A 72,089-nucleotide genomic window follows, 5' to 3' on the forward strand; every position below is an offset into this window, starting at 1 on the left:
GTCTTTCCCCTCTTTCCCACGCTTAACTCCTGAACTCTAATGCGCGAAACAATCCCACACCAGTTACTATTTAAAGAAGGGGTATTTATTTTGGGGGGGTAAAACTTACAAAACACCAGCCGTCAAGAAAGGAGCGTAGTCGCTGGAGCAGGAGCCGGAACCGGAACCAAGCACCGGAACCAGGAGCCAAGACTTGCCGAGGCTTGCCGCTCTTTTTTAAAGATAAATAGACCGCGTGCCAGTGGGCTTGTACTTTAGCGGTTATTGAAACTCGGTTGGCTGCTCTTCCTGCTTCACCCTACAGAGTCCCAAACTTGCTGCTGTGCCCCCACGTCCGACTCCTTTCTCGTCTTCAGACTTCTCTTTGACCTTGGAACACGGTACCTTATGAATAATGTGGAAAAGAAGAGGACAGATGTTGGAACTGGCTCTCCCAAGGTCAAAAACTGTATCACACATTCACGTGTGTGTGTGTGTGTGTGTGTGTGTGTGTGTGTGTGTGTGTGTGTGTGTGCGCGCGCGCGCAGTTGAAGAATCCACACACATCTGGTTGTACAAGTCGTGCAAATCAGTACCAGCTACTTTGGAAATTTGTCTCACTGAAACAGTCATGCCAATTGTATGCACACTCTGTGACCCAGAATTCTGAATATAGATACACATTCAACAGAAGACCAATAGAATGTTTGTAATGCTATAATTCATAATAGACAAAACTTGGAAACAGTCCAAATATCTAGCAAGAGCTGAATGGACAAAGTCCTTGTATAATGGAATGCCACTGAAAATTTGAAAAAAAAAAAAGAAAATTATGGCTACACAGAATGTGGATGACTCTCATAACTGTAATATTGAGCAAAAGAAGCAGTTACAAAACAGAGTACTACAGAGATGCTCCAAACACTCAGTATATGCTTTAAAGAAAAAAAGAAAAGAAAAGAAAAGAAGAAAAGAACAGCCACTGCCAACTGGCAGAAGTTAATAACTAGATCAAACCATGAAGGAAGTTTCTAAGATGTTGAGTGTATTCTTCTTTCTGGTTTTTAAGACAGGATTTCTCTGTGTAGCCCTGGTTGCCCTGAAACTCATTTTGTACACCAGGCTGGCCTCAAACTCGGGGATATGTCTGCCTCTGCTTCTCGAGAGCTGGGACTAAAGGTGTGTGACACTACCTCCAGAATAAAGTGTACTCTTAAACCAGGGGCTGGTTGTCCCAGTGTGTTCAAACTGCACAATTCTCAGAACTTAAAATCAGTACAGATTGATAATATACTCCTGAGACATGGAGGCCACAAAGGCCTATAAAGTAGCTTCTGAAGAGTAAGGTATCAGGACAGCTACAAAGGGGTTGGGGTAGAAGCAGAAGGTGCTGGTATAAGTCCCAGAGTCCAACAGTCTAAATCTCAGATTCTCCAATGGGTCAAAGCAGAAGAAAACAAACTGTCCATGCTGGAAGCAGTAAATTTGCCCCTCTTCCACCTTCCTGTCCTATTTAAGCCCCCCAGTTGATTGGACAGTACCGAGCTATATTGATGAAGATTGTTTGTATTATTCAGTCCAATGATTCAAATTATAGTTTCTTTCAGAAACACCCTTAGAGACATATCCCAAAATACTGTTTACCAATGATTTGGGTCTCCATTAGGCCTTCAAGTTGACACATAAATCAATCAAATGTAACTTACGTGATTTTATAAAACCATGTTAGCACTTCAATAAACTTTGCTTCTCCTTCAAATTACTCTTCAATTCCCTTAAATTTACCTTCTTACCGTTTAACTTATCATCAGAATGATCAAACTAGCATTGAATATAATGCAAATTTTTCTATAAGATCATTATTTCATAACACAAATACATGTTGTGAATATGAGGGCTGGGAGTGATAACTCAATCTGTACACTGCTTGTGCCCGTACATGAGAACCTGAACTCACTGTTAAAAAGCCAAGCATGGGTGTATAACCTTATAAATCCCAGACCTAGGGATTTGGATCCCTGGGGCTCACTAGCCAGCCAGGCTAGACTAACCAGCTGGTTCCAAGTCAACAGAAGACCTTGTTTCCAAACACAAGGTGGATGGCGACCAGGGAACAACATCTGCCTTCACACACACACAGGCATCTGTGTGCATATACATGCTCACACATGCATGTCCACACAACAAATAAGAAAGTAAATACATGGTTTAAAAGCATATTTTTAAAAACGATGCATAGCAATGAACTCATAGCTTTAAGTAGAGATCTTGAACTTCCAGCATCAGGATCAGTGAGAAAAAAACATTTCTGTTTGTAAAATCCAGGCTACAACACTCTATTAACGCAGCGGGTTCCAAAAGAAACGTGTTCACAAATAGCAGCATTTTCATTGTTTCAGAGCTGACACGATAATTCCATTCAAGCAAATATTTATTAAAGCCTAAACATCCTAAAGCTTTCAAGTTATAACGGATTGGAATCTCATGCTGAGATTTACAATGGCCGAGGCACATCGCCTATAATCCGAAATATTAGACCAACGTTCATAGGTGACAGGGCTCTGCCTTCCTGACACCTGCAATATTGGATTTGCTGCCGCCTGTAATTGTGCTTCCCAGCCTCGGTTATTCTCTGTCGCGTCGAACAGCAGGACGAAAGGAAGAGAATCACAGAGTTTGCTTTCCCTTCTGTTTCCATGGACACAGGTTTATAATTTTATATGAAAGTCAGGATCTGTCATTCTCATTAAGTCTGTTCTTGGAGGTACTTTGCCAACAGCCTAGCCTAATGCAATAAAATAATTAGGAAACAAGGAAAATATACACGGTGAAGGAAAGGAAATGGATCCCTTCTTAAGAGAGATGAACAACTTAGGACGTGGCTGCAGACTACCCCAGTGTCGAGAGATAACTAGTGAGTGACTGGACACAGGAATGAATGGAAGGTATTCACTGGTGTATGGTAGAGAATCTGATAGCCTCTCACCATGCAACAGGGATATACTTTGCTTTTATAATCAGAAACACTCGGGCAGTGGTGTCCCATGCCTTTAATCCTGGCACTCAGGAGGCAGAGGCTGGTGGATCTCTGAGTTTGAAGCCAGCTTGGTCTACAGAGTGAGATCCAGGACAGGCAGGGCTACACAGAAAAACCCTGTCTCAAAAAAAAAAAAAAAAAATCAGAAGCCACGTAATTAATGCTTCTTTAAACATGGTTTCCTAATAGCTGGCACTATTCATGCTTCCTGCTGCCCATCACAGAAACACCTTGACTCTATTGGCTTGATAGCTTCACATATCTTCGAAGCATTTACCACTCCATAAATATTTATTCATAACTGTCTTTGGCATAATTGATTTTGCTGGTCCTGGGAAAGTCATGTCATATTGTTTATTGAGACCATGCTCTATGTGTGAAGGACAGCGACAGATTACAGGTGGTAGGAAAGAAACTGACCCAAGTGAACCGTTTTCACATAATATATTCGAAATTATAAATAAATCATAAAACCAAAATTTGAGAAAATGATTGAATGATAAAGAAAATTTACTATATGCCTCTAGTAGAACCAAAATGATAAATGCATCTTGTAACATCATCCCTGAAGTATCTGCTGTGGAATCAGCCATGCATGAGCTTCTGCATGAGGAACTGCCTGCCTGATTACATTTTATTAGAGCATGTTAATTATACGAAATAATAGGATTCATTACGTCATTTTCAAACACACATTTTACACACTTCAGTCGTCATATTTGTACTCACCCTCATTGCCCTCGCTTCCACGTCGTCTTCTCTCCTAGGTCCTCCCCCCACCTCAGCAGCCCCCTTCTCTTTCTTGACCGTCCCCCATCCCTGATTCAGTGTATGAGAGAAGTCACGTGGGAGACATCTTTCCAAATCTAACTTATCTCCCTTAACATAGTCTCCTCTTCCCGCAAACAAAATGATTTCATTCTTTATGGGAAATTAGTACCCTGTTGCGTATCATAGTTTCTTTATCTGTTCATCCATTCATGGACTCCTACGCTGATTCCAGGGCTTGGCTACTGTGACTAGTGCCACAGGGAACATGAGTGTGCATGCTGAGTAACAGGCTCCTTTTAATAGCACAAAGTCAACTCATACATGTTGGGTAGTCCATTTCCAAAAAAAAAAAAAAAAAAATTCCCTTTACCTTTATTATATAACATAGCCTAATCAAAAGAGTGAAATATGCATCAGATTTGTCACCTACCCCAGGCAAATTTGGAGATTATGTGGCTATGTCCACCAAGACGTGGGAACCTGGTTGCCCAATCATACATCACAAAACTGTACCTCCGCTTGACAGATACCAGGAAACTCTTATTGCAGTTCTGAAGCTGCAACTGTGTTTAACTAGCAATCCAAGTCCTCCGCCACAAAAGCACCGTTACCCATTTTTAGCTAGATGTAATCGCTCCCATACATGTAGACTTTAATTACGGGTAGCCATGGTAACCGGAAACGTCATTACAGTCCCAGTAGCAGTGTCTTTCTCCTCCAAGTCTCATCCCGGTCGTGAGAAACGGTGCTTGGACACGTATGAGGTGTGCAGGTTGAAAGTGTAAGGCATACACTTCAGCATATTTAAATGGGAAGTTTGCCGTTTCAAATTAACAATGAAGACGGTTCACCGGGAGTTTAATATAGAACCAAATACTGCTCAGGTATTTTTGCATAAGAAACACTCCAGCGGCGACTCTGAGCGATCTCCGTCTCCACCGGCATGTATACACATGCCTATAGACATGTTAAGTGTGATTATTGGTGCAAACTGAGGCCTGATCTTCATTGTACATTGCGCTGTTGACTCGTTAGACCAGAGTTCCCTCTCCACAAGAACTCTCACCCTGACGAAATTTCTCTCATAGAAAATCTGCAGGGCTGGAGGGTAGCTCAGTTGTCCAAAGCTCTTGCTAGGCACTCCCAAAGCCCTGGGTTCTGTTCCAAGTACCATACAAACCAGGTCTGGTAGTGTGTAAATATAACCTTTAGGGCTCAGAAAGCGAATGCAAGAGGAGCGTATATTTCAAAGTCATCCTTGGCCACACAAGCAGTTGAGATCCTGTCTTTTAAAAAAGAAAATACTGATCAAGTTTTTTAAAGTCTCTATTAAAATAGCCAATCGATTTTGCCACACGATGTTTTAAACATCATGCATAGAGTTCATGGGGTATTATTTTGGGGAACTTCTATAAGATAAACACTTCGTAGACCCTGAAAAATGGATAGAACCCCATTTCCTAAATGGTATAAGCAAGCAAATAAATGTACAGGATAATGACCCAGAAAAAGCTCAAACAAACTGATTTGACAGCATTGAACTAAAAGCAATAGAGGTGAGAGAGTTTTAGTGAAACTGTAAGATTATGCCCCAAAACCAAATGGTCAAATAAAGCAACCAGTGAGCAGCTGAGAGCAAGGCATTTCAAGCAAAGGGATTGAACAAAGGCAGAACACAAACTTTGAAGGAACCCTCTTGCTGTGTTCAAGAATACAAAGAAAGGCAGGCTGTGCTAGAGTCCAGGAAAGAGCGAAGTAACTGAGGCCAGTTGGCCGAGTTCATAGAGTTTTGTCAGGTGGTGCCGTGACTGGGGACTTCTTGCTGTCTACGACTAGGACCCCCATCACAGGGCCTACCTGAGCTGCGCTGCTTTAAACGGGCTCAGCCTGCACACTGTGAATGGCATTGACACAGCCTCTTCCATATCCATTGGTTAACACTGAAAACAAAGACATGTTATTATTCCCGGGGAAACACTCGGGGAGATGTGTTCATTATTCACTTACCTGCACCACACAGGCCCCGGAGCTGACAAGCCTTCACTTGTCTGTCAGGTCCTGAGTGGAGGAGACAGGAGCAGGTGTTTCAGAACCAGCTCCCTAGGCTTGAGCTGCCTCTACTGCTTACTAACCACAAGAGACCAAGGCGCTTTCTATATACAAACATGGGATAATAGCAGAATTGCTTCATAAAACTTTGCTGAAAACTAAATGCATTCTTAATGTGATCGATGCAATGCCTGGCCTAAGAGAAATACTATATAATTATGCTATAGCAATAATAATTAATACAATTATATGTTTTATATACAATGTTACTATAAACAGTCGTACGTGTGTTTTGTAAAGTTTCTTCCTTGAAAGACTTCATAACTAGGGCACAGAGATGGAAGGCATCACTGTTCTGGTAAATGCCGAAAAGTGGTAACACTGTGAAGAAAATGCAAGTATATTGTGTAACACGAATTCTAATTGGTCTTAATAATGAAAACCCAGAGTCAGATATTGAGGAATAAAAGCTGACAGATCAGAGAAGCAGAGCGGCCAGCCACTAGTTCTTACCTCTACGAAATCCTCAGACTGGGTGGGGTATCCTGTCTCTACAAGTCCTCAGACTGAATGCCTTGAACGCCTGTCTCCTCCCGCCTTCTATTCCTCTCTCCACCCAGCCATATCCCTTCCTGTCTCCACCTCCCTAGTGCTGGGATTAAAGGTGTAAGCCATCACTGCCTGGCTCTGTTTCTCTTTTAGACTGGATCAATCTCATGTAGCCTGAGGTTGCCTTGAACTCACAGAGATCCGTCTGCCTCTGCCTCCCGAGTGCTAGGATTAAAGGTATGCGCTCCACATCCTAGCCTCTGTGGCTAACTAGTGGCTTGGTCTGGCACTCTGATCTTTAGGTAAGCACAGACAAAATATCACCCCAATATTGCTAGGAGGAAAAAGAAGAAAGCTATAATGCAAAACATATCATCTTAAAGAACATATTCTTTAAGGTATGATGTCCAACATTTTAGAAAAGACCAGTAACTATTTCCATGATGGGATCATGAGTTATTTTAATAGACATTATTGGAGTATAAACTCAATAGAGAGGAAGTTAGTACCACGGTGCACCTAGACTTTGAACTGACACAGATGCAGAGAGTTGTACCAGCTAAATCTGTTGTCTTCACAACTTTAAAATTCTGTCTTGCCTTTCCTTTTTAAGTTCTGAGCCTCTCTCTTTCTTCCCCCACCTATGAAATGGGGAAGTACCTGGCTGTACTCAGTGGTCTATACAGTGTGGTTGCTTTGGAAAGGTAAGCGAATTCCCCGGAAGCACATGTTCATTGCCAGCTACACACAAATAAGTCACCGGAAGTTCCTACCCCGCTCACTGGATACTCAGCAAAAGCAATAGAAAACCTTGACCTTGATCTCAGATACGTTTTCCGTGCTCAGTGGTGTTCGAGGTGGAAGAAAGAAACTTCATGTTGAATACTGTAACTCCTACTTGGTGTTTTGTGATAGCCACAGTGGCTTGCTTGTCACAAGTAGGAAATTACGTGGTGTTCGAGGTGGAAGAAAGAAACTTCATGTTGAATACTGTAACTCCTACTTGGTGCTTTGTGATAGCCACAGTGGCTTGCTTGTCACAAGTAGGAAATTAATATTCCATTCTCATTAATAAATCTATTCACTCATTGAATATCTTTTCATGAGATGTGTTCACTGCTGTATTGAGCAACGCGTGTGAAATTAGCTTGTTCCCAATTCATTTCTTCCAGCCTCGTACAAAACCAAAATGCGGTTTGGCTCGTGGTTTCAAAAGGAGACCTAAAATTGTATTTGCCTTTGACTATGAATAGCACAGGGATAAGCTCAGGTCAAATCAATTCCCACTGATCAAATCTGGGAAGCTTCTCCATGGCATTTCAAGCTCTCTGTGCTCTTCTTTCTGAGCTATTTGAGTTGAGGCGTGTGGAGTTCGCTTCTTTTAAAAGCCCAGCTCAGACACTGTCTCTTCTTGTGTGGCAATACCAGATGCTGTTGGAGGGTACAGAAGAGCTTTATTTCACAGGGTCTTTCCTTACTAAGTAGTTTAATACCAGGTCACCAGAGCACAGCTGAAATAGGAAGAGCATAGCCTTCCCTTTTTCACAATAGATTTCAGATGATAACTTTTTCCTGAAATCTGTACAAAAATTGAGTAAAGAAATGGATCCTTGGGGCATACACCTTTAATCCCAGCACTTGGGAGGCAGAGGCAGGAGGATCTCGGTGAGTCTGAAACCAGCCTGGTCTAGAGAGCAAGTTCCAAGACAGCTAGAGCTATACAGACAAACCCAATCTCAATACACAAGAAGAAAAAAGAATGTACTTTTTATACAAATGTTATCACCCTCCTACAAAGGTACTCTTTGTTGAGTTAAAATAACAAAATATCTTAATATAACCTAACTGCATAGTAAAATAGGGCTGTTTGCAAATAGGATTATATTTTCACACAGTAGAATGTCAAAAGGCACTGAAAATAGTATAGATTGGAATAGCTAGGAAATTGCTTAAGATAAATTTTCAACCAAAAAAAATCAATTTGCAAGCAAAAACTACAAGACATTTCAAATCTCCAATTTGACCCTGCTGTTTTTGTTCCTGAGGAAGTTGCAACCCTAAGGATATTATAAATTAACTTTTTTTGTTTTCAAGTTTCTTCTTCCACTGAAATTATTTTTGCAGTAATAGCTATTTTCCATTAAGAACAATAAAATTTTAATTACAATGCTAAATATCATAAGGCGATACTAAAATTTCTTCCGTTGGTAAGGTTTTTGTTGTATTAACTTTCATGAATTCTTTTTAGTCTGTGTGAGTTTCCTTTCATGTCCATTGTTCTCAAAGTCCAATATCTCTGGATAAGACCTTTTTAAATCTAAACATTGTGAAGTCGGTCTTACTCTTCGATTAATATTTAGTCAGTGACCTTCTAAGCAACCCTTGGAAGTCAATAGCATTATCTGGTGTCTAGAGATGGCGAAATGGAAACACACAGAGCTGAAATAAGTTGTCCAAGGTCATATGTCTTATAAATAAAGTAAGATATTAGAATTATAATCTGATGCACATCCTATTTGGAAGAAAAAGAAATCATACTTCAATAAAGTTACAGAAAAGATCCCTTGGGTTTTCCAAACCACACTGAAAAGTTTATCCCAGGAAATTTCCATAGCGTGAAAGAATTTCTCCCCAGGTAAGTTATGGAAGGTCATGAAATTGTCACTAGGTGATTGGAGTTGCCTGTGAAGTCTTCGAATCCTGGTAAAATTCACTTAGATCTGAATTATCTATGGCCACAGTATTTGCCCAGTGAAGTCTTTTTAATCAAACCTGTTTGTACCAGCTACTTTCTATGAGTGCAACAAAATATCTGGGATCCGCCGAAAAATAGAGAAGGCTTGTTTTGCATCACAGTTTGGGCCCTATTGCTCCTGGGTCTATGATAGAGAAGTCTATTATAACAGGAGTTAAATGGTGAACAACGTTCACATTATGGCTAGACAGAAAAGAGAAAAAAAGAAGACCTTAGAGTTCTAATAGTCCTGTCAGGAAGAACACCCCATGATCTAACTTTCACCTCTTCCTGCTGTACCATCTTCTCGTAGCCTTGGGCTAGAGACCAAGTCTTTCATACCTGGGCTGTTAGGGAGAACTTAAGATCCAGAGTATGGTACCACTGAAAGAAATAGGTCTACCTCCAAAACACAATTGTCAGGATTTTGCTATGTATCAGAAGAGAAATGAAAAAATAGTTATTGTGCAGGGTTGGGGTGGTGCACAGCTTTAATCCCAGCACTCGGGAGGCAGAGGCAGAAGGATCTCCATGAGTTTGAGGGTAGCCTGGTCTACAAGAGTTAGTTCCAGGACAGCTAGGACTGTTCCACAGAAAAGCCCTGCCTGGCAAAACCAAAAAAAAAAAAAAAAAAAAAAAAAAGGTATTGTAAGGAGGTTACAAAATACAACAAGGGCTTTAACCTAAATTTTGAAGAACCACTATAGCTTTGTGAATTTATTCAAAATATAAAAGCTATTTATATGGAGTAGCTAGCGCTAATAAAAACCAAACCTATATCAGTGTTGATAATTGAAAGATAAACATACTGAGAAGGCTCTGCTCAGGAAGCTTACATTCTTGCAAAGAGAGGAGATACTAAGAAAGGAAAAAATAGGTAATGAGAAGGGTTACATTATTATTATTATTACTTTATTATTATTATTATTATTATTACAGAGATAACGAGGTCTGTATTCAGAAGGAATCTCTGAGAGAGTAACTTTTTTTTAAACAATAATGGGCATTGAATTTAGGACTAACTATAAGCTATATCCCCAGACCTCTTCTGATGCTATTGTCAGAAGCATACTAAGCAAGGTAAGTTCTGCAGACTAGCCTTGAACTTACCTTGCAGCTCCAGCAAGCCTTGAACTTGAACTCCTGCCTCTACCTCCAGAGCTGCTACAAAAACAGTCTGCCCCACTGGACCCTGCTGGAAGTCATATTTAAACCTGGACATGAGAGACACAAAGAGGGCCCCATTTGGAAGACGAGAGAAGAGCGTTTCTGGCAGCAGGAATGGCGCTTGAAGAGGCCCTAGGGTGTGTGGGCTCAATCAGCAAACAGCCGAAAGGCTAGGGTGACTAATATCCTGGTCAAAAGAGCAGAATGATGAAAAACGAAGCTGAAGTCATGGCCTTTGGAGCAATGATGAATTAGATGTAGTTAAGAAACCTATAAACAAATATTCCTCGGGATACGCGCTAGGATGGAGATAAAGGAAAGACGCTACGGAAACACAGAGGCCATGGACCAAGACTAGGAAAAGGGACATTGACTTGGAGCATTAAATGGATTGTCTGGAATAATTAATTCATTGCAGCCAGAGATTAGATTCTGAGAGAGGAATGGGGAAGAGATGAGCCTGTCGACATAGGCAAGGTATCAAAATGCCTATAAATCTTTCAGTTGAGTAGATCCTGCGGTAAATGCAGATACCACACAACACGGGAATACACCCACCTTAGGAAAAGAGCCTCAAGAGTGGTCTAAACGGTGAGACCTTCTAATGTCTCCTCCCCACACTCCTGAGAAAGGAGACACCGGCTCTGCCCTGCTCAGTCATGAGATGCAATGCTTCTCTGGGAATATCTTCCACTCTGTGTATCCCCAAATGAAGTCAATGAACTCTCACTGAAGTGGCCCGTTTCCCGAGGACTCTGAGGCTTCTCTTACTTTGTCTCTGAGAGACGATTATACGATGTATCCTTGCTCTGGTAAGTGTCCAAATGACTTGCTCTAGCTAATGAAAGCTGGACAGAAATTACGTGTTTCTACGGGAGCCCTTTACCATGTCTCTTCCTTCTGTAACATTGGCTGTGTTCCAGACAGAGCTGCTCTGTTACACAGCCAAACTGAAAAGGACATTATGTGGAAGATACATCACTCTGTATGCCACTGAGATTAGGGAACTTTTTTTTGTTTTGCTTTGTTTGTTTGTTTGCTTTGGTTTGGTGTTTTTGAGACAGGGTTTCACTGTGTACCCCTCACTGTACTGAAACTTGCTCTGTAGACCAGGCTGGTCTCAAACTCACGGAGATCAGCCTGCCTCTGCCTACCGATTGCTGGGGTTAAAGGCGTGCACCACCACCACCGGCCTTGGGAGGCCTTTTTTTTATTTTTTTTTTTTTTTCCTGCAGCATAGATGAACCTATGTGGCCCTAGCTGACATGTTCACACACAGAGACTTCGAGAGCTGCAGGGGACATCTCAGCCACCTGCGCGACTTTTCACGGCTCAAGCTCACCTCGCTCACGAGCTTCCCTCCCCTCGCAGACTTCCCACCAGGGCTGTGGAAACCAAGCATAACGAATTTTACACGTTTCCTCCCTCCTTGCTCGTGACCAAACAAGTTGGTACTAATGACTAACGACTCCAGCCAAATGCAAAAGGGAAAAAAAAGAGAGAGAGAGAGAGAGAGAGAGAGAGAGAGAGAAAAGAAGGAAAAAGCGTGGCATGGGATGTAGGCACCCTGCCTGCGCTTGGTTTTCACAGCCCCATGGCTATAAATAACACCATTAGGGAAGCACACATTGCCTTAGATGGAAGACACAGAGAAAAGTACTCTCTCTGATAGTTTAGCAACACATTCGGATTTCATGTCTCGGGGTAAAAATAGGCCTAACAAATGAATTAAATGTGGGAGCTGAGCTGGAGCGAGGAACACTGCCATCATGAAGCGCGCTGTAGGAGGAGGAGAGACTTACAAGGCCTGTGTTCTCTGCTGAGGAGCACAGCAGAAGGATTGGGAGGGTGGGGGGTGGGGGAGCAGGATTTTCCCAAGAGAGAAAAGTAGTCACCAAGAGTCACAAATAGAAAATGCCCGTGCTTACGAAATCGATAAGAAAGCAACTCTGAAAACGACTCAGGCTTCGGGGGAAGGATGAAGCCAATCTCACCTCCTAGGACTGTGTTTTCTTTCAGCGTCAAGCGGGGGGGGGGGGGGGGGGGGGGGGGATGGGATGCCAACAAAATGAATATTGAAGAACGCTTGCAAACTTACACACTTCTGATCTGATTGCTCGGGTTGCTTACTTCCTTCTTTAGCGTCCTGTTAAGTCTCTCTAAAACTCACTCGTTTCTCCTATGCTATTCTCAATACCTTTTTTTTTAAAAAAGTCACTCACGTACATGAATCTAAATACAAGAGATGCTATAACTTTCAAAAGATAAAAGTCAGTCAACGCCTAAGTTTCTTGATGCTGCAGTCAGTCTAAGGCATGGTATCTCTCTCGCTGCCCACATGCTATATGTAGGAAGAAGAAGAAGAAGAAAAAACAGAAATGTCTTGTGTCAAAATATACCCTATTTAAATTAGACATGGTAACACGTGCCTATAATCCTAGCACTCCCAAACTGAGTTTAGGAGGATTATATATTTGAGGCCATCCCAGGGTAGGTACATAGCAAGACTGGAGGAAAAAATTGCATGTTACTTATAAAAAGTATAAGTTTATAACTAACATTAATGTTAAGTTCTTTGAAGATAATAATTATTTCTTGCTTTCCTTCATATCTCTAAGAGCCTGCCTAGCCTGTAGAACCAAACACCCAATAGGTATTTAATATGTATTTTTTAATTAAATGCAATGAGTTCTCCATTAGTCGTTCTTGTTGTAAGCGGCCTACTATCAATAAAGTATACACGGTTGCCATGGAAAATGTGCATAAATCCTGTGCGAGGCAACCATCAGTAGACAACAGCAGTCCCTAGCCTAGCTCTGCATCTCAATCTGTGTTCCCAACCATAATGCTGGCACCGTCAATGCAAAAGTTCAATTGTTTCCCCCAGACAGCTGGAAAACTGCCTGAAACTGCCATCGCCATGTGCCCAGAACTCAATTCCCTGAGCTTCGCTCCCAAACACAGGTGAGGCTATTCCAAGCGAGCCAACTGGCTTAGGCACGAAGCCGAGATGACTCACAACCGTGACCGTGGGGAAGCCGCGGAACCTTGCAGTCACTGCAGGCACGGACCTGGAAGAGTTTATTCACGAATGTCTCAACCATTCTTGTGGTCAGTCTCTCCGAGCAGAGGACCTGCCAAGCCACACAATCAACAAGAGTTGTATGAGTCCTCCTCCACCATGACAAAACGGGGACTCCGCAATTAAACTGTGCACAGCTCCGTTCTGCTGCCTTAGCGCCAGATAGGATGCTGGGACCTGGTGAGGCACAATGTCAATATCAAAAACTGAAATGCCAGTGATAAGGAACTTTATGGTTTTTATTTCGTTAGTTACTGCTAGAGCCTGGAAGCACCAATTCCAGCAAGGCCGATTCCAAACTGGCTATGAAAACACTCAGAAACAACACATAAGAGACAAAACAGACTTGGGTTGACACTTTTGTTTGCTTCTTTAAAGTAAACAGTATGAACCGTATGATATTACATGGAAATTAGTGGCTTTGGGATCATTTATATAGTCTACCAGCACAACTAAGTTTCAAACCTCTCTTATGTCAAACCAATTCAGAAAATGTTGTTCATTTATATCAAGTATTACGTATAATATTATTATATACGTATAAGTATTGTATATAATGTTGCTCATTATATATCAAGTATAAGCATTGACCACCAAGCTATCATAATGATCAAATGAATAGGGAGTTATTAAGTGTATAGAGGAACTGTGGACATTGTGGTGTGTGCATTCAGATGAGAAAGTTAGACATGCTGTATCTGTCACCCCAACGCTGCTCTGGTGAGATGCAGGCAAAGAATCACTGGAAGCTCATGAACCAGCTACCATGGCATACACAGTAGTGGACGAGAGACCCTGTCTCAAACAATTCGGAGGATGAGAAACAACCCCTGAGATTGTCCTCTCACCTCCATGTGCATGCACACACTAGCATATATGCACACACGCATGCACACACACACACACACACACAGGCAGTCAGCTGTCTATGTCATTTCTAGAGTTTTTGGAAGTACTTTGCAATGCACTTTTTGTTTATTTAAATAATATTATAGCCTTCCGGTGTCTCTGATGGAGTTGAAGAGTAGATAGTTACAGTTGCAGTTTTTCTTAGATATGATAATAAGTTAGGTATAAAATTTTGGATTTGCTAAGATAGGATAGATTTTTTTAAGTGTTTTCTTTAAATTTACCAGACACGAATGAACTGGAATTCAGTACACTGTGAATGCAATCTTTATTTGACAATTGTTCTTACTGTATACAGTCTTACTATGTTAAAGTTAAAACTTTTCACTTTTGCCGGGCGGTGGTGGCGCACGCCTTTAATCCCAGCACTTGGGAGACAGAGGCAGGCAGATCTCTGTGAGTTCCAGACCAGCCTGGTCTACAAGAGCTAGTTCCAGGACAGGCTCCAAAACCAGAGAGAAACCCTGTCTCGAAAAAACACACACACACAAAAAAAAAAAAAAAAAAAAAAACCTTTTCACTTTTGTTTAGAAAGAGAAAATAGGGGCAATATTGGGGAATATTATCTTATGATGTGGGACTTTATGCTGCATTTGTTTAACTCTGTGAAACTATGCTTCTTTGCCTGTCTAAAACACCTGATGGTCCGAATAAAGAGCTAAATGTCTGATAGCAAGGCTAGGTGGGGATGGCAGACAGAGTATGAACAGAAGGGGAAGCGAGGAAGAAAAGCGGCAACATGAGAAGAGGGGGAGGAGATCTTCAGGGGCCAGCCACCCAGTCACCCATCCAGCCACGAAGTCAGAGTGAAAGTAAGGTACACAGAAGTAAGAAAAGGAGAAATCCCTGAGGCAAAAGGTAGTCGGGATAATTGAAGTTAAGAAAAGCAGGCTCAAGAAACAAGCCAAGCTAAAGCCAGGCGTTTATACCTAAGAATAAGCCTCCGGGTGAATGATTTATTTTGGAGCTGGGTGGCGGGCCCCTCTCAAAAGGCCAAAAATTCCAAAGAATAAAAGAGCAAAAACATCACACAAAATGCATACACACACACACAGTCACACACACACACTCTGCTAAGGCATCTAAAGTAACATTGATGTTGGCAATCATCTGTTGTTGGTAAGTCTGCTCGCAAGACCTAATTCTGCAAAGACCTGGAACTAACAGGAAAAGCTAAACTGTACTGCAGACTAAACAGGAAAGAACCAATTAACTGTAGGCTGGGGGTATAGATGCATTCTTTTATTTACGAGTTCATTTAGTCAACAGATTGAATCCCTGGTTTGAGTGTATCCTGTTCTGGGGATTGGAATATTATGATGGATAAAACAGACGAAGCTTTCCTGTCTTTATCCTCATATTTTATGGACAGAAGCAGAATGCAAAGAAGCGAGCAAATGGAAATTTATATTTTCAGTGACACTAAACACCATGAAGATAGATAAGAGAATAGAGGCAAATTAATTGATGAAATGGGAGACAAAGAGATAGCAAGCATATTGGGTCAGCTACATTTCATCAGCGACAGGAAACATAGGGGTGCTATAAAGTTGCATTTAATTTCCCTTTTAATTAACAAAGTAGTGAAAATTAATCCCAGGCTAGCAAGCCAAAAGACGGGAAACACACACACATACACGCACACTACCACCACCACAAAAACAACAACCAAAAAAAAATAGCTGCTCATTGATATCTCTCAACATCAGTGGTCTCAATTCCCTAATAAAAAGGCACAGACTAACAGAATGGTTGCTAAAACAGAATCCATCCATCTGCTGCATCCACAAAGTACCCCCTAAGATCAAGGATAGACATTACCTCAGGGTAAAAGGATGGAAAAGATATCCCAAGCAGATAAACCCAAAAAACAAGCTAGTGTAGCCATTTTAATATCTGACAATATAGACTTCAAACCAAAACGAGTCAAAATAGATAAAGAACACTACATACCCAACAAAGAAAAAACCCACCAAGAGGACATAGTAATTCTTAACATTGTTGAGCCAAACAAAAGGAAACCTATACTCACAAAAGAAACACTACTTCAGTTTAAATCACATATTGGCCCTCACAATTAATAGTTGACCCAGCTAATAGTGGAAGAGTTCAGTACCCCACTTTTGCCAATAGATGGGTGACCCATACAAAAACTAAACAGGAAAATCCAAATGAACCTAACAGATATTTACAGAACATATCACTCAGACACAAAAGAGTATACCTTTTCCCAAGCAAGTCTCAAAGATAAAAAAAAAAAAATTGAACTAACACCCTGCATTTTATCTGATCACAAGGGATTAAAACTGGATATTAGTAAGAACAGAAACAATGAGCTTTATAAACTCATGGAAACTGAACAAGTCACTACTGAATGAAATATAGGTTTATACAGAAATTACAAAAGAAATTAAAGACTTTCAAGAAATTGAATGGAAATGAATACATACCGTACCCAAACTTGTGGGACGCAATGAAGGTATTTCTAAGAAGCAAGCTCAGAGCCTTCTCTTGGGCCCTTTCCCTTCTTTGTTTGTTTTGTTCAATCCCAATGTGTTAGTTTTTGTTTTATTATATTATATTATATTATATTAATTATATTATTATTCCATAGACGATGTTTGCTTTCTAAGGAGAGACAGAAGAGGGATGCATCCAGAAGGGAGGGGAGGTGGGAAGAAGCTGGGAGGAGTAAAGGAAGGGAAGGCCATAATCAGGATATATTAAAATACGTATAAATATATACCGAGCAGGGAAGCAAATGGGACAAAATACTGGTGTGCTGTGTATTGAGTTCTTTGCACTACTCTTGCAGTGTTTTATAATACTTGAGTTATTTCAAAATTAAAAGTAAAAATAGATAATATATATGTATGCACACACATATGTATGTCTTCAGCAAAGAGGTCAGAAATAGAAAGCACAAATCAAAAGCTTCAGCTCGGTTGCCCAGGACTCCCTCAAATCCTAGAGGCATGTCGCAGCTGACAGTGACGCCGTCCATGATGTTTTTTGCAGAGAAAATTAGGATGCTGTAAGAAATGATTGGCTTCTGGAAAAGAAAGACAGTTGCCTCGTGCAATTTCATTACAACATTGAAATATTTCCCGACTGCTTTCTTCATTCCTTTAACATATGAAGCGTCGAGTCTGGAAGATTCAGGCTCTGTAATGACATGAGACAGGAACCTAGTCCATCATTGTGGCAATTCTTTTGTGGACAAAAGATGGGCCATAAAGGAGGTGAACATGAATCTGTATTTTTCCTGGGGAGGGAAAGGGAAGGGAGGGAAGAGGACAAAATGAGTAGAAACGAAAGAAAGGAGGGGAGGGGAAAGTTCAGCTATTCCAAACAACTTAGTTCCAAGGGGATTAGCAAAGAAGTCTTGACATTTAGGGTTTCTTAAGACACCTGCATTTTTCTTTTGAGTTATTCTGTTGAGCTATCTGAATTCTCTGAATTCTGAAAAAAAAAATGTAGAATGCCTACTGAGGGCCCAACCACCAGGACAAAGCTTGAGGATTCTGCAGCTGAAGCTGAGGGGAATCCCGGAATTCAGTGGCAAATAAGGACCTGTCAAAGACATCAAAACAGCCACATTGGTAGCATTGCCTGAACTAAAGAACAACTGTAGGTTCATATACTTTGAAAGGCAGGAGATAGACAGTGATGAGAGACCTCATGGGCATAACCTTAGAGCCCAGAAGATACAACACTAAAGACTCTCAAATGGTCTCCTCTGCCTGAACCCCTTATGGGGAGGGGGGGGGGGGGTTAGAGACAATGGAAATGTACTGAGTCTTAACCTGTCTCTATTCATGAGAAGCTGAGTATAACCTAAAAGACTGCGTAGTTTGTCAAGTTGGAATGACTTTAAGACATACTGGAATTGTATTTTTGCATTTTCCAGCAAGCAAGTAGAAGCAGCCTAATGAGACAGGCTAACTGTGATGTCTCTTTGTCTTCTCACCATCCTATGACGTCAGCCACAAGCTTTGCTCCACCTCTTACTCTGACTCTTTCTGAAAGGTGGAGGCTCTGGGATTAGAGAAACAGCAGCTCCCAAACTAGAGTTCAAAATAGGCAGAGCCTCCATAATTCTCTGCAGGGTAGTCAATTGTTTTAGCCAGAAATAAACTGGGAAGTGCCTGGCAATTCACTAAGGTAGCAGTGACTTCTGAGGTCCAAGTTGTTTGATGGGTCTTGAATTTCTGCCCCCAGAGATTTAAAAAAAAAAAAAATTTAAAAAGCCAATGAGGTGCTACTACAAGTCATATCATTGAATAGAGTTTAATGGATTCAGAAATGCTTGTTCCTGATAGACAAAATAGAAGCCATTAACACTTATCACAAGTATCTATTTTCATACATTTAGACCAAAAAAAAACTATTTTAGCTTCTGAGTTTTGTTGTTTGTTTGTTTGTTTGTTTTTGAAAGGGTCTTACAGACAGCCCAGGCTGGCCTGAGCCTCGCTGTGTAGACCAGGCTGGCCTTGGACTCATAGAGATCTGTGTGCCTCTGTCTCATGAGTGCTGGGATTAACAGCCTGGGCCATCATGCCTAGAACTAGTTACTTGATTTTAAAAAAACCACAAATAAGTTTAAGAATAAGAAATGTTAAAAAAGACAAGAAAAATAAAAAGCCGGGCGGTGGAAGTGCACACCTTTAATCTCAGCACTCAGGAGGTAGAGGTAGGTCGAGGTAGGTAGAGGTAGGCATATCTCTTTGAGTTCAAGGCCAAACTGCTCTACAAAGTGAGTCCCAGGACAGCCAGGGCTCTTACACAGAGAAACCCTGCCTTGAAAACACAAAAACAAAAATATTTCTACCTACATTTCCTTCAAAGGTGGCTGAAAGAAGCCTCACCTAAAATAACTGAAAACTCACTTGCTGACATACACACACATGTAATGCATCCTGGAAAAGAAAAAAGAAGTAACTCCATTAGCCCCCACCTGTTTCTATCCAGCTAAAAAAAAAAAATATTTTTAAGTCTCTGACTATTGTTTTTTCAACTGCATCCTCTCCTAAACAGCATCCTTGCATTGTTACATTGCATCTTGACATATCTGTATTTTATGCCAGTGGTCAATCATGTTCACGCTTTCCGACGAATCTTCCCCTTGAAGATACCCAGAAGACGCATAAGGACCCGGAAGACTACTGGGAAACGTGATTTGTTGTGAAGTCAATCACTTGAAAGCCTTTCTGGCTTCCTTTTAAAATGCCCTCTCGCCCAGAAAACCCTTCCATGCTCATTAAACCTTCTAACCTCCACGAACCCTCCAGCCTTCCAGGTGAGAAGGTGACCGATCACTCACACTTTCCCAGAAGGGCCCCCTGCTCTTCCTTCGCCTATAAGAATGTTTTAAAATTGAGCTCAGTCTTGCTCACCAGTTACGAGCCTCTGACCATTACCTCCAGAGGGATACCAGGAAACAAGAGTGTATTATTATTGCATCATCCTCCCTTCACATTCTGAATTTGCTTCTTTCATGCGGGGTCTTTGCAAGAAAGCCTCATTTATTCTTGAATTCCAGGAACCTGGGAGCTGAGAAAAGCTCTGCTGTGTGGCCAGCAGCTTCAGATCTGGCATTCACGGAGAAGGGGAAATCAAATGGGACCATCCATTAACAGGTTAGTCAGGGTCATTATGAAACCCCCCTGCCTTTTCAAATGACCAAGGAGCCACAGTCCTTGCTGGGCCCTGGGCCTCTCAGGCTGCAGGCTGTTTGCGTTCAGTCAAACACTTCCATTTTATAGGCCTGTGGAGCCAAAGATTACAAGACTTTTGAACTCCTCGGGCAGCCTTCTGTCTGGCTACACCCTGTGTTTCTGGAGCCCAAATCCTTCTTAACAACTCTACAAAAACAAGCAATTAGGGCAAGGTCTGTTAATCCTCTCCCTTCCACCTAGAAGTAATTACATATTCAGGACCAGCCGGTGGCAGAAGCCAAGGGAACAAGACCAAAACTTGGAGCTTGGAGATTTGTAGAGAAAACTACTAATGTTTGTCAGGGGTGTGACAGGGCCAGCACAGGGTCTTTTTTTTTTTAAATTTTTTTTAAATATTTATTTATTATGCGTACAATATTCTGTCTGTGTGTGTGTCTGCAAGAAGAGACCAAACCTCATTACAGATGGTTGTGAGCCACCATGTGGTTGCTGGGAATTGAACTTATGACCTTTGGAAGAGCAGGCAATGCTCTTAACCGCTGAGCCATGTCTCCAGCCCCCAGCACAGGGTCTTTAAGTGAAAAGTGGCCCAGAGTCTTACTGGGGAAGGGACAATATGCAAATTAAAAATGGAAGCACAACGTGAGGGATCTATGAAGCTCTGACTATCCTGAAACATGATCTATAAACCAAGCTGGTCTTGAACTCAGAAACCCTCCTGCCTCTGCCTCCCAAGTCCTGGTATTAAAGGTGTGAACCAGTAAAGGGGTGAATTTTTTTTTTTTTTAAGACAGGGTTTTTCTGTGTAACCGCCCTAGCTGTCCTGGAACAAAGTCTGACCAGGCTGGCCTCAGACTCAGAGATCTACCTGCCTCTGCCTCCCGAGTGCTGGGATTAAAGGAGTGCGCCACCACTGCCTGGCCAGGAGTTAATTTTTGAGACTCAAAATACCTAAGCGCTATCCTTTATTGTTCTGGTGACTACTGTCAACAGGTCACACCATGTGATTCTACCATATATATACCCATTCCCCCTCCTCCTCTCCCCTTCCTCTCCCTCTCCCTCCTCTGTCTGCTTCCTTCTTTCTTTTTAATACACACTATTAATGGACTTTATTTATAATGACAAAATGTTATCCAGGAGGTTTATACTAAATTAAGAACATGAACTTTGGTCCCCAGCACTTGGGAATCTGAGTCAGTCATCTCTGAGTTCAAGGCCAGCTTTACTTACTGAGTGAGTTCCAAGACAGCCAGGGCTACACAAAGAAACTTTGTCTCAAAACAAACAAACAAAAAGAATGTGAGAATCTTTCCTAGTTACTCAATAAAGTGTTAAGCCATATAGAAAGATTTAACTTAGTAAACTGTGTTTTGTCTCTAGTTTAAAGTACTCTGGAGATTAATACAATCTGCAATAAATCTGCAATAAGCCCTCAGAGAAAGAAAATAGCCTCTTTTTTTTTTTTAAACTTCTGTGAACAAATATTTTGTTTTAAAATGTGTCCCTGGTCAGTCCTCCACTCAGGTATTTTTTTTTTTCCAGTCAAGCCTGTCATTTTTCTCTAACGATTTTTCTTGGGCATACCCACTGTACTCGTCTTGAAACACCATTATAAATGGCAGTGGGGCTCCCACTATCTCCAAGAGAACAGGGAGTTCCCAATTTACTAACGGGATATATTTCAAAACCTCATGTTTTCAGTGTTTGCAATGAGGAATGCATTTTACCATGGAAACTGTGTTATGACTCCTCCATCCAAATGGGTCTGTTTGCTTAACAGCTCTTCATTCACTCTTGGTGTTTTGCTCTTGACTCATGCGGTTCCCTCCCCTACTGGAAGGCCCTTTTCTCTTCCTCTCCCTCCTAGCCAAGGCCAGTGCATGTTCTTTATGGCCAGCTTGATGGCTAGTCCCCTAAAACATCCAACAAATGGAGCCTATTAACTCGATCCACTGAGCCTCAACATATTCTTCATGAGCCTCCTGTAACAGTTATTTTCTCACAACATTGTTTTACCCTCTCTAACACTGTGGTGGCCACCAAAGATTCCAACGATACTGAGCCCGGATCAGGATCTATATACCATCAGCATAATTTCATGTTTTGACTGACTCCAAGAAAGCAGAGCCTAGCCAATAGACATCTGAAATCTTCATGCCCCCTAGGCTGGTTTGAGCACATTTGAGCCATCCCAAATCTTAGACCTACGACTGTGCTAAAAGTACCTTTTCTTTCCGCAGTTGAAAACTAGGAGCTACATGGCTCATGTTGCCATGGTATGTATTTTGTTCTCGGGAAGGAAGCCAACTCAAAGATGATATTGACAGCCACAGAAGAACATAACCAAAAGAGTGACATGGAAATGGAACCGGAGCCCAGACAGAATAAGCTCAACAGTCTTACCTAACCTTGACCCATTCTAATTGCGTAAGCCTCCTCACCTCTTAAGCTGCTTTGAGCGGTTTTCTTTACCCTTCAATGAAGGCATCTTATTAATGCTCTTCATTTTTTCCTATTTTACATAATACATTTCTATATGTTTTATATTTCCTATTCTACTATATCTAGTGGGCTGTGTATACCCAAGATGCCTAACATGCATATCTATATCTCTCTATATATACTCTATATCTATATCTATACCCCCCTCTTCAATTTAAAAACAGAGCATATCTATGACTGTACACTGTGAGTGATTCCAGCATCAAGGGGGACAGAGACAGGCAGGTCCCCCAAGCTTGCTGGCCAGCCAGTCTAGCAAAAATCACAAGCTTCCAGTTCTACAACCATAAAGAAAGACACTCAACACCCTGCTTTGGCCTCTGCATGCCTGCACACAGGACACTCGTTTGCACACACCACACACATACACACACACACACAAGCACACACTTGGTGTAAAAGTGTCTGAAAGCAAACAACCATAGGCCTTCATTCTCTGTATGACATTTCGAGGCCAAACTACAAGCAATGTGTTTCCTTATGAATTCCTTCAGAGTCCACAGGACGAATTGCAGGGCAATGAAAGGCTGGTGACCCCACTCTAAGTCTGAAGATGAAAAGAAAACACGCCTACTCCTCCAGAACAGAGCAGAGGAAGGACCCATGCAGCGCTCCCATGCCTAGATTCTAGTTTTGCCGTAAACTGGCCGTGGGATCTGAGATGATTCCCCCAGTGAGATACCTTCACAACTGAGTGATTAAAGTGGTCAGAGCAAATAACCTCTCTAAATGTCTTCCAGAAACTAAAGGAAATACTTACCTCGAGTTTGTGGTAGAATACTTGCCTAGCAAGTTCAAGGCCCTATGTTCAGACCCCAGTGCCAAAATATGCCAGCAAAGAAATAAGTCAATACCTTTGCTTCCCTATATCATACCAACAAATATTGGGAAGCCGGTCATTGCAGCAATTTGATGAGAAGCATAAGCATTGTTACCAAAAGGGACTCTTTTTAGGCCCGTCTTGGTAACTGACTGCATACAATCTCACATAGATGCCCAAAGCCTATAAAATGAGAAAAATAGTTACATTAAAAAAATCTACTGATGATAAAATAATAAACAACACATGTCTGAAGAACTCTTCAAAGAAAGTGTCTGTACATTTAGCGAGAATTTAAGCCATGTCTATTAATCCTGTCCACGCATCGCTTGAGTCTTGCTTATAGCAAAAGAACCCTGAAGTCACCTCTCTCATAATCGCTTGGATCCTGCCTCAGTTTAAGCACTCAGGGGGAAGAAGAAGAACTGCACTCCACCCCACTGAACATTCTGGGTCCTCAGCTCTTTCAGCTCTGCTTGACTCGTTTCTCTTCCCTGGTTTTGAAGATTCCTAATTTCAAGGTTAGAGGGAAATAAAAAGGTTCAGGGTCCGGGCTCTAAGCTGGAAAAACAGGTTTTTTAGACCAACATTGTCTTCCTTCCCAGCTCCCCAGGAAGAAAATACCTTCCAGACAGCTGAAGGAAACAAGACTCTCGGCTGAACCAGTAATCCTGGTCTTGCCATCTTTGTGTATGAAGGCACAAATAATGCCGAAGACAACGAGGTATTTTTATTTTTCTGCTAAAAGCAACTATGCCCGTTCACAAAATAAGAAGTAATGGAGATCACATTCAGGCCAAAAGATTATTCTACTAGTGTTTAAGAGTCTCATCCATAACCAGTGAAGATAATAACAGTAATAATGTAAGAAATAAAAGTTTCCTCTGCCTGAGGACATCATGGCCGCCCGTAGCCTAAGCCTTTCGACTCAAGAAGAAATTCCCCTGAGGGCAGGTCCGGAGCAGGAGAATAAAGCAGGCCCACATAGCAAATGACTAAATATACGGACATTACATACGAAGTGAACGGCTCCGACAACAATACCTTCTCGGTAACAAAGCCAGCCAGATGCAAGCTTGGCCCACTCGTGAGTTTTGCACTGAATCTTGAGGACGTGAGATAACCCTCCCCTTTTTCTCCACTTTCCCCTTCATTCCCCCAGGCCCATCCCACACAGCAGGCAGCCTCAAGGGTCTGATCACCCCATCCAGGCCATTCAACTCTAACAGCTGGCCCTTGGCAATTCCACCAGGGTAACAGTAATCTTCTTTGTTTGGAGAAAGGGGTTGAGAGCCTGGAGTCAGGCCTGGTGAGTTTAGGCCCTGAGTATCTAGATCACGATCTCAAAAGAAAGTATAGACTTTCTGGCAGGGGGAAGAGGGTAGTCTCGCAGGCCCCCTATCCATCATCCTTAAAAAAGTGGGAGCAAGGTCCTCTCAAGGATGGGGCCCGAGGCAGGAATGCATCTTTCCTTCGTCTCAGATCACTAAATACACACAGCCCTTCTCTTCTGCACACCTTGGGTTTGCTCCAGGGGACAGGGAAGTCCTTGTCTCACGGGCAGCCTCCATGGAAATTCTCTGTCCTTTAACTACTTTTAGGTGACACCTCCATCCCCATAACCTTAGCCACAGATCACAAACAAATGTCAGGCAGCGCGCTTCTTTCTAATGCCTCATTCCTGACATTCTTCTTTGGTCTGAAAAAGCAGCTCGAATTTCTCATTTTCTCCAAATTCAGAAAGCTTGTCTTTTCTTGACATTTTATCCTGCACCAAAGCAGTGCTACCCGTTCTCCTTGCTCCAAGGAAAAGTATGGATATAGGTGTACACACCCACCCACACACGCACACACACACACGCACACACATGCACACATCATATATGAGCATCATCTTCAAGACATCATTTCCCTCACTTTTCCATAAGAAATCCACAAACTTTTAATGCTCCTACCCAATGATGCCTCTCTTGCTGGGCCCTAGTTAATTCCTAACGCATTAATATGCCCGCTTCTTTACCAGCATCCATTGCAGTAATGCTGACATTGGCATGGGCTCCAGTCAAATCTTCCAGAATTTTATTTTGATGCTCATTTTCGGGATCCCAGTGGGGTTCTTCATCCCTGGACACAAAAGAGCTCTCAGCGTGGTGACTGGGCTATTGCACACTCTCCTCCTCATCCCCTCCCCACCTGCTTTCTCTCTTTAATACGTGCGGTGTCGGTTTCTTCATCATCCTGAGGATCTTGGTTCTGAAACAGTCCAGTATATGCAGGTGCGGGTCCTGTGATCTATCACACGATGACCCTCATGCGTCTCTGATCAAGAAAGAAAGAAAGAAAGAAAGAAAGAAAGAAAGAAAGAAAGAAAAAGAGCCCATGCTAAACAAGTACCGTTGTTTTCCTCAACCAGAATTTTCGAACCTTGTTGGCTGGCAGTGTGAACTGTAACCAAGGTTTCAGAATGTGCCTCAGGCAGTAGGTTTATTTATCTCATTCATCCAGTCCTTCAACATCTGCCACAAAGGCCAGACGAGTTCTCCAAAGAGCAGAGTTGACCGGGGTCAGCTGTGTGGGTGTGCAGCCTGGGCTCTGCAGGCCCCAGGCATGGCACACATGGCTCCGCAGTCTTAGGTCAGCAGCCTAAAATTCTTGGTAACTTGGTCTTCCGTCTTGTAAATCCACTGGGACAAGGACCCTAGGTGGGAGCAAAGGAAGTCCTCACATTCTGCACGGCTGCCTTGTGCAACTCCTGCCCTGCCCTGGGCATTGCCAGGTCCTAGGAGGACAGGATTCCTGAATGTCTATGTAGTCTGGGGTCCAGAGACGGTAATGTTGGGCAAGATAGACACCTTGCATCTGTGACTGAATGAGAGTGCAGGCAGGCCTCATCTCGGGACTACATCTTCCATTCCAAAGGAGAACTTGGAGCAGCTACAGGACAAAGAAAATGAAGGCATGCTTGCTGTTTGTCCCGACATGGCCTTTGGGACTTCAAATGTTTCCTTGTTATAATCAGCAATTGACTCCAAAAACAATGACCTGGGAAACAAAAAGGCTAAGATAGTACAACCTATAAATTCTTTTCCTTACTGTCACCTAGAAGGTCCGGTATTGGTAGAAGGTTGCATTTTTTGGGGGGGAAGGGATTTGAGCCCTTTTTTATAGCATTTCCACTGCCCTGTACAAACAAAGATACACCCCGCAAATGTAGCTACTAAAATGTTCTCACTTAAAAACTGGGACTGAGCAGTGCAAAGATGAACAAAACATTCACGCTAAGAGTTTTAAATGAGAACCGCTTCTTTACTTGGATCTACAGCGAATGACAAATGGAGACCACCGTAGCAGGTTGAAGGTGAGGCTGAGGGAGAAAGAAAAAGCGGCATGTTTCAGTAGCTTTTAGCTCTGTCCCTTTGCATTCTATTTTCAAAGTGGGCCATGCAAGCTATGTCTCCAGCCCTGGTGCGAAATGAGAGGGGTCAGAACTGGGCCATTGCTCAGCGGGACGCAGGCATTTGTCTAACTGCTCTTTTGGACACCAACACCCCACACTGACCCCTCCAAGGGATTCTTATCTCACACTCTGAGTTAAAGCCAAAATTCTCACTCTGATTCTGGCTCTCCAACACCTCCCCAGCTCCCCTTGCCTTCCCTCCTCCCTGGCTCATTTCTTCTAACCTGCCAGGTAGTCTACCACCCGGGGGAGGGGGCACCATTCCTGAGAGCTAGCTGCTCTGACCCACCCTCCCACCCACCTTATCCCCACGGACTCTTCTTTGAATCCTTAGGCATCTCGTCAAAGGGCACTGCCTCCCCTGGTCCCTTCATCTAGAATAACACTCCTCCCTTAGCATCGTTAACTAGTAGGCCCACCGTGCACGGTTTTCCTCCCTGCTTCTTCGAGGTCTCCTCGGGTAGAATGAAGCTCCCTGAAAGTTTTTTCTGTTTTTGTTCCTTTCTCTGGACTCAAACTAGGTCAGAGCAGATATTCACTAACGAAGCCAATATATTTTATAAAGTATGAAGTCGTTTAGATTGAGATAAGGAAAGCCTATTTAATAGGAGACATCAATCTGAATGAACTTTGAGATGACAAGATTATCTCTAACCGGCTTCCACAAATGGTGCCTGGATCTCCCAAGTCAGGAAGTATTTTGTTTAAGGAAATCCACCCAAACAGGGCGCCGAGGAGCCTGCGGCTGGGAGAGGGGAAGTGGACTCTGCCTTTAATGAGTGTGCCATCGTGAGCCATAACTAAGGGGCAGCTAGAGCCTCCAGTTGGCTTGCAAAGTGGGCAATGATGTAATAATACCTGCCCTTCTATCTCACAGACTTCCTCTGTGTGCAATAAATGAGATCACGAAAGTAAACATCTTTCTGCAGAGCTGAAATGTTAAAGAAATCATTGCCTTGTTAAGTAAGGAAACAGCAGGCTGGGGCGGAGATTGGGGGGGGTGGGGGGTGGGCGATGGCAGGGCTGTAGGACCATTAACTAAGACTGGTGTTTACAGAGAAAGCGGTGAAAGACATCCCAGCAGATGGGGACACTCGCTGATCTCTCACAGGGTGACCCCCATACATCTCCCGTGCGACATGAATGTCACTGAGCCCAAATAGCGTTTAGCCTTTCGCATAACATTCAAATTCCTCGACTTCCGAGGGCACCCATGGCCATATAAGGGAAGGCCTGGCAGCACAGATAAGAAGAAAGGAATGAAGAGGCCAAAGGTTATAGGGGGAGACGGAAGGTTTGACATTCCCCCACACAAAGGACAAGATGCTGCCACAAATTCTGTGATCCGGGGCAAGAATCAACAAAAGAGGATTTGCCAGGAGGCGGGTCATTCTCTGCCCACCACATGTATGCGTGCTGTGTTCTTATTGCTAATAACATGGCTAATTTGATTTTCCTTACAGAGTGTGTTTTTGTGGGCTTTGCCTTCCGTTCATCGGTTTAATCTTTCGGGTCTTCTGTCATTCTCACTACGCACGGTTAACGTACACCCAAATCTGTGTTAAGGCCAGAAACGTGTCCTGCTTTGACACACGCAGAATTCCGCATATCAGGGCCCTCACCTTCACCAGGATCTATTTTTTTTTAACAATCCATTTTCATGCTAACGGCGCGCCTGCAAAGACAGTAAGGCATAGAAAATCAAATTACTTGTGATTTTAAGTCAGGAAATGGAGTCGTTTCTAAAGGGCCCCCTGAGACGTTTCTGGTAATTTCAAGGCTCCAGAAAACTTAAGCAGAACACTTTTAAAATAAAAATTAAAAAAAAAAATGCTTTGACGTGTACCAACAAAGGGAGGTAGAAAAGGCTGCCAAAAAGTGGGCAGGCTGACAGCTCTCCTGACAAGGGAACCCCTGCACCCTATTTTTAAACCAATCGAGTAATTTAGGAGAGAAGTCACCATGTCTCCCGATGAAGCCTTTGGGGGCGGCTGGAGGATAAGTTTTCGGAGCTGAAAATGGCAGTGCCGCCCACACTGAGCAGGCAGAGCTGCAAGGTTCTGTCTTTTAGCAGAACCAAAAAGGAAGAAAAAGCATGCATTTCCTGAGAGAAAATGCGCAGGAAAATGGAAGCAACTACCAAAAGAGAAAACCCGGAAGTCCCCGATCTTTTGAAAGTGGGGTAAGCACCCTCCCCATCCGTATCGATAACAAGCCAGAGGTGAGCATGACAGAGCGGTTAGTTAGGTGAACAGCATGGAGAGAAATTGCTCATGGCATAAGGAAGCGCTGCTTTTTCAAGTAACTCCACTGAGAGAGACGGGACAGATGGGAGAGCTGCTCCTTGGTGGAACGAGGAGGATGGACAGGTCAGTAAGAAGGCAAAATGTCTTGGAACAGGGATGAGGGAGCCCCTCCCCTTCTGGCCCCTTCCCTCCTGACTGTATGAAATGGAGTTGATGACTCTGTACCTTGAGGGTTGCCATTAAGATTATATGTAGTAGGCAGCCCTTAACACCACCATAGTGGAAGGCTTGTCCTGGGAGCCATAAGACATTGAGTCTGTAGAAAGCGTACTTAGCAGAAGCTACCAAAGCAGGGTGCTATATACAGTGTGTTTTGGGGGGAGGGGTGGGGGCAAAGAAATAAATGGGCTCCCTGCCTCCTTCAGCCTGGTCTTGACTTGTCACCTGACTATGACCGGTCTACACTCCCCACCCCCAACACCCTCCACAGGCACCCACAAGCACACGTGAGCACAAGCATGCCCCAGGCTAGAGCCAAGAGCCCAAGTCGCACCAACTCTGGATGATTGACCCTGACACAGGCCCCAAAGGGCAATGATTTGACTGAATAGAGTCTCTTATTAAAAATTAATTTCTGTCAAACCCAATTACATGTGAACACAGCCTCTTTGTGATCGCCGCTGTGACTTCCGGCAACAAACATAGCCCCTACTGTTGCCAAAAAGCAAGGCCAGTTTAGGACAGTCTTGAGGCTCGATTGGCCAACATAGCAACAGGTTCGCCTCCCCCCACCCCCAGACTGAAAGGCATTTGTCCTGTGGAGGACAGAGAACTGCCTCTTCTTCTAACTCCTCCTCCTGCCTGCTCTGCCACCCACTGCCCAGGGCATGCTTAGAGACTGGAAGGGATGCTTCCTGATGGAGACCTGCTCTTGGACCTGAGTGTCTTGTCTTCTGAGAGCGTGTGCTTGCCCCTGTGACGACAGAAGGACAATAACACCATTACCTTTCTTTAGGGGCTGATGGGGAGCAGGAAATAAATGATATAACATGTGTGAAGCCCCTAAAATGCAGAGGGAAAACCCTCCAAAGGTAATTATCCTGTTTCCTACCATCCCCCTGCCTGATCGTCTGTCTTAGTTAGGGTTTCTATTGCTGTGAAAAGGCACCATGACCACACAGCAACTCTTATAAAGGAAAAACATTTAATTAGGGTGGTTTGCATCGTCAGAGGTTTAGTCCATTATCATCATGGTGTGCAGACAGACACGGTGCTGCGCAGACAGACAGACACGGTGCTAGAGAAGTAGCCGAGTGCCCTGTATCTTGGTTTGACGGCAACAGGAAGTGGTCTGAGACACTGGGTGGTATCTTGAGCATATATGAAACCTCAAAGTCTGCTTCCATAATGACACACTTCCTCCAACAAGACCACACCTACTCCAGCAAGGCCACACCTCCTAACAGTACCACTCCCTGGGGGAGGGGGCACATTCTTTCAAACCACCAGAGACTCGGTTTTCTTCAGGCGCAGCCCCTTGATAAGTCACCCAGTTTCCAGTGGACTGTCTTGTAACAGTGCATGTACTGAGAGTATTGAGTGGACTGGGTGGGTTTTAAAGCACACAAGGTTAGGAGGGCAAAGTAATAGTAGAGGGGGAATGGGAGAAATGGGAAGGAATGGAGTATGGAATGGATTTGATCAAAACACATATTTATGCATGCAATTCTCAAACAATAAGTGGACTATGTAGATTCTAACAATCACCAGGAACTCACTGATAGGTGTTTATAGACCACTCTACCCATCTATGGCAGAACATATGTTTTTTTCAAAAGCCCAAGTTCTGGCCATCAAATTAAGGCTAAGCCATAAAACAGTTCTATTTTAAAAAGTTAAAATTACACAGAGTATATTCATGAACCATTATAAAGGCAAATTGGACATCAATAATAAAATGTATAAGATCTACTTTCAGATATTGGAAATATGGCATAGGACCAAGAAAAAAGATTCAAAGAAAGTTAGATCAACTAAGCTGAATAGCAGTGTCAGTAGAAGGCTGAAGAAATGGCTCAGTGATTAAGAGCACTGGCTGTTCTTCCAGAGGACCCAGGTTCAATTCCCAGCACCCACATGACAGCTAACAACTGTTTGTAACTCCAGTTCCAGGGGTCTGACATCTTCACACCAATGCCCTTAAAACAAAGTTTGAAAAAAAATAGGCCCACGCCTTTAATCCCAGCACTCGGGAGGCAGAAGCAGGTGGATCTCTGTGAGTTCGAGGCCAGCCTTGAACTACAGGCTCCAAAGCAACACAGAGAGACCCTGTCTCAAAAAAATAAAACTAATAATAATAATAATACCATTACAGTCTCTGTTTTAGTTGGGGTTTCTATTGCTACAATAAAACACCATGACTAAAAGCATCTTGAGGAGAAAGGGGTTTACTTTGCTACCTGCTATCATGACACAGTCCACTGAAGGAAGTCAAGGCAGCAACTAGAGACAGGAATCGAAGCAAGCAGAAGCCTTGAAGGAGTGATATGTATTGGCTTGTTCAGCCTTCTTTCTTGCATTCCCCAGACCCATTGCCCAGGACCGGAACCACCCACCATGCCCTGGGCTCTCCCCATCCATCATCTGTCAACAAAATGCCCCACAGCCATGCTGACTGATCCATCCTACGGGGTCATTTTTTAGATCATGCTTCTTTCTGCCCAGATGACCCAACTCTGTGTCAAGTTGAAAGAAAAGCAAGCCAGCACAATGTCGATCTTACTTTGCAGGACAGCAGCTAACAAGGATGACAAGGAGACCTCGAGCTTCAAACGTCAAATATAGAGAAAAAAAATGAAAATTAAGGACTCCAAGGTTCCTATGTCTGAACTTAAAAAAAAAAAACTAAAAAAATAGAAAGAAAAGTAACAGCAAGCAGACACACTAAATTAAAAATCAACATGATAGAAGGGGTGGGTAAAGGCATTTGAACTCTCCTCCCCCACCCCCTCCCCAGAGTCCTGCAATTCTAAGTCAAGAAATCAGATTTCCAAAGACTTCCTCCAGGTCCCCTGGTGACTCCACAGCCTATTTCTCAAGCATTCGTTCATTTGCATGTTTCTCCCAGGCCAAGGCTTACCTAAGACTTACCTTTATCCCTAGAACATGAATGTCCATCCATCACCTACCTACAGATTTACACTGGCTAGCTCCTTCTCCAAATAATCGCTTTACAGTTGAGGACTGGGTGTGCAGTACATAACACTGCCTTTTGTGTGTGATTCATTAATCCTCTCTCTGTCCTTATTTGCCTTGGCATTCTACAAATACCTATTAAGCAACTGCTGTATACCAGGCACCATTCTAAAGACATCTATTATGTATCTGCTATCATGTTCTGTTTTACAGTGAAAATACTGAGGTTTAGAGAAATTAAGTTTTGCATCAGAGAGGACCAATTGAACAGATTTTCAACCCATCCCAGAGAATCACAGTTTTTTTGTTTGTTTGTTTGGTTGGTTGGTTGGTTGGTTTGTTATTTTGGTTGACTTTGTTCTTTCTGAGGCAAGATCTCACTCTGTAGCCCCGGCTCTCCTGGAATTCACTTTGTAGACCAGCTGGGTCTTGAACCCCCAGAGTTCTGCCTGTCTCAGCATCCAGAGTGCTAAGAACGCAGGTACCACTTGATTGTTTCTTTAAATCAAGGAGTATAGGCTCCAAAAACTTAAAGAAGAAAATTCTTTTCCCTTCCGTCTCACTCTTTCCCATCTCCTTCCTCCCAAGCCTCCCTCAGAGTTTACTTAACTCCGGCAAATTCCTAACCTAACCCTAGTTTTCCTCGGAAAACCCCACTGAGGGCTCCTGACCTTTGGATGACATCAGCTCCACCCCCTTGTGTTAAGGCAGCTCTCGGCCTCCAATCTCCACTTCAGTGGGATTTAGTTTTCCTTTTGCTCCAGGGCCTCTCCAGGGCTCTTTAGGGCCTCTCTCATTTACCAACCCACCCACTAGTTTCTCTATCCTGCCGGTAACAAGCCCGCCTCCCTTCCTGCCAGTCAGGCTGTTGGGGTTGATGGTGATTGATTGATTTACAGTTCTTTTCACGTGAATGTGTTTGTGGGTTTTGTTTTCTTTCGCTGCGGGCTAAAAGGCCAGACTGCTTTCTCTCTTTAACTTAGGTATGAGGGATTTTACAGCCTTGTGTTATCAGCTTTGTTATCTGGCATGATTATAGGTCTCCCCACACCAAACAAGCCACTTTTCACCTGGCCTGGCCTTAGGCTGAAGGAAGCATCTTGAAAAGTCAGAATCCGTACAAACTCAGAGGCATCATTAGCATCACCAAGATGAAATGTTTCAAAGACCAAAAGTTAAGAAAGAAAAAAATAAGAGAAACAAAGAGGAAAGTCTGTGGTAGCAGGTCCAAGCACCCATCTTCCCCTTGTGCCCTGGGAAGAGCAAGAACAAAGCCCAGGTAGGATGGCCTGCAATAAAAACTCTCAAATCTGAAACCCAACCGAGAAAATGCCAGAGAGATGGCTGTGGTAGGTAAGGCACTTGCCCTACAGGACGGGTAGCAGAAAGCAAGTAACCCATGGCTATGGAAGAATTCTCCAGATTTAATAAACGAAAAGGAACGTCCTTAACAAATTTTGTGAAGCTCTCAAAATCTAATATCTCTCAAAGGTCTCCAGATTCAACACATCTCCCATGGAGGTCAGGACAGCGCCTGTTTTGATGGATGCCTGATCTGCTCAGAAGTGGCGCAATCTTTTTTCTGTCTGCGGGGCATTTCCTGGATGCCTTTCCCATGATGGGGAAACAACCAGAACGGGGCTTCATTTCTTCCACGCCTGGGAGAACACACCGTGGGGACCTGCACGTTGAGGGCGGGCAAGCGGGAAGTGTTTAGTAAACAGATCTTGCCCTCCATTGATTCTCCGTTTACTTTAAGAGGACACTTATCTCTTGTAAAAGGACGGTTTCCCTTGCCAGGCACCTCTTAGGGACAGGCCTGCAAGAGACACTCCCCTGAGGACGTGCAGAAGCCTGGGTCAGCAACTCCAGCATAGAAACAAACAACAGTTATCAGCCTCTGTAAGTCATCCCCTCCCTTCTAGGGCAGTGGTTCTCTACCTTTCTAGGGCTGCAACCCTTAATATGGTTCCACACGGTGCGGTGACCCTCAGTCATAAATTATTTCCATTGCTATTTCGTAACTGTAATTTTGCTATTGTTGGGAATTATCATGAAAAGATCTGAAATGCCAGATATCTGATATGCGACCCATAGGCTGAGAACCACCGTTCTAGAGCAACTCAAGACCCTACAAAAGTGTACACACACACACACACACACACACACACACACGAAGACTACAATGGCTCATCTAGCCCATGCTTTAAAACATGATTCTAATTCCTTCGGTAGCAACTTAGGCTAAAACAACCAAAATACACAGTTTTAATAGGAAGACCTCTAAAAGTCATGTTCAACACTATCTTTTCTAGATAATGGAGATAAAACTCGCTATCAACTCATGCCAAAGCATTTATATTCATCCAAGCACTGAGGATGTGGGTCAGGAGGTAGAGTGCTAGCCTCCCATGCAAGAAGTCCAGGGTTTAGACTTCAGCATTGCAGAAAGTGAGCACGGTGTACGGGTCTGTGATCTTAGCATTGGTGATGTGGATGCAGGAGGGTCAGATGTTCAAGGCTACCTTCACCTATGTAGGAAGACGGGATACATGAGATCCTGTCACAAAGAGAGAGAGAGAGAGAGAGAGAGAGAGAGAGAGAGAGAGAGAGAAGTGGGGAGGGAGATGGAGTACGAAGAAAAAAAGAAAAGGGGAAGAAAAGGAGAAAGTATATTCCTCAGAAATTTGAGACAGGCTGGAGTTTCTCCTTAAAGTAGAAAAATCAAACAGGCTGTTACGTTAGGCACGTCTGGGTTTAAACCTCCAACATTGAACATTTTGGTGACCCAAGTGAGTTAGTCTCCCTCGGCCTCCATTGTACCACTGGTAAAACGGAGACACTATGGAAAGTGATCTGGAATATTCCACTGGGACTGAGCAGCTTTTGTTTGTTTCTGGAACCCTCTGGCGGACTTGAGTACAGAGCTTCCCAGAAGACTTCAGGTGTCATAAACCCCTCACCAGGAGTGTCGCCAGAAGGAAAAATAGTTTCTTATCATCAAGAAAAGAAGGAAAAGAGATCGCCCAGACACCGTCACATACTCTCCTATCTCCCATCTCCTCTCTGAGGGCTGATTGAGCTTTCTTAAAAGTCATTTGCCTCCCTCCTTCCCCGCACTGACTTTCCTTCTACTCTGCCTGTTTCTTTAGCTATGAGCTCCCAAATTCTGTGCTCTCCTTTGAGCCGTGTTCGTATGTATGTGAACACAATACGCATGGGGGAATAAAATCTACCTTGATTCCCAGCACTCAGGAGGCAGAGGCAGGAGGATCTCTGTGAGTTCAGGACTAGCCTGGTCTACACAGTAACTTCCAAGGCAGCCAGGGCTATATAATGAGATCCTGTCTTTAAAAAGAAAAAGCAAGCAATCCAGACCCAACAATAACAACAAACTTTTGATCATGTGTCTTTTGTCAGTTTCATTTGTAGCCCTCCCCACAACCAAAAGTAAAAGCAGAGACACTTTTCTTGGATGTAGAGATAAGATGCATCCATTACTCGCCAAGGCGTTGCTGTAAGCATCCAGAGCATATAGAGATTCCTACAATTCCACAACCTTCTACTATCTCTATGTGAGTGATAGGAGACAGGCACAAGTTAACCACCTTGCCTGAAGTCAGGCAGCTGATGATGAAGCTAGGATTGGAACTCGGTGGTATAGCTACAGAGTCCTTGCACTTAGCTCTAAAGTAGAGGAATCTGTAAGTCACAAGAGGCACCAAGGACTTGACAGGCTGGTCTACTGACAGCATCGGCTTGACCTCAAACTCAATAAATGGCCATTCTACGTTTATTATTGGAAAATCATCTGTCGGTAGCTGTTGATACTTTTTTCATCTAAGGATTAACAAGAAAAAAAAGAAACCCAACTGTTGAATGGTAAAAACAATTAGTGTTTTAATGAACTGGACATTAAGAGTCTGTGTAGATGATACTGGGATTCTACAAAAAAAAAAAAAAAGACAAGAACGAGAGAATCAGGGGATAAAAATGTGTGAGAATAACCCAGTACCACCCAGGGGACATCCCAGTGAAGAAAAGCCTGTTTTATTTCTTTTGTTTGTTTTTGGTTTCCAAGATAGGTCTTCTCTGTAGTTTTGGAGCCTGTCCTGGAACTAGCTCTTGTAGACCAGGATGGCCTTGAACTCATAGAGATTTACCTGCTTCTGCCTCCTGAGTTGCTGGTATTAAAGGCATGTGCCACCATCACCCTGTAAGCTTGTTTTATTTCTTGACCTAAATAAACCAGGATGCCATATGCCACAAACCTCTATGGCTCAGATTCGACGTTTCTCAGCATCCTTCCAGGTCCACCCCACTTCACACCAGTCCTCATCCTGGAAAGATGAACAATAGCCACTTCTCTGGGGACAAAGTAGCAGTTGAGAACCCAGGCTTTGGAGGAGACCCAGTTTCAAAAGAGTTTCTTGGGTGGAATGTTTCATGGTGGTAGGGGTTGAGCTTTGGCAAGTTACTTCATTTCAAGGTGCTGGATTTCTGCTTCCTTGTCTGAAAGATGAAGAAGTAACATCTCTATAAAATCTACCTCAGGGAGGGAATATATGAGCAAAGGAGGTCAAGATTGTGATGGAGAAATCTACAGAGACTGCCAAACCAAGTTCATAGGAACTCATGAACTCTAGACCTGCAGCTGTGGAGTCTCCACGGGACTGAATGTGGCCCTCCATATGTAGGGGACAGTGGTGAAGATTGACCTATCTGAGGGGCCCCTGGCAGTAGGACCTGGATCTATCCCTGGTGCGTGAGCTAACTTGTTGGACCCCATTCCCTATGGTGGGATGCCATGCTCAGCTTTAACGCGGTGGGGAAGGGCTTGGTCCTGCCTCAACTTAATGTGCCAGACTTTGTCGATACCCCATCAGAGCTCCTATCTATTGGGAGGAGAGGATAGGAAGTGGGCTGGGGAGGTGGGCTGGGGGGAGGTGAAAGGGGGTCGAGAGGAGGGGTGGGAGGAAGAACTATAGTTGGAATGTAAAATTAAATTAAAAAGAAAAAGAAGAGAGCCAGGCACTGGTGGCGCATGCCTTTAATCCCAGCAATCTGGAGGCAGAGGCAGGCGGATCTCTGTGAGTTCGAGGCCAGCCTGGTCTACAAGAGCTAGTTCCAGGACGGGAACCAAAAGCTACAGAGAAACCCTGTCTCGGGAAACCAAAAGCAAAGAAAAGAAAGAAAAAGAAGGGAAGGAAAGGAGGGAGGGAGGAAAAGAGGGAGGGAGGGAGAAAGGGAGGAAGGAAGGAAGGAAGGAAGGAAAAAAGGAAAGAAGAGAGAGAAAGAGAGAGAGACAGAAAACCTACCTCAGGGTTAGGAGCTCATACTGACCAGAACTGACAAGCGCCCAGTTTCTAGCTCCCAAGTCAGCTGGTTCAGAGTCACTGGTAACAAGGAAATCTGACACCTTAATCTCGACTTTTCCAGCCCTGTGTTCACAAAGCACTTCCCACCCACTACATATGCATGTACCTGATTTTAAAAATAAAAATAATCTTTAATAATAATAATAACAACAACAATAATAACAACAGTTCTTCGCCGGGTGGTGGTAGCACACATCTTTAATCCCAGAAGCAGGCGGATTTCTGGGTTCGAGGCCAGCCTGGCCTACAGTGTGAGTTCCACGACAGCCAGGACTACTCAGAGAAATCCTGCCTCAAAAAACCAAAAGAACGAAAAGGGAAAGGAAAAAAAAAACTACCTCAGAGAATCGTTGAGCCAGCTTAGTAGTAACAGCACAATATATATTCTTGAGTCAATTCAGAAGAGTGGGAGCTCTCTGTCCATCAAAGATCCAGTCCACCACCATAGCTTTTGTGATTTGGGACCTCATTTGGGTGCCATGCATGGCAGGCCACTGTGCTACCTAGCTCTGGATTTCCTGGATCTCTGTTTGTGGCGAGAGATGCATGCTTCTCAAAGGGGCAGCCCAAGCGCTGAGTTCTTCCCAGAGTTCTTCTCAGTTAACATCATAACAACACCATAAGGTCTATAGTACTATTGTCTCCATTCGTTCTTGTTTCTCGGTGTAACGGCCCTGGCTGTCCTGGAATTCACTCTGTAGCCCAGGCTGGACTCAAACTCACAGAGCTCCACCTGCTTCTGCTTTCCACGTTCTGGGATTAAAGATATGTGTGCCCCCACAGCCCGGCCTCTCCATTCTTTTCGACACGTAAGAACAGGAACACGTAACGAGGTTAATAAAGGTTACCCAGGTATCTAATGATTCAACTAGTATTTGAATCTGCAAGAATCTAAACCCAGAACCTGGGCTCTTATCCTTAGTATTACTCATTACTTTATAGCTTTAAATTATTTCTATTTATTATTTTTTTTTCTATCAAGGCTAAAGATAACATTTATATACATCTAGCTGTCTGGGCTTTCCAGAACTAAGTACAATGGGTTGTCTACCTGTCAGTGAGTGAAAAGTCTATCCTGCCACTGCGCTCCCTAGAGCCTCATCTATCAACGTTTCTCTGCACCGTTCTATGTGATTGACATAGTTGTCTCAGCGACTTCTAAGACTCCAGTTACTGTTTTCATTCCCACAGCATAAGTAAAAAAAAAAAAAAAAAGAAAAAAAGAAAAAAGAAAAGAAAAAAAAACAGTTAAGAGAGACTAAGCTACTTGTCCAAAGTCACATGGCACACAGGTGAAAATCTATTCCACAGCCGTGACCTCATCAGTCTACAGCCAGCCTGGGCTACCTAGCAAGATACTATCTAAAAGAAACAAGTCAACTATATTTCATGGCTAAAATGGATAGAGACCAGGGACAATTCTGAAGTTTCCTTACTGAAAGGGCTTAGAAGTAACAATCTCCCTGGAGCTAAGAGAAAAAGATACTTTTTTTTTTAAGTGATCGCCAAGCTGTACTTTCATAGGATGTACTTTCATAGGATGTGTGCATGTTTTTTAAATCAAGTCCTAGTGCAACTGCAGGTTACAGGTAGACTTTATGAGGGGAAATGAAAAGGACAATAATCACCGGGCAGTGGTGACACATGCCTTTAATCCCAGCACTAGGAGGCAGAGGCAGGTGGATCTCTGTGAGTTCAAGGCCAGCCTGGTCTACAAGAGCTAGTTCCAGGACAGGAACCAAAGCTACAGAGAAACCCTGTTTCGAAAAAACAAAACAAACAAACAAAAAAAAATACAAAACAAACAAACAAAAAAACCAAAACCCAAACAAGAAAGAAAGAAAGAAAAGAAAGAAAAGGACAATAATCATGCCTTGCTTGAAGATACATGAAACTTGTGAATTTTATGAATGAATTTATATACCAGTCTTGCTTACCATTTTCCCTAAGCAACCACAATGTCAATAAAGTGAATCTTAAATCTCTAGGGGCACCCAGAGTTCCTGGCTGCTGAAGCACCAATTTGTTGAGTGAAGTAGGCCTCACAGAACTTGTTCAAGGCTGTTGACAGTCACCCACAGTGGCGTCAGCTGCTCAATACTGGCCTGTGCCGAAAAGGACCCACCTCACTCTCCAGAGACGAAGGCCTCCGGGTGGAGACGTGATCCAGGAAAAGGAAGATGGCATCAACGCAGGCCGTTCCCTGAAGAGGTCCGTCCGATGTATTGTGGCAGTCACAAAGGCAAGCATTGTCAGGAAGGATGTAGAAAACAAAATAGAAAGCCCACACACACACGCACTCACACACACACACGCACGCACATGCACATAGACGCCAGGATTCATCTGCTCCACAAATACCCCCATGTAGTTCTAGCCACCAAACCTTGAAAATAAATGTCATAACGGAACTGGAGGCTGTCCAGGGAAGGTGGTTCAAAATGATTAGGGATTGAAAAGAAGGCAAGGAGACTTCAAAACACGGTAGCCTAGAAGTACAGCGTGTGAGCACTGGCAGGCCAGAGCCCGTAAGTCACCAAGTATTCAAGTACAGCACCCACACACTGAGACAGCAGATAGCAAAACAGACCCAGGAAATTCAAAAGCAAGTGCTGGTGGAACAATCTGTGTTTTCATGTCCTGTTCTAAAGGGCAAGAAATGAATTAGGAGAAAGTCCAACTCTAAGACGGTCCATAGCTGTAAGCCATAACTGTGTGAGGTCATAGCTAAGCTATGCGTGCTAACTTTTGGAGACCCATGTTCCAAGCACAGTTAGCAAGCTCCCTTTCATGTGGTTCTTTAAGCACACTTGTTTGATACATGGCATAGGTGGGTAATTCCCAAACTTGATACTCTTTTAAAAAAAAAAAAATCCCCCAGGGATGTTTTAGAAGAAACAGATTCTGCTTCCAGTAATTTTGACTCTATAGTTCTGAGGCCTGGAAATCCTAAGAGAAAATCTTCCACAAATAATAATTGAGCTTGTGATATGATTATTTTACTCATGTCCCGTCCTGAAGTCTACCACTGAAACCAGAAACTATAATCTTTTAGGCCTAGATTAGGCCGTGCACGCTTCCTAAGGTAGGGATGAGGTTTACCTCAGGAAAGGAAGATTCTGGATCCACAAGTTGGATGAATCCTCAGGTATGATGCTTTTCCATCAAAAATTAATCTTTCTTCCATTTAATATAAGCAAACAAACAAAAACCTGTATTTAAGCTACCTTTATGGCATACACTATAATCCCAGCATTCAGAGACTGCCTTACCGGGCTGGCAGGATAGCTTAGTGGGTAAAAACACTTGCCTCCTGAAGCTGTTATTTTTAAACTCTTTGGGGGGGCCCATCACCCAGCTCCCAAATAAACACACACAGAGGCTTATTCTTTCTCATAAATGTCCAGGTTTAGTGTGGCTAATTTCTAGCAAGATTTTCTTAATTTATCTCATCTACCTTTTCCTCTGGGTTTTTAAGTTTTTCTATTTCTGTATCTTTTCTTTCCTTCTTATTCTGTGTCTGGTTGTGCAGACAGGTAGCTGGCCCCTTCTTTTCTCACTCCTGAACCTTGTTCCTCCTAGATTTCTCTCCCCTATTTATTCTCTCTGTCTGCCAGCCCCGCCTGTCCTTTCTCCTGCCTCACTATTGGCCGTTCAGCTCTTTATTAGACCAATCAGGTGTTCTAGACAGCAATGTAACACAGCTTCCCAGAGTTAAATAAATGCAACATAAAGGAATGCAACACACCTTTGCATCATTCAACAAATATTCCACAGCATAAACAAATGTAACACATCTTAAAATAATATCCTACAACAGCCTCCAACCTTAAAGATCTAAGTTCAACTCCCAGGACCCACATGGTAAGAGAAAACCAATTCCTGCCAGTGCCAGCTGTCCTCTGTCCTGCACACACAAGCCATGACACACAAGACACATGAATATATATACATTTCTGCAACAAAAGATTGAAATAATTCTTTAATTTTGAGAAGCAATCTGAAAGATATTTGAATGGCATTACTACTCCACTGTTAGTTTTAGAGAAGAGTGGGGGCTAAAGCAGTAGCTGGAAAATTCTGTCGTCAGCCAAGGTAGGACAGTGAGAGGAATCCAGCTAAATGACTTAGGTTTCACTCAGTGGGAGCTCACGATTGCTCCTTGCAGCCCGGCATTCAAACCATTTCATGCAAGACACGGCAGGCTGTGTTGACCAAGAATGGCAGCCACGCAACCCCATCGCATTTGCTCCCTCACAGACTTTGTCCTCTTCCATCAAAAGGTGGGTTCCAACATCAGAAGCGACTCGTGGGCCCACATGATAAAAGTTAACACAGCTCCCCCGTTGTGTTCTCACTGGGATTTTATCTGCGGAACCTGGTCACCCTACCGTGAGGAAATCTAGGTCGTGTGGAAAGGAACCAAAGTTGCAGGCTTCACCCCCGCTGAGGAGCTTCTAGCATCAACTACCAGATAACTAAGGGAGATGTCTCAGGATCGGGTTCTCTGGGACTTCAGAGACTGGCAGTGAACTTTCACAGAACATTTTTCCCCCCCCTCTCTCTCTCTCTCTTTCTCTCTCTCTCTCTCTCTCTCTCTCTCTCTCTCTGTGTGTGTGTGTGTGTGTGTGTGTGTGTGTGCGCACGCGCGTGCAACAGGCATTAAACTGGAATTAATAAAAAGCAATCAGTGTGGGGCTGGTGAAATAGCTCTATCAGTGAGGCCTTCCAGCATGAGGGTCTGAGCTAGATCCCCAGAACTCACAAACCGGGTGTGGTGGTACAGTTCTCCTAATCCTGGAGAGGAAGACAAGCTCTGGGCCATTGAGAAAGAAAGAAAGAAAGAAAGAAAGAAAGAAAGAAAGAGAAAGGGAAAGAGAGAGAGGGAGGAAGGAAGGAAGGAAGGAAGAAAGGAGAGAAAAGAAAGAGAGAAAGAAGAGAGAGAAGAAAGGAGGGAAAGAAAGAAAGAGAGAGAGAGAGGAAGGAAGGAAGACATGGGAGGAGGGAGGGAGGGAGGGAGGGAGGGAAAGAGGAGAAGAGAAGGAAAACAAAAGGAAAAAGGTTGATAGGACCTGAGGAATAACACCCAAGGTTGTTTTCTGCCCTCTGTGAACAACTGCATGTACATACAAACATGTATGTGCGTGCACACACACACATACACAGTCAATATGTACTAGGCATGTACCTCAGTAGTAGGGCACCTTGCCCAATAGGCAAAGACTCTGGGTTCAACCCCCCAATACAACTAAAATTTTTCTTAATTTATTTATTTTTATGTGGCTTGGTGGTTTGCCTGCATGTATGTCTGTGTGAGGGTTCCCTGGAACTGTGGTTGTGAGCTACTGTGTGGGTGCTGAGAATCAAACTCAGGACCTCTGGAAGAGTAATCAGTGCTCGGAACCACTGAGCCACCTCTCCAGCCCCACAACTAAAATTTTTTAAGAATGTAATTTTTTTGCTGGGCGGTGCACACTTCTAATCCCAGTACTCGGGAAGCAGAGGCAGGTAGATCTCTGAGTTCGAGGCCAGCCTGGTCTGCAGAACAAGTTCCAGAACAGAGGAGACTACATAGAAAAACCCTGTCTCAGAAAAGTAAAACCAAAACAAACAAAACAAAATTTAGATTTTTCTCCAAAAGCCAGAAAGGGACAATTCTAACAGAAAAGGAACAATAGAATTTGTTGTTACTGTTGCTAATTTTCTTGGTATCTTTCAGAATGTCATTATCAAAGTACGTAGAGTGTTTCATTTTCCCAGTGCCTCTGAGACTTCACCTTTGAAAACACAGTGATTCCAAGCCTTTCTGCCACACACCTCTACTTTGTCAGGGTAAGTTGTTGGGTCGAACTGCATCTGTGTAGGCTATTCATCCTTTCCTTTGTAAACATTAAAATACAAGCTATAAAATGTTGTTTGCATGACCGAAACAAAAGTAGAACATACAAGGAGTCCGCTTGTCCTTAGAGAGGCCTATGATTTGGGGCAGCATTCAGAGCGAGACACGGTGCTACCTGGAAGCCCTGCCTTGCCTTTGGCGTTTGAGGACTCCCGTCAAAGTCTTTGGTCGTCCTTTATTTTCACCTTGTGTCATCAAACCAACGCACATCAAGGGCTGAATAAATATTTGTGAGTTGTTTGAACTCTGCTCTGTGCCCTTCAATTCTCTTTGGACTTTAAAGACGTTTCAAAGATCCGGCTCCCCAAACTGGGCCCCCTCAGAGCCAATTGCGCCAAGTGAGAGCCCGGACACAAGGGGTGAATGTCTGAAAGTCTTGCAGGATATTTGGGAAAGTGCATGCGAGGAGGAACTGCATATCAATTGACTGCCGAAGCAATCCTTGTGAAGCCTCATAAGGTCTGCAGACTGGTTTTCTAAGGGCCTTTCAAGAATTCTGTCCTACAGCCGGCCACCACAGGGACCTGCTGTTTCTGGGTCCTTCTCCCCTGTCTACCCCACCCCATTGCCTGCACTGGTTAATTCTCCGGCTTGTTGCCTTTTGTCCTACAGATCTCCACTTTTTCTCTTGCCCTCCCTCACCCTAGCTTCCTCCCACAAATTTCTGCCAGAGGACTCAAGAGGGAGGAGGTGAGCTGCTCTCAGAAGTCTCCCTCCCTTGGGGGAGGGGTATGAGCAAGGGTCAGGGCCAGGTCCAGCAGTCCTAGCACAGTGTGCTAGCCAGAGATCTTTAGGAACCTCAGTTTTGTAATTGATGTGCTAATCGGCCCCGGGGTTGGGCAACTTCTCTTTGGAGAGGAAGGAAAGAAGCTCCCAGATGAACTGACACATCTCTGGCGACACACACACAGCAGCCTGGCCTTTCATGATTCGGCTGTGGCATCCAGGTCAGGCAACCTCTGGTTCCTCCACTTCCTCGGCTGTAAAATGGAGGCGCCACTTCCTATCCAGTGCCCCCAGGATGTTGTAAAGAGGACCCAGTACTGATGACTAGCAGTTTAAAGTAGACAGAGCCTCAAAGGCCAGCACACGCGCCTGTACAGTATGTGGTACCTCTATCATGGAGTTACACATACCCTTCTCATCTTACCCTTCAGGAAGTGTCACCAACCCTTCACCAGAAGGTTGGAATTAAGATAAGCATTTGCTGGAATGCTGGAATGCAAACCAAGCACTCACTCACTTAACAGATGAGGGGGAAAAAAAAACCTCAGGGGCTGCCCATGGCTACTCCTTTCACCAGTGAGAGAACAAGAGACGCACCTCGCCCCTTCCAATTTTAAGGTCCACGCAAATCTCTCTTTTCGTTCCTCTGAAGGCTTTCGGTATCCTTATCCCCAGACAACCCTTCCTATTTCCACGTTGAACCCTAAAATCTGTTCACACCATTAACCGCTGCACGCCCTGAGGTTTCTGCAGTGCCCACAAAACCTGCAGACGACCCCCTCTCCTCCAAGGGCCCCCGCTCCTCCCAACACTAGGCCCAGAAGGTAGTGCTTTCTCCCAGACTGGAGGATGGTACTAATGGGGACAGCAAACGAAGGAGCCTGTAGTGCTGCAGCCGCTGCCGAAGGTTGCCCTAGTAACGGTGAGGGCTCCATTCTAGAAACCAACCCAACTCCGAGAAGGAAAATGATAGCCTTCACTTGGCTCCTTGCAAACAGGGGTAACAGGAAGAAAAAGAGGCGCAGGCAGGGTGAGCTGAGGGCCCAGGCTGTAGTTACAAGCTCCCACCTTTCAGAGGAGGAAACACAGAAAAGAACACAGCACTTTGAATCTTCTAGTCTGTGTGAACCATAAAAAATCGCCCTTTTAACACGAACCCTTTTGTGGGAATAGAGGAAGCAGGCACCCCTGCGTTCAGCAGCCTTACGAAACAATATGCCAGGAGGGGAGGAACCCCAAACACTGCAACTTTACGGGAGCCCTAAACTCTTCTCGCTGGCTCTCCTTTGCTCAGCCCGGCGACAAAGACCATTTGCTCCCAATTTATTGGAAAGGTCTTTTACCTCACAGCTTGAGCTGCTTAAATGCTGCAAGCGCCCGAGTCTCCCCAAACCCCTCTCAGACATTTGCTGAATGGACCCGGGCTCAATTAGGCTCCCTCCACAGGTTCAGCTCACACTGTGACCCTGCACGGCTTCCTGCTATTCATATGTGTTACTTCCCCTTTGTGGTAATGGCTTGTGGCACTTGGCCAGAAAACATTATTAATTTCAGAAGCGGACTGACAAACAACAAACCCGCAGTGAAACAGGAGGAAGTGCCGGGGAGGCCAGCTGTCGGCTTGAGCCCAGCAGTAGGAACTCTCAGTGTCTGCAAGTTCTGGGAGGGATAGAGATGATGAACAACGAAGGGGGAATGCACTAAAATTACCCACAGCGCCCCCCCCACCACCAACCCCCCCACCCCTGCAGAAAAAGAAAAAAAGAGAGAAAAGAAATCAGCGAAAAGGAGGAATGAAAGCACTCGGCTACTTGAGCTGCAGCTGGACAGGAAACGCGCTGCTAGCAAATCCCTACTTTGAACAGGCAGTTTAGGGAATGCCAGGAACGGAAACCCTTCAGAGCAGGATTAGCGGGAGCCAAGTTGAACGGCCATCCATTTCTGCTTTCTGGGTCCCTGCTGACCTGGGACACCCAAATAGGAGCCTGACTTCGTTACTTTTCTGCAGTTTTGTTTTTGGACTTAGTCGCTTAAAAAAAAAAAATTCACTCCCAGGCAGGTTGACACAGGATGCTTATAGAATGAAAGCCACTTCCCAGTGGCATGCAGTCTACCAAAGAGCCAGACAGATGTCCCCTGTGTCCCCCTTAGGTGAAAAGCTCATTTTCCCATTTCAAAATGATGGCGCTCAGGTGTGAGATGCTAAAATCTATGCCTAGCACTTTTGATTCTAATACACATGCCTTCCACTTTTGGTTTACATACTTCCGTGCTTGGAAAAAAAGTCTCCAAAAAAACACAGGATGCCCAGCTCAGAAGGAAACCTCAACAGTCTATAACTGAGGTGCAGTGGAGGTCCTAAAACAGCTAAGCACATAAGCAGATTTCACCCAAGTGAACACTTACGATCACTTCCAAGTCCACGAGAAAACCAAGATGCCATTAGAATGTCATGTACATAAAACAAGGGACCCACTTTAGCATCTGCTAGATAACTTTCAGTAGAACCAGACAGCCTGGAAAAAAATGATTATCTCTAGTTCCTTCCTGGTATGCCAAAGGATTATGGAGTAGAGGATTCTGAAGGACAGAGGTTAACATGTGGCTGCCATTATCCTGGCACAGCCTTTTTTTGGCAATTTATGGATAGCCAAATCTTACAAGGCATATATTAGGGACTTCATTTTCCCAGGGGAGGGAAACATTAATTAAGCCTCAACTACTCATAAACATTATCTGTATGTATGACGCAGTATACCCATGAGGTCCTCTTGATAAGAAAATTAAATTCATGAACTGTGTTGGAAAAGCATTCATAATAAGTAACCCTGCCTTGGCCACCACTAAAGCTTCATCAGTCCCCACTACTTCAATGAGTTACTTCATACACTAGGGAGACATCTAAAAATAAAAAACGCATTCAGTAGCCAAAATAGTTATTTATTAATAATTTAAGGTTTTTTACATTCTTATAATAAATTCCAGCTGAAAACTTTACACTGTGAACATCACGGAGCAACTTAATCCTCCCGCCTCCACAACCCGCTGCATCCCACCTGTCAAATGGGTACCCATGCTCACACGCACACAGACACACATTTCCAGTTTATCATATATTTTTTTTCTAAAAGGAAAGAAACCAACCATAAGTATGGCATTTGAGGTGACGCTCCCTGAAGAATTTTGTACAGAGGTAATATACTGTTTAGCACAGCTGAAGTAAAAATGGAAGAGAAAGGTAAAAAAAAAGAAAAAAGTGAACCCACAATTTTGGTGTCTTTCCAAGATACCCACTTTGAGACAATATAAGCCAAATATTTACAAAGGTAAGGCAGAGTCAAAGTACATTAAGGAAAAAAAATCACAAGGAAGATATATGAGACTCAAGACTGCACCATAATAAAGTCTCAGCGATAGTATCTGTGACAACATCTTTAGAATTGGTACAATAAGGTCACGCATGCTGCAAATATACCCTTTGGATTAGAAAAGAGCAAAATTTTCCTTGTTTTCTTTTCATTTTAAGAAGTGGCACACACTGCTCTTTCTCCCCCTTTGGACTTTTTTTTTTAAACCCATCAAAGATAAAAAACAAAACAAAAAAAAAAAAAACAAAAACACAAGCCAAACACTGTCAAGTGATTTAAGATCAAATATTTACAATAATCAAAGAAGAGTATCAGTTTTGTTTTTAATCTTCCAAACTGATACCACAAATACAGAGCTAAAATCTCTTTGGCTCCACTGTACGCAAAGTTGAATCTGTCTTCACTGAAGACAATATAGAGTTAATTCCGGATGCAACAGGAAACAGTCATACAAGGCCCTAAAGAACACATGCCCCTACCCTACTTCTTGGTCCTACCCTCCTCATCTGGATGGATGTCCAGTCCCTGCTTGGGTAGGCTGGGGGTAGAGGAGCAAACCTATTGCCTGGATCCAGACAGCATGTCCTGTCCTTCCAAAAGAAAGAATGGAGCAAATCTCTCCCTCTGTAATAACCAATTTTGCACTTGGCAACCTTGTCTAATACAGACAGCTGGTGACATTTTGACACCTGGGGCCACACACAAAGAAAGCAGCCTGCTCACTGCTGCCCAAGAGAAACTGCTGAAGGAATGGGACACTCCCAGCTAGGCAAGTTGGGTGCCTTTCACGTAGATTGCAGGGAGTCCACCTGGTAGACATTCTGGTTGGCAGGGGCGGTGAAGTACAGCTGCTGAGCTGGGACCCGGTTGTCACAGGGGCTGCTGAGTCCCAGTGTCCTTTCAAAGTCAAGCAGTTGGCCCATGAAGTTGAAATTCGGGGAGATGTTGGATTTCTTCATCTTGACGATGTCGTAAGCATCGTTCATGGACAGGTTGAGCTTCTGCATAAGGTAAGCAACGGTCACGGTGACGGAGCGGCTGATGCCTGCCAGGCAATGCACCAAGACACCGCAGTTTTTGCCTCGGGCTTCATCTGTGAACACAAAAAGAGAGGCAAGGTCTCACTAGACTGAAAACCACCTTCTGCGAAAGCTCAGCCTAAAATCTGAATCAAGGAACATGAAGAGACAATCGTGTGTGGCAGTTGAGCCCTAAAGGCGGCAGGAAAATGTATAACCGAGATAAACATGTACACTGAACACAATGACATATTTCAGATGGTTCCCGCAAAGAGAACTTTTGTATTAAGTTTCTACCCACAAAAAAGAAAAAAAAAACCCTCCTTAATGTGTACATTCTTCGCCTCGGCATGTGAATACCAGAAACCCTGCAATATTGTCCTGAATGCCTCTCAGACAGACAAGCAGACTGCAAGGGTCTATTAAATTATTCTCCAACTGTTGTACAGCTAACAATGGAGGTATTCAGGCATTTTAAAAGAGAGAGGGAAGTCACAGGGGACAGCCATTAGGAAGAACAGGATGTCTACAGGGCCTGAGAATGAGTTCCTTTGTAAGGGGAAATGCACTACAAAGCCTGGAGATTCGCTCCACTTAGGCTCCAAGCCCACACTTCTTCCTGCTGAGATCAGGTTACCCAGAGTCTCCCTGTCAACAGCACGGTGCTGCAGCATTCAGCTGGGTATCATTGAAATGCAAACTGCTTTCCAACAACTAACTTGGGTGTCCTAAAATAACTTCTGGGTCTTTTTTAAATGATAAAACAAGACCAGGAGCCTTGTCTCTAAGAGAGGGCTTCTCCTTAACTCTGTCTTCACACTCCCACCCTGTCAAGGAAATACACACCAGGTGGGAACCGCCTCCTTTTAAATGTACAGTTTGAGAAAATGTTTCAAATGGTCCCCACAATCTGCTAAGTCAAAAAGCCCCGTTTCCTTTAGCAAGAAGGTAAACCAGAGATAAGAACGCTCTAGGAATGGTAGGGACCTGGAGGCCAGCAAACTGGCTTGGAAAACAGATTAATATCTTCAACTCCGTGAATGACTGTAAATTAAGTCTCACCTATGAAAGAAATGGCCTCAGGGAAAAACTGGGACAGGTTTTGGCTCCAGTGATCCGAGATGGGGATTTGCTTGTATTTGAACTCCCCTGCATTCTCAAAGAGGTTGGGCAAATTGGGGGTGACATTCAAGATGTACTTGATGCCAAACTCCTCCAACACGTCCAAATTGGTAGAGTCCTTGGCACAGCCCAGGTAAAGGAAGGGCAAAATCTCCACCGGGAAGGAAGGCTGGCTGTTGGACAGCGGGCTGCCATCGGAGTCCGTTGCACTATTGGGGTCTCGGTCAAGGTCAGACTCAATGTCCGAGGAAGAGTCGGAGCTGATCCGCAGGCCCCCGAGCCCCAGCACTGGCAAGGGCGGGGAGCTGCTGCTGCACGAGCCGTCTAGATTGGTCTCGCAGTGCAGGGAGAACTCAGCCTGGAACTTACTGAAGCCACCTGCCAGAACAAGAAAAGCAATCTTGTAACCAGAGATGCCATAGTAATTTTCAGCCTGTGAGAACCGCAGCTGGATGCAGGGAACGCTAGAGGCCGGCACCCAATGAACCCCCTGCGGTTCTAAGAGAAACACACTTTAGCATACATCTTGAGGAACAAGACCGGCTGCTTCCCCAGGGAACTCTTTTTCATTTGAAGCCGGAAACGCATAAAATGACCACTTTTTTAATAGTGCTTGGTTTTTTAGAACCCTTGGCGGAGCGGGGGGGGGAGGGGGAGAGGGAGCAAGAGGTCGGTGGCCAGGGAGGAGAGGTTACCACGCGGCTTCAGCTCCCCTAAGCGGACAGCACGCCGTGGTAGCTACCTCGCCGGCGACTTCCCCAGACCGCAGCCCTACCCGGGAGCCCTGCACCCGGGGTTCACGACCTACCTTCCAGGTAGAAAGCCCGGCAGCCCTCGTCTTTGAGTTTCTTGAGCAGCAGCCCGAGGACTGACTCTCCACCTGTGTTCTCATTCCAGTCGCTGCTATTTTCGTCGTAGAGCACTACGGTGTCGGTGCCGCAGCGCCTGGTAAAGCGGTCCCGGTCCTCGCAGCGCGTGAATAGCGCGCGCACCGGCAGGTTGCCCTTCTGCAGACGCCGCAACATGATGCCCGGGATGGCCACGTTGATGGCCGATTCGATGTGCGACGATTCATACAGCTCCTGCGGTCGGCAGTCCATCAGCAGCAGCCGTTCGTTGCCCAGCTCCAGCTGCTCGTTGAGCCACGCCACCGTCTTGCTGATAGCCATTTCCGACGCGAAGGGCACGGGTCTGAGCGTATCTATCATGGGGGTCGAGCTGCAGGAGAAGGCGGGGTGCCTAGCAGACGCCCCTCGAGGCAGGCATAGGCTGAGCACGCCGCGCGAAGCTGCCGCTCTCGGAGCGGGGTTCGATTCTGCCTTGCCTTTCCCAAGCCGAGGCTACCGGTTAGAGAAAGCGACACAGGAGGCAAGCCGGTGGTCCCTCTGCGCCGGGCTGCAGGGATCGCTCTTGGAGTCAGCGAATCTCTCTGAATGAAGGTACCCAGTTTTGTTCCTCCCCAGTGAATGAAATCCAATTAATTCGGACTCCGTGCCACTGGGAGGGGAAAAAGAAAAGAAAAAAAAAATCTAGCGGCTCCTAATCCTTCCCTCTAAGGCTGCACCTCAGATCCAGCCGGGTTGGATTCAAGACTCGGTTTGCTCCCAGTCCCAAGGACTCCGGGAGAGCACGCCCCCTAAGCGAGGCAGCTCCTCAATGGATACAAACAGCCAGCGTCTCAATGGATACATTCTCTCGGCCAGCCAATGAGCGCGCTGCGGAAGGGGCTGTTGCCGTGGGGACGGGCCGGCTGGAACAGGTTGTGTTGATGAATTGTTAATGAGTTTGTCATTCACAAAAACGGAAAGGAATTTCCGCTCCGGATAAGCCCCAGTGCAAACAAGCTGCAACTGCGGGCTCGGCGGGAGGAAGGAGAAAGAAGAGGAGGCGGTTGTGGTGGTGGTGGTGGAGGAGGAGCAGGGCACATAAACCAGGGCACTTCAGTTGTCTCGTGTTTCCTTCTGTTGAGAGTTCACACTTCGCGTCGAACTCTTTGCTCACCAATGGTGCAATTAGCAAGCACAAAAACCCTTTTACGCGACTTTTGCTCTCTCAAGCTAGCTTTAATAAAACTTGATGGGTTCCGCCACCCTTTTTTTTATTCCCTCCAAACTCTAAACCCTCCATACCCCCCACTCCCCGCCCTTTAGATCCTGTGTGGCATTTATTTGGCTCTTTAAAAAAGTCTAGCTCTGTTTGTTCTGATGTTCTTTTAGCCGAGGCTGTGTTGGGGCTGGTGGACTGCCTGGGCTTTAGTGACCCGACGAAGTGTTAAATGCTAATCCAACATCTTTCGAAACAAACTAGGGTTTTGTTGAAACATTTTAAGGCAACTAAGCAAACAAACGTTTGGTTGTCCAGAAAACCAGAAGGTCCTTAACTCCAGATTTTCTCAGCTTTTTTTTTGGGGGGGGGGCAGGAAAAAAAAACCTTGTCTTTTGCTCCTGGTGGTGTGGTGCATTGCGAGCCATTGTTCCGGAGCTCTTGCTCCCCGTCACCGGTCACCCACCAGGGGAGTTGTGCACCTTTAAAAGTTTTGGGGCCAGGAGCAGACGTTTGCTCTCTTCTAAGAGGAACCGGTCTGGCAACTGGTCCTAGCCTAGCCTAGCCTAGGAGCCTGGGACGCCTGACCTCACCAACGATCCCCGCAATCCGGGAGGCGCGGTGAAGTCCTCCCGCAAGACCCGCAGGCTACAGGAACTCAAGCGAAAACGGCGACTGGCTACTTTGGACACGGAGACCGGTCTCCTATCCCTCCTCCGCTCCAGCCGTGCCAGGGCCTCGCACAGAGAACTCTAGAAGCTCCAAACGCGCTTGCGCGCTGTGCTTCTGGCCACAGTCCGGTTGCACTGGGGGAGGGGGGGACACCAAGACATCCTAAGATCGCCTAAGGGTCAGCGCGGAACTGTCGCCTCGGGAGAGTACTAGGGCGGGTGGAGAGCCAGTTGAATCCGGGTCGGGACCCCTTGGTTCCCAAGTTAGGGCGGGGGGAGTTTCAAGGACAACCTCCCCTGCCAGTGCCAGTACCACCCGCCAGCAACTTAGGACGGAGGCGGCGCGGCTCCGGAGCCGGATGGAGGCGTGGCCGGCGGGGGCCGCGACGGCGACAAGGGCGCATTCCCTGCCGGCGCGCACTGCTCTATTGTTATATAAAAGTGCCGCCGCCGCCCCTCGCGGACGGAAAACCACCTGTGTGCGGCGACGGCGGGCCCTGCGGAAGGCGCGGGTCCCGATCCGGTCTGCCCTCCCGGCCCCACGGAAAGGAACAGCTCATTGTCCGGCCGCGGTCGGGAGGCGGAAGCGCGGGCTGCGGCCCTTCCCGATCCGGGGCGCGGAGGGCGCCTAAGGTCACCGGATCTCCCCAGCCCCGCGCGGCGCAACCGGGTCCTACCTGCTGTCGCCCGCAATGCAATTTGCATTTTGAATCACCCTCCTCCTCCGGGGTTTGGGAAATGTGGGCTAAACAGGGAGACTTCGAGATCCAATTTGCCAATTTTGGAGCTCTCCCGCAGGCAGGCGCCCCAGGAGGAGCGTCTTGATGAAAATGGGGGGTTGCCTCCATCCTCTCTCTCTCCGCGCCTTTTTTGGGCTGCGCTGGGAACAAAACGCCCATAATTCACTGGATGGTTTCCAGATCCCGCTGGGGTAGGCCTGCGCTGCAGCTGACGCCCCCGGATCCTTCCCCATCTGTTACAGGCTTTCCCACCCCGAGACGTTTCAGCCAGTGGGGACCAAAGGTTAGGGAGGAGATTGGGGTGCTCAGCCTCTGAAACGTGAAGAAAGAATCTCAAACTCCAAAAAGAAGAGGGAAGAAGCTGAGTATCTTTTTACCAAAAAGAGAAGCCACCCGAGATTAGGGAGGATGATCCTAACGTATTGACTGAGCGTGGAGAGCGAAGGATTTGCACCTGTGTTTCTGAGTTTGCGTTACCTCCCACTTCCTCCAAGATAATAGACCTTTTCAATCTAACTGCACTCGGTTCCATTCTTTCTCCTGGTCATCCTTCTGGTGTTTTTGCAGGGCCGCTGTAATATTAAGTGGTCACAATGAAGTGCGTGGAGATGTGTGGCGTCCGCTAGTGTGTTTCTATGTTCTGAGCTAACCTGCAAAATGGCTTGAGCCCTTTAACTTTTGTTTTTGTTTTGTTGGGGGGGGGGGCATTTCCTGACCGAAACGCTCTCTTTGAAGCCTGCCCGGATTCTCTTGCTTGCAGCCAATCCCTCAGAGAACTGCCGGGAGCAGTTTAATTCACTCCAGTTTAATAAAACAGGAGGTGTCCTAGCCCAGGCTCAATGACAGTTTAGCTGTTAGCTGGGTGGATCCAGATAGGGTCGAACTTCTTGCTGTTTGTTACCTTTCAGAATTTTGCTGTGAGTTCAAAGCCAGCCTTATCTACAGAGTGATATCCAGGACGTCAGGACTGTTCACAGAGAAACCCTGTCTCGGATAAACAAACAGATTAAAAAAAAAATGTTTTGCTTCATTGCACCAAACCAAGACAGACGAAATAGTGTATATGGAAATGTACTATTGGGTGGCCACGGCCTTGTTTCTGTCTACCAGAATAATTTTGGACAGTCTTCCGAAAATTTAACACAAATTAGATAAGGGAGATTAAGGAACCGGCCTGAAGGTATGTGGTAACAAGGAATGCGCTCAGGACTTGAGGTCAGGCCCAAGCTGAGCAGCTCCAAAGATACTGAAGTTTCCATTTCCTGGAGATGCACTAGACTTCAAGTTGCTGAGTTGGACCTTGGGAGTTCTGGCCGCACGTTCTGTTGCACACACTCAAGGAGGTTAAGGCTCTTTCTTTGTCCTTCTACAGGCTGGGTGGTTTACTAGTTAACCATTCACAAGATGAATGAATTACATTCTTTCTTCTCTGAGGTCTGTATCATAGAGTCTAACCCTCACAATTACAGTTGCTTATCTGGGTTCAGATCTTCCTACAGTCACTTGCAGTCACTGAGGCAGCACTACTCGGTGTCTGCTCAACTAAGAGGCCTTACTTCATTTCTTCACTCCCTCCAGGTTCCAGGAAAGGAATGTGAATGAAAAAACGCAAGAATGGCTAGATAAAGGGCTTGCTTTCCTTATCTTCTGAGGTCCGGAATTTAATCCTTTTGTTTGTTTGTTTGTTGTGTAGTCCTGGTTGTCCTGGAACTCTCTCTGTAAGTCAGGCTGGCCTCAAACCCACAGAGATCCACCACGGCGGTGTATCATGCCTTTTATCCCAGCGCTTAGGAGGCAGAGGCAGGCAGGTCTTTGTGAGTTAGAGGCCAGCTAGGTCTGCAAGAACGAGTTCCAGGACAACCAGGGCTGTTACACCGAGAAACCCTGTCTCGAGAAAAAAAAAAAATTAACAAGAACCAAAACAAAAATATTAAAATTTAAAAATAAACCAATGCTTCTAAGACTCGCACTACAGAGGCAGGGATAGGCACATCGTTGGAGCTCACTAGCCGGCCAGCCCAGTGCAGTCGCTGAGTTCTAGGCCAGGGAGAGACCCTGTCTAAAAAAGCAAGGGGAGAGCAGAAGTTCTGAGGAGCAATCTGGCTCACCTGTGTAGGTGACTTGCACCCACTTATACACAAAAATAAATATGCGTTTAAGTTAGTAACAGCCTACTTGAGCCTACCTTCCCATCAGAACAGGAGTAAGGGGGCTGGAGAGATGGCTCAGCAGGTTTGATTCCCACCATCCACGGGACGGCAAACAACTGTAACTCCAAGATCTGACATCCTCACACACATACATGTGTGTGAAACAAATAAATAAATTCTTAAAAAGAACAGACACAAGATAAATTATATACTGTGTTAGAAAGTAGGAGATGCACTAAGCAAGGAAGGGGATGCAGAAATGTGTGGGGTTGGGAATAAGTATATTTGCTTAAATGACCTTCGGGAATATGTGTATTTACGCCAAGGACTATGGAGACACTCAGAAGTGTAGGACACAAAGAGGGGTACTCTAAGCATGATTTTCCTTCCCCCTTGTGTTATTGGAGCTTGCTTGGAAAGTACTCCCTGGTCTTTTTTAAATTATTCATTTTGTGAGAGTCTTGCTGAGTTACACGGGCCGGCCTTAAACTCATCCTGTAGCCCACACAGGCCTTGCTTGAACTTGTGAATCTCTTCCGTGGCCTTCTGAGTTCAGCGTTCCAGACTCGCTGCCCCAGGCCTGGCAAATCCCATCTTTCTTTTAAATCGCTGCTTTGTTTTCGATTAAAGATGACTTGCTGCAGCACGTGACCTTTTGTCTGCCCAGATCCATTCAACTGCTCAGGCTCCCAGGAAAAGCTCTATCCCAAGATCAGGAAAGGGCTCTAGCCAAGAGAAGGACCGCAGGCTTCTGTGATAATGAGGTCTTCCATCCCTTCTAGAATATTCTTCATGTGTAGGAGGCTGTTGGCTTATTTATTATAGTGCTGGGAATTGAAACCAGGGCCTCAAATGTGCTATGTAAGTATTCTACCGCTGAACCACATCCTCCAACCACAGGAGACGATTTTCAAAAGCAGAGAAAAGCTGAAAGAAAGTCAGCTTGGGCTCACTCGGCCATTCAGAGAGAAGCCTTGTAACAGCACAAATCGCTAACACAACCGAGAATCCTCTGCCCAGAGCGGTTCAATGAGAGATTGTCTAGATTGGATTGGTTTGCGAGGAGATGGTCTTCATTAAATTTAACTGACATTGAGGTGGGAAGCCCCAACCGCCCGTGGGCAGCACCATCCTCTAGGCTCAGGGTGTTGAAGTACCCGAGTGGAGACCTAAGCTGAGCATAAGTGCCTATGAATGCTCCCATCTCTCTCCTCTCTGGCCTGGGGATGGCACGAGGCTAGCTGTTTGAAATTCTTCCTTGACATCTCCCAAAATAATGTACTGTACCCGGACCTGTAAGCCGAAATAAACCGCTCTCTCCCCTAATTTGCTTTCTGCGATCCTTGTTTCTGGAAGGGAGGGGGCACTAAGCAACCATTGCTGGATTACTCTGGGTGTTTTACCCTGAAGAGCTTTAAAAAAGTTGTTAGTAAGTCTTTTGTTTAGACATTTTGTTTAGGCCCTTGGAGAAGCAGTGTGGTTGTGCAGGAACAGGAATCCCTCCAACCCCCCAATTGAATGAAGGAGCCTTGGGGCTTCTAGGACCCAGATGGGTGAGCGTGACCTTTAAGCTTGCAAGTAATCTCTCTGGATATAGTGACATTCATTAACCCATCATGTGAAAATAGCCAAGTGGATTTCCAACAAACAAGAAGAGGGTGTTTGGGAAACCCTGACTTAAAATATAGGCAGGCAATATGTTCACAATTTACTGTTAGATGTCCCCGGTGGGATGGAAGTAGGGGGACTTGAAAATGACACCAGCTATCAGAGCACCTAAACCTCACAATGGGATCTAACTCTGTTCGAAGAGGACAGTTTGAACTCATCTGATTTAAAATAAAAGTATAGGAGAATGCATGGAATTCATCCCGAGCTTTCTCCTGACAGGGAGAGAAAATAACAAGCTATGCTTGAAGAGCAGAAACAGGAACCCAAGAGGCCTAAAGGCCTGACAACAGGATGAACTGATCATACGCATGGCTGGCTGTGTACAGAAAGAGAGCTTCAAGTTGCCCCCAGGTGCCGTGGAATAACCCTTTTGTACACTGTGAATAGGTATTACTCTCACTGGTTAATAGAGAAGCTGATTGGCCTGTAGCCAGGCAGGATAAAGTTAGGCGGGACAATCAAACTGAGGGTACCGAGAGGAAGAAAGGTGGAGTCAAGGGAAATGCCAGCAGACGCTGGGAGAAGCAAGATGAACGTGCTGTACTGAGAAAAGGGTACCAAGCCACGCAGCAGAGAATAGATAAGAAACACAGGTTCATTTAAATGTAAGTTAGCTAGTAATCAGCCTGAGCTATTGGCCGAGCATTTACAATTAATATTAAGTTTCTAGTCATTAATTGGAAGCAGCTGCCAGCATAGGGAAACTCCACTGACACCCAGTCCAATGCCACTAGGGCCACCCATCTGCACTAACTGCCAATCTTAGTTTACGGTCAGCCCACTCCTCACAACCATCTTCATGGAACTGGACACCACAGAGACGCAATAGAGAATGAGGACAGTTCAATGACTTTCCGGAAAAAGATGGCAATGCCAGTTTCTTGTCCGTAGCCTATAAAGGGAGGATGGGTGCCCGAGATCACCTATAAAGAAGACGGTACCTTTATGCCTTGCCAAAAGTGTGCTACGAGAGGAAAAAAGCAAACTACCGCTTGGTGAACTTCAGGTTTTAGACTGCAATGACAGCCACCATCTGCTTTCCTAGATTTCCGTTTCCCATCACCCGGCACAAGGCCAGCTGATTTTCCTTCCAGATTCCACAGGGACCTTATCTAGAGTACGCCTGTGAAGCTGACAGTCTCTGGCAAGTGAATCCTTTTCAAGATAATTCTAATGTCTGTAGATGGTTTTGTCCTAAGCCCTTCCATTAGGAAACACCCAGTTCTTTCCTTTTACAATTTATTTCCACCAAGTAGGGAAATAGAAGTATAGAGAGCTAAGTAGTCACCAGGAAGTTGACATTTCTGCTAGGTCATCTGCTTTCTTATGGAAAGGAAGTGGCAAAAAGTAATAAAATAAAATAATAATAATAATAAAAAAGAAAAGAAATGGCAGTCAGTTCCCTCCAATGGTTTCCCAAAGTCCCTGCCATCTATGTATGCACTCCTTGTGCTAGATTCCTTCTCAGAATGTACCCTGTGTGCTGAATCCTGGTGATCAGGCTGAGTGATTGCCCCTTGCTTCCTTATATTGGCCTTACGTTCCTTGATTGACATGGGGGGAGCAGCACACACACTGCCATGGCCTAAGAGAATCTACTGCGTACGCTATCACACCACCCTGTGTCCCCCTCTGTTTTCCTCTCAGCAGTCAGTGGACAGGACTGCATTCAGGCTTTTACTTGGCTTCTCCAATTTAACTCAGAGCCCCCCAAGTAGACTGAAACCCCCAGATTCTGGTCTAAGCAGTGCTGCCTCCAGTCATCCGGTGGGTTCATTACAGCCAGAGTCAAGTCTTGATGCATCATGACATAATGCCATGGCTACGGTTTATTTATACCCAGATATATACATATTAAATCGATCATGATCGGGCTAATAAGATGGCTCAGCAGGTAAGGGCAGCTGCCCCCAAACTTGACTGCCGGAGCTTGATCCCATGGGTTAGACTGAAAGAACCCATCCCCTACAAGATGTTCTCTGACCTCTGCATTTGAACCAAGGCACGCATGCTCCCCTTCCCTAGTAAATAAATACATGTGGGGGATCTGTCATGTTAACCCTGCAAAGGAGGTATACCACCACTTAAGTTTTAGAATTGCAAAGCCCAGCATCCAGATGCCAGGGACCTAGCTCACATCCTGGTCCCTTTGAAGCTTTGTTAGTTTGTATTGCACTCAGCCAAGTAAGGGCACTGGAGCAAGACAGTGTGCAGCATCTTGCGAATTATGTAGAACAATGACAGTGTCTATGTAATTAGTTAGACATTATCTTTCTAGTCAGGACTCGGATTTTTGGAGTCAGACCAACCTAGAGTCTAATCCTGCTTCAGCTACTTTCTATCACATGACCCTGAGGGAAACTGTTTCATCTCCTTAGAGCTTCCATTCTTCCCATAGAATAATAGCACTGTTCTACTGGACTATTGCAGTCACTGGGTTATATTTGTAAAGGGGTAGGAATCCTAAAACGAGAATAATTCACTGGCTGCTACCTGTTTTTGCCAATAAAACACACACACACACACACACACACACACACACACATAGTAATAATGGTGATCCTGATCTGATGGCTGGATTTCCCTTTGCCATTCCTTTTCATCACTGAGACAAACAGTCTCCCAGAGCAAATCTTTCATTTTTGGTATGTGACAGGATCTCCGTAGGTAGCCCTGGTTGACCTGGAACTAGTTATGTGTAGCAGGTTGGACTGAACTCACAAAGACCCACCCTATTCTTCCTTAAGCATGCTGAGGTAGAAGGTGTGTTCCCACCATGCCTGGCAAAGCTTTGTGCGGTGTGGAGAAACTCAAGTAAACCAGGATGGCACAGGTGTGGGTTGCACTCCAGAGGTTTCCCAGAACCCTCTTGCCGAAGTAGCAGGTGCTCTCTATCCTCCATCTCGGCCAGCTCAGTTGCTCCTGTCGCTGTGGTCTGCACGTTCATTCTACCAGAGAGGGATAGGAAATCTACTTACTGGGTGAGCCACGGACCCGTCATCTCTAGCTACTTGGAGTTTGCATCCCCGATGGGTGCACACACTGATACTGAGTTGGGCATGGAAGGGCTCTCAAGCTCTGGGAATTTCCACTCTCCCTTTGGCTTCGTGCCCTGAGGGTGTTCGTCAGATGAAAGGGAACATTAGCTCAGAGCTGGGCTTGAAAGGCAGCCATGTGTGATTGAAAGAAACCTTCCATTTCTGGGTGAGGAAGGATGTGCTACAGGGGAGGTTCACAGCCAGCTCGGAGTGAACAATCCACCTGCTCACGCAGTTGCTATGGCAACGTTTATGTGCGTATGACTACAAGATTATTTTTATTAAATGTCTGGGAAGCATCAATCTTTTGGTCTAACCCATCAGGCTCTTCTAAACCCACCAAAAGCTTTAGACTCTTCTCCTATACATTTAAAATCGAAAGCACTTGCTGGGCTGTGTGCCTACCAACCCGTTTCCTAGAGAAAAGTGCTTTATGATGGTATTTCTCTGTCCTTTTGTTATGATGCCTGTATGAGAGTTTAGTCTTGTTTTGTTTTTTCAAGACAGTCCTGAAACTCACTCTGTAGATCAGGCTGGCCTCGAACCCACAGAGATCCGCCTGCCTCTGCCTCCCTACTGCTGGGATTAAAGGCGTGCACCACCACTGCCAGGTGAGAGTTTACTTTTTATGTAAATCAATATAACCACTGTAGTATAGATGGCTGTGACAGTCTTCAACATAAATCATCTAAGTGATCAGAAATTTTTTTAATTTAGCATAAAAGATATCAGATGAACTCTCTCCTTCTCTGTGTGTGTGTGTTCCTGTGCATTTAAACGATTGCCTTCCACATGCCAAAGCAAAAGCTAGCCCAGCCCTTTGTTTTGAGCCTGGGTGGGTCTCACTGACTTGTCCAGGAGGCCTTGTACTTGCAATCCTCCTGCCTCACCTCCCAGGGTATCTGGGATGATGAGCTTCTAAGACCCAACCCAGCTGAAAAATTCTTTCTTGCTGAAGTTGACAGGCTTACAATGTCGATGACCAAGATATAAGATGTCAAGCAAGTTAGCTGCAAATGTCACCATGTAGCCTCCCGTTACAGTGGCTGGGTTCTGCCTCCGTAAGACCAAAAGATCTGCTGGTTTTGCTTGAGCACGAGACCTTTGGTGCCCCTGGTATTCAGAGTGCCAAGAACAAGGGAAAGGACTATTGCCTAGATTGCTCGTAGCCAAGACTTATGGGAGTGCACCATGAAAATGCAGTAAAGACACTAACCCAGATATGGGACCTGTGGCCACTGGAGTTTAGGACTGCAAATTTGACCAGGTGGTGGTGGTACACATCTTTAATCTTAGCACCTGGGAGGCAGAGATAGGCAGATCTCTGTGAGTTCAAGGGCATCCTGGTCTATAGAGCAAGTTCCAGGACAGCCAGAGGTACACAAAGAAACTCTGTCTCGTGGGGGGCGGGGGGGGGAGGGAGCGCTCTGGATTTGACTTGAAAAATCTGATGTTTGCCTTACAGCCCCACTGACTCAGAAGCAACTTTGCAACTCCTTCCTTCTTTCCTGCTTCCCTTACTTCCCTTCTCTTCTTCCTCCTTCTGCCCCCCCCCCTTCTCTCTCTCTCTAGTGTTGGCAGTTAAACTGAAGGCTTTGGGGATGGCAAGAAGCATTCCTCCACTGAGCTAGGTCCTCAGCACTCTTTTTACTTCTGTATTTTGAGACATGGTCTTTCTAAGTTGCCCACACTAGCCTTGCACTACACTTTTACCCTGGCGGGCACTGAACTTAACAATCCTCCTGCCTCACACTTGTGAGTATCCGGGATTGGAGATCTATGCTAGGCCCAGCTGAGAAAGCAGAACTTTGGAAAGGCAGAGATGCCCAGATCTCACCCCCATGACTCTGACTTAGCCATTCTAGAGTAGGTTTCAGGCATTGGAACTGTTTCAAAGCACCTGGGAAAATGCTAATGTATGAGACCTGAGCTGAGAACCAGTAGCTAAGCATCCATGACACCCATTCGAGGGCCTCATCAGTTCCTTGCCTAGTCAGAGGCTTCCCATGGCATGAGATTAGTGAGTAATTAAACGTCTGGAGACACCTGCTGAGTACTCGCTCCCAGTCCGTACCTAGGACCTCCCCAGAGACCCTCTGGCATTTTTGTTTGTTGTTTGTTTGGTTTTTGTTTTTGTTTTGTGGGGGGGATTTTTTTTGTTTGTGTGTTGTTTTGGGGGGGGGTCTGTTTTGTTTTATTGGTTTTTTTTTTCATGGCAGAGTTTCTCTGAGTAGCCCCAGCTGGTCTGGAACTTACTATATAGACCAGGCTGGCCTCAAACTCCGAGATCTTCCTGTCTCTGCTTCCTGAGTTCTGGGATTAAAGGAGTGTGCCACAAGTCCTGGTCTACCTGCCTGGCTTTCTACCTTTCTTCCTTCCTCCCTTCCTCCCTCCCCGCTTCTTTCTTTGGGGCGTGTGTGTGTGTGTGTGTGTGTGTGTGTGTGTGTGTGTATGTGACAGGCTCTTACCATGTATTGTTGGATGGCCTAGAGTATGCTGTTAGACAGACTGGCCTCAAACTTATGGAGATCTGACTGTCACTACCTTGAAAGTGCTGGAATTAAAGGCATGTGTATGCCCAGAGGACTTCTATTCCAAAAGTCTGGAAAGGACCCAGAGAACTAAATGGTAGCCTAGCAGCCAGGAGGGGCTAAGATGGGTGGACCACACTGTCAGAGGCTCCCACACAGGGATTCACACCTATCAACTCCAGTCATGGAGCACAGAAATTGCCTTGAATGTTCGCTGCCTAGACGAATCAAATCTTACCCTGCGCCCACACATGTCAGACTTTATACAAACAGACAATTAGACAAAACTCATCCACTTGCCTTTGAAGGCATAGCTCTGTGAGTCCATTCAGGTGACTGAAACATGGGACCTAGCTGTTGGTTTGCCTGAGAGGAGGTAGTACTTGATAACAACTTCACGTGTTTCTTGAGAACGAGACACATCTCTAGGACTTAAATGACAGCTGCGGCAGAGGAGATCATTCTAGCTAAGTTATCACAAAACAGAAACCTGATTGGGGAAGCTAAATACATGCATCAGTAGCTAGAACATAAAAAAAAAGTAACTGCAATAGGAAGGAAGTAGTGTGGGAGCGAAAAAGGAAGTGTTTCGTCTACTTTGAGGGGAGGAGGAAGTAGGGGTGGTAGTGGCAAGTGACCCAGGAAAATGCTATCTGAGCTGGATCCCTGTGGAAAGCAGGGTCTCTCTTCCTCATCCCCAAGAGTGTTAGCTTTCTGTTGCTGTTACAGAACACTCGAAGAAATGCAATGCAAAGGAAGAGAAATGTATTTCAGGCTAACAGTTATGGAGATCTTAGCTGAGGGTTGGCTGGCTTTGTGGGCCTGTGGTGAAGTCAAGCACCATGGAGAAACATTTAGTAGGAGAGAAGACTCACTCATGTTGGTCAAGAAGCAAAGAGGAACAGGAATGGGTTGGTTCCCATTATCTCCTTCAAATGTGGACCTCCAGGGATCTAACTTTCCAAACTCAGCCCCCATTCCTGAAGGTTCCACCATCTCCCAGTATTTCCCCAGGCTAGAGACCAAGTTTTCAACACACAGACTTTGAGAGACATTCATGATTGAAACACCTAGGCAAGAGGAAAGGACAGGGGTGGGGTTTGGAGCCACAGGGGTGGAGTTTGGAGAGACAGGCATGCAGGATCATCAGGGTGTGGCTGAGCAGTGTAGAGAGGTAAAAGTCTAGCAAAGAACACGAGCAAGGTAGCTTAGTTTCCCAAAATGGGCTTTAGATGCCATGTGAAGGAGTTTGAACTTATGATGCACCCTAACACACACACACACACACACACACACACACACACACACACACGGGTGGGGGGTTTGAGAAGCTATCAGAGACATTTATAAGGGGGTGCGACATAATATCAGAGTATAATTCTGGAAACAAAGGGGTGAGTACATTGAAGGGGGTAGAGAAACGGGGGGCAGGAAAACCAATTAGGAAGCCTTTGCAATTGTCCAGGAAAATGACGCTCACACCAACACAGCTGTCCTGTTCCCAAAATAAAGGCACTAATCAGCCAACTTCGTTTTTGTCCCTTTATTTCTGAGGCTGGAAAAATCACTTCGCTTCTCCGTGACTCTGAATCCCTCCCTAATAATAGACGATGACAAAATACTTATCTTACCTCATGCAGAGTGGTACCCAGAGATGCTTGCCACCAGGAAAAGGGAGAAGTGTTCATTTAAATGGGAATTGCAATAATTTTTCTTGAAGAAAAGAAGCTGCCACCACCTCCCCCCAACCCCCGCCTTGATGGTTTATTATGCAATTTCTCAAGCCTACTGAAAGAACGAAGATTGAGTCAAAGAATCTGCAGAACTCTTTGAAGGATTCTTTTGCGGAAATGCCGAGTTGTCCCTACCCAGGAAGTGACATCTTCAATAGAAGAGCCTGTTGCTTTCCAGATGAAAGTGCCCTTGCAACCTGCGTGGTGACAAACGCTGTTCTGCTGCAGAGGAATTTTGTTAAGAAAGGCCTGGATTTCCCATTGTGAGCAAAAGTGTAAGAGATGCTGTTCCTATTATTACTCTTGCAGAACTGTGGGCTGGGCATGCTAGGAGGAGATTATACAACATCTCAGTTAAGAACTGGGCACACTGTCTTCAGCTTCTACTTTGTCGTTTGAAGTTTGCAGTCTGTCCTTAGAGTGGAGGGCACCTAACCATGCTCTGTCCCTCAGTTGCCAAGCCCTTTGTCACCGTTAGGAATCTATCACCCTGGACCATATCCTGTTTCTTTGCTCATTTTGATTGGGAAAGGGTCATTTGAATCTATGAGAGAATCCACAGACTACTGAGACTGGTTTAAGTTTCCTCAAAGTAAATCTGTTTTCCATCTTAAAAAAAAAAAATCTTAGCAGGGCAATGGTGGCACCCACCTTTAATTCTAGCACTAGGGAGGCAGAGGCAGGTGGATCTCTGTGAGTTTGAAGCAAGCCTGGTCTACAGAGAGAGTTCCAGGACATTTAGGGCTGTTACACAGAGAAACCATGTTTTGAAAAACAACCAAAAAAAGAAAAGAGAAAAGAAAAATCGTATACCCGATATTAGTGCTGAGTTGGTATAAGATATTCAGAAGATAGAAAGCTAAATCACATGGGAATGATCTACTCAAGAAAAGAACAGTTGGCGGGCGGTGGTGGCTCACGCCTTTAATCCCAGCAATCTGGAGGCGGAGACAGGCGGATCTCTGTGAGTTCGAGACCAGCCTGGTCTACAAGAGCTAGTTCCAGGACAGGCTCCAAAACCACAGAGAAACCCTGTCTCAAAAAAACAAAAAAACAAAAAAAAAAAAAAGAAAAAGAAAAGAAAAGAACAGTTAAGAGCTCAGATCTGGTTGCCCAAGACTGTAATACTACTTGGAAGATTGGGGTGAGAAAATTCTAAGTTCAAGAACAGTCTGAGCAAATTTAGACCTGTCTCAAAAAATAAAAGGGAGGGCTTGGGTTGGTAGACCTACTGGATATTTGAGCCCCCATATTTATTCCCCAGCCCTAAAAAAAGAAAGGGCTGGGTGATTTGGGCACACAGCTTTAATCCCAGCAGTTGGGAGGCAGAGGCAGGTTGATCTCTGTGAGTTCAAGGCCAGCCTGATCTATAAAGTGAGTTCCAAGACAGCAAGGGCTACACAGAGAAACCTTGTCCCGAAAACAAAAACCAAAACTGAATAGGATTCTGGGTAAGATGGCACGCTAGCAGCCACTTTGTGTGCCAGTGAAGAAGACCGTTGGAATAAGAAGCAGACCCTATTCCAAAAAGGAAAGAAAGGAAGAGCATTGGAAATCCACAAAGGAAATGAGAGACTCTCTGAAAAAGACAGAGAAAAAGATTGACGATATACCAAGGCAAGTACTGAGCGCAGCTTCAATTTGTTGCCGGGGGAGGGGGGGCACAGACGATGCTTCCACAGACTGTTTTCTTCTAAGTGATTCTTTCAGTTAAGTAGGCTACTCAATAAGATTCCTAAATAAGACTGGAATCGATATATAAATCCTCAGATATCTAAGTTGCAACATGGAAACACGAACACATGAACAAGTTAGGTGACATGACTCCTCAACCATGGAACTTAAAGCCACCACAACAGGTAAAAATGCCAGATGATTTAAAAAAAGTAAAATAGTCAATTACCAGAAATTGTATAAACAAGCAAGTTGGGTAGGGGGAAGAAAGACAGCAGTTTACAAGAAAAATTCAGCCACGTAGATGAGAAAATCAGCAGCGTGGATTTAAAAAAAAAGAAAAGAAATCAGCAACACAGAAGGAAAACCCAACAAGGAAACTGAGATTTTTGAAGAAAAATAAAAGCTAACTAGAAATGTTGGAATAGAAACCCAATAGATAAAAACAAAGAAACGGAAGTGGGAAGCTAATCGTCAATAGATTTGATCAAGCAGAAGCTGGAATGACAGGGGTAGAGGAACAGACAGAGGAAATACCACAGATTCAAATATCAGTAAGGAAAAGAAAGTCACCAAGCACAATCACAAAGTCCCAGATCCTGTAATACAGTCAAGGAGACCATGGGGAAGACACAGCACAGAAGAAGCTGAGGGAAACAATTGAGACTCTCTTCCCTATCTGTGTTGAGCAGTGGTTCTCAACTTTCCTGACGCTGTGACCCTTTAATACAGTTCCTCATGTTAGAGTACGTTCGAAGAAAATTATAGCAGAAAACTCCCCAAATCTGGAGAAACCTGTAGACATTCAAACATCATCCGCGTTTATGATCTCAAAGAGACGCAACGTGAGGAGACCTTCTCCATGACAGATTATAGTCAAGTTGTCAAAAATATAAAGCAAAGAGTCAATATTGAAAACTCAAGGGGGAAAATGCCAATCTACTGACAAAGGCAGAGACATCGAAATAAATGCCAGGAAAGCATGGGATGACTTATTTCAAGCCCTCAAAGTGCCTAACTGCTAACCGAAATTACTCAAACCGTCAAAGCTATCTCTTAGAATTACTGAAGAAATAAGGGCATTTCAAGCTGAGTATGAACTGGAGCTGTCCTCATCATCGAGACTGCAGTACAGAAATGACTCAGAGACTATGATAAACCAGTGGTCCTCAGTGTATGAGTCGTGGACCATTGGAAGTGGAAAGACCCTTTCCCAGGGGTCGCCTAAGACCACCAGAAAACACAGGTATTTACATCGTGATTCATAACAGTAGCAAAATTGCAGTTATCAAAAAGCAACTAAAATCATTTTATGGTTGAGGGGTCACCACAACATGCACGCCTTTTATCCCCGCACTTGTAAGGCAGGCGGATCTCTGTGAGTTCCAAGCCAGCCTGGTCTACAGAGTGAGTGCCAGGACAGGCTCCAAAGCTATACAGAAAACCCTGTCTCGAAGGGGGGAAAAAAAAAATCTAGACCCAAGCACGGCTTTTAATTCCACCAGGAAGCAAAGGCAGGTGGTTTGAGGCCAGCCTGGTCTACATAGCATGTTCTAAGGCAGCCAGAGCTTTACAATGAGACTGTTACAAAAGCAAACAAAACAAACAGTAGATGCAACTATTGCCTACCAGAGACAATACCAGAGACATACCGTGCTGATAAAGGCATCTCCAGACTGATAGTCAAAGAACGGAAAATGATCAGGCAAATAACAGCGAAGAAGAAGCTGGTGCGATCAGTCTGTTATCTGAGAAAGCAGATTTTACTCCAAGATTAGTCAAAAGAGATTTTTTTAAGGGGGGGGGGGTCATGTTAAAATAGTGAAAGGGAAGAAGAGATCTTGGATGTGTGTGAGCTAAGGGAATAGCTATGACGTGAAAGCAGAAGAAAGGACTCTCTGGAACCAGGCAAAGGGGACGGAGAGCACGGATGAGGGGAGTGGCAACAAGAGGATGAGCTAGAACGAAGCATAATAATGTGCATGTATAAAAATGGCCTAATCAAACCATTTTGTGCTAACATAAGTAATTAATTAAAAAAGAAAGAAGGAAAAGAGAAATGTACGGAACGATACTATGAGGAGAAGGCATGAACACGCGGGGAGGCGATAATAATACACACTCCTCTCGGAAGTACACGCGCCTACGTAACAAATAATTCGTACTTCCCGGTGGAAATATTTGCACCAGTATGGTGAATTACCCTGACTGCTTTGTTCCCTGTTACCAGGAAAATATACTGATGAAATCAGTCACAAAGCAATTAGAAGATTGCGAAAAACGGAAGAATAAGCCCCATTAATCTTTACACAACCTTGTTCTTGTTTTGAGGACAGTTTAAATATCGCAGATCTCAGCCTGCTCCCGCACGCATTCCTCATTCTTCCGTGGGACACGAAGATGCCTTTGCTGGAGAGAACTCAGAGGAAACAGCCGGAAGCAGACTGTGCCGACGTGCGAGAATCGCAGGAAAGGGCCGTTCGTTCCCAAACACAGTACAGTACAGTGGGCAGCACCGTGATAGTTCTCGTTCAGGTATAATCTTTAAAGATGTTTTATCTGCTTTTACACAAAAATGTATGCGGTTGCCATGGGATTTGGAACTGCAAAGTATAGTTTACCCACGAAGCCAACAAAAGCTCCTTTCAAGTGTCTGTGCTTATAATACCTTTTGTATAAATGCAAACGGAAAGGAATGGTGTGGAATGAAAGTGTGTCTTTCCTGACCATCTATTACCTCCCCTCAAGACAACCACTATCAGCTGGCTTCCAGCGTGTCTATCCAGACAGTCTCTGTATAAGAATATGCATTCATTAGCATATTCACTATTATGACCCAGGTCTAGCAGGCAAAACTCACAAAATACAATTTGAGTTTTCTCTTCACGCATTTTTTATTCACTACGTTTTGGAGATGGCTTCATCCCAGAAAATACAGAGCTTCTTCGTTTTCTCCTTAACCCCATGTGTTGGGCACTGAACACGGGATGACATACACGCTAAGTAAGGACTCTACCATTGAAATGTATCTCTAGCCATCTTTTTACTTTCATAGCTTGAGATAGGTTCTCACTGAATCACCCAGGCAGACTTGGCATTCACTCTGTATAGCCCAAGCTGGCAATCCTCCTGCCTCAGCTTCCAAGTAGCTAGGATCGTGGGTTTTTGTCACCAGGCCCAGCTTCCTTTAGTCTTTATTGTCTTTTTTTTTTCTCATTTCTTTGTTTGTCCCTATATGGTGTCAAAAGGTGTGTGAAGTCACAGGACAACTTGCCGAAGTCAGTTTTCTCCTTCCACCATGTAGGTTCTGGGACTCGAACTCAGGCTGTCAGGCTTGGCAGCAGGTGCCTTTTCCTGCTAAGTCATGCCCTTCTCTTCAATGTCACACAGCGTTCTGTAACGTGATCACCCCATCATTTACTTAGCTAATCAGAATCAGTGTTGCTATCGCAAGCCGTAACTTATTTTTACACATCTTTTTTTTGTTTGTTTGTTTTCAGTTTTTTGGTTTTTTTGTTTGTTTTTAATGTGAGCATATCCACAATTCTTAGATGTGAAGCTGTTTGGTCAGAGTGCATGAACTTAGAATTTGATAGACATTATTCAAATGACTTAAAAGATTTCTAGTTTACATTCCCACCAAGAAGATACTTCTCTCAAAATGCCCCCACAGCCCTCTGCTGAGCTGGTCCATGGGCACTGACGACCCCACAGTAGCTTTTAATCTGTATTTCTTTTGTTAGAGGTCAAGTTATTAGATAATTTTAATTTATTAAGGTATTACAATATTGTCAAAATTGAGCATTTTCCAGATACTTCAAGGCTATTTGAATGTCCTTTCCTCTGCTGGCAATGTAGCTCGGTGGTGGAACATTTCCCTGACCTTGTCTGGGTTCAAGCAGCAACCAGAAAACAAATGTATTTCTTTTCTTCTGACCTGTCTACTCCCACTCTTGACCCATTTCCAAATTAATTTTCACTATTATTTTTATACCTCATTATCCAACCATAATGATATATTCGTGATAGCCAGTAGATTTAAATATCATTAATCAACCATTATTTTCTCAGAGGGAAAAATCAATATAGAGTTATATTCAACTATTTTCAAGGACCCTTTGAGACATAATTCAATGTCTGACTTTTCCTTTCTAATTTCCAGTTGCAATGGGAACTGTTCTCGCTCTGTAGGCTCCCTGTAGGGTATATTTGTCATGTTTCAACCCCATTTTGCCAAAGAGTCCTTTGTCATAACTCTGCCTCAGCCATGGGTCATGCACGCAAACTTTCTAAGAGCTGTAAATCATTAAGGTAAGGGTTTTAATGTCTCCAGCCCTGCTCACAGTTCCTGCCTTAGTGAGAGCTGAAAAGAGAAGTAAGTGATCCTTCCAAGAAGGCCTTAGTTCTTCCCTCCACCGAGAGAGAGAGAGAGAGAGAGAGAGAGAGAGAGAGAGAGAGAGAGAGATACCATTTCACCCATTTAAAAGGAAGTGGGAAAAGTCCCTTTGCCCTTTTCTCCATCTGGGGAGGTTTTAAGGGTCTGTTTACAATCCCTAAATATCATATTTTGTTTGGCAGCAGAAATATACACAAAAACAGAATGAGGAAATTCTTGAATGAGAAGGATTTTATGCACTAGTCTGACCAGCTTTGTCTCCAGCACAGAAGTGGGAGCTCCTGCTTTTAAAGATGTAGACAGACACCATTGTGGTTGGTTTTGTGGAGCTAGGGAAGTGGCTTTGTCAGGGCTTCGGGTGGGACTTCTGTAGGGAGAGCTATTAGGCTGGCGTAGTCAGAAACGACTGACCCAACGAAGTAACTGCTAGCGCGCAAACCTGTTTGATTTTTCTTCTGTTGACGATGGAGATGAATCCCTGGGCTTCACACATGCTAAACATGCACTTGTCCTGTGCTTGTCTCTGCTCAGCATCTAACTACGGGTTGATGAGATTAAAGTCCCAGGTAGATGGGAGGCCTAGCCTTGACACAGAAACAATTCACCGAAAAAAGAAAGAAAGAAAGAAAGAAAGAAAGAAAAATCCTCTAGCTCTCTTTTGTAAGCATTATAGATCTGCGTCTATCTCATCAGGAAGAAAACAGGCTGTTGGGTACGAAACCAAGGTGGATGGTGATAGATACAGATACACGTAATTCTTAGCCAAATATTCAGGAAAATAAAACCCTAGGCTGTGCTGGGAAGAGAAATCCCAAGGCTGTAAAGTGAAGGCGGGAGGTGGGAGGCAGGAAAGGAAGAAATATGACTGCTAGGTGATGTGTTAAGGACCTAGCTAGAACTCTGCAAGCAAACAGGGACAGTTGCTGTGTCCTGCAAGACACCTTGACGATCTAGTGAGTGCTGGGCGGTGGTCCTTGAACTCTAATCCCTTGATTTAAATATTAACTTCCCTGTGCTTTTGGGTTGTTACTCAGCCACTTAAGGGAGAGGGTGGGGAAGCTAGATTACAGATCTCACTGAAGTGTCTGGAAGAGGAGGGAGGAAAGCACTTTAAAGAGGTGAGGTCTGTGAGCCCATTCACGCCACACCTGTGTCCTGAAGCCACGGAGGTTCCTTGTGCTGGGACTGAATGCCAAGTCCCGCCCTCTTCCCAGATCACTTGGAAAGAGGAGGAGGAGGAGGAGGAGGAGGAGGAAGGTCTGTTTAGTCATGCATTAAAACTATGAAAAATAGTTAAGATCTAAGAATTAGTGTCTTTGTCAGATCAATCTGTAAGATTTTCAGATAAAAGGTCACTTAATCATAGTGAGTATGGGGGTAGAAATTCTTCTATTAACAAGATTTATGATCTTGATTTATGAAATATATTCTGTGATCTTGCATGTTGATTTCTGGACCAAGTCTACTTGTTCTTAAGCAGAGGATGCTTGGTATTTATTATTAAAGGCGATCGTGAGTGAATGTGTGTGTATGAGCAGGCCAATGGGAACTCACAGCTGTCTCTTTTATGACTCCACCTTGTTTTTCAGACAGAATTTCTCAGTGTACCGAGAGCTCACTGGCAAGACCAGCCAGTCAGCAAGCCCACGGGATCCCCCTGTCTCTGCTTGCCCAATTCTGAGACACAGGTGCTTGCTGCTATGCCTGGCTTCCTGTGAGGGTGCTCATGCTTGTACAGCAAGCAATTATCAA

The 72,089-nt window shown here is 44.6% G+C and overlaps 1 protein-coding gene across 2 annotated transcripts; it reads right to left on the minus strand.

Annotated features, from left to right (window-relative positions):
- Positions 1–47,104: 47,104 nt before the first annotated feature.
- Positions 47,105–51,831, minus strand: Dusp6 (dual specificity phosphatase 6). 2 transcript variants are annotated; one of them, XM_041671468.1, is made up of 3 exons: positions 50,499–51,383; positions 49,631–50,068; positions 47,105–48,642 (listed from the first exon to the last, which is right to left on the minus strand). In XM_041671468.1, exons 1-3 carry the CDS (start codon positions 50,896–50,898, stop codon positions 48,335–48,337), a joined length of 1,146 nt encoding a protein of 381 aa, XP_041527402.1. In that variant the 5' UTR covers positions 50,899–51,383; the 3' UTR covers positions 47,105–48,334. The 2 variants fall into 2 exon arrangements, with proteins under 2 accessions (XP_041527402.1, XP_041527411.1); XM_041671477.1 differs by lacking the exon at positions 49,631–50,068 and having other exon boundaries at positions 50,499–51,831.
- Positions 51,832–72,089: the final 20,258 nt, after the last annotated feature.

Source organism: Microtus oregoni, unplaced genomic scaffold (assembly GCF_018167655.1).
Source record: "Microtus oregoni isolate MIOR12 unplaced genomic scaffold, Mior012 000001F_ref0000356, whole genome shotgun sequence".
Lineage (NCBI taxonomy): Eukaryota > Metazoa > Chordata > Mammalia > Rodentia > Cricetidae > Microtus > Microtus oregoni.

Coding starts and splice junctions, on each gene's coding strand:
- Dusp6 (XM_041671468.1), bottom strand. CDS start 50,898: ATGATAGATACGCTCAGACCCGTGCCCTTCGCGTCGGAAATGGCTATC. Junction 50,069..50,498: donor CCGGGCTTTCTACCTGGAAG/GTAGGTCGTGAA, acceptor TTGTTCTGGCAG/GTGGCTTCAGTAAGTTCCAG. Junction 48,643..49,630: donor TGAGGCCATTTCTTTCATAG/GTGAGACTTAAT, acceptor TTGTGTTCACAG/ATGAAGCCCGAGGCAAAAAC.